Source organism: Emydura macquarii, unplaced genomic scaffold, assembly GCF_026122565.2.
Source record: "Emydura macquarii macquarii isolate MOO-44397 ecotype Brisbane River unplaced genomic scaffold, CSIRO-AGI_Emac_v2 contig_820, whole genome shotgun sequence".
NCBI classification, from domain to species: domain Eukaryota; kingdom Metazoa; phylum Chordata; order Testudines; family Chelidae; genus Emydura; species Emydura macquarii.
Genome location: NW_027130957.1, coordinates 664,109 through 731,494, shown reverse-complemented (window position 1 = coordinate 731,494; position 67,386 = coordinate 664,109). Strand labels below are relative to the sequence as shown.

Here is a 67,386-nt window from a genome sequence, read left to right as displayed (position 1 = left end):
CAGAGGGGACGGGAAGGTGCCGCACGGAATCCTAATCAGCGCCAGCCGCGGGCTGGGCCTGCATGAATCACACCCCTGCAATTTGCCTTGAAGGGGGTGACGGCGGCAGGGGAGGCTGATTAAAGAGACAGGACTGAGCGGGGAGAGATGTAGACAGGTGATGGGAAGCCAAAGGGGGAAAGGCATGCGTGACGCCGGAGTGTTGGCTGTAGGAAGCCTTCCATGACTGCAGTCTCAGCTTCTCTCAACAGGAGGCACCGCAGACAACGTGGCAGGAGAGCTCCCAGCAGGAGGTGCCGTACGGTGGCAGTTGTGCCAGTCCAAGCTGCTGCCAGCTCTTGGGACCAGGCTAGGCACACTGGCTATCAGCCTGAGTCACGGTGGGGTCCGGGCATCCCCATCCCAGCCGCAAATACTGGCTCCCTGTGGGGCTCCTTTCCCTGTCCAGTGGCTCACAGCTGGGGAGCACTGGCTGGCTCGCAGCTGCATGTTTGGGCGCTACCCGGCTCTCCCCGTCTGTCCGGGGATCTCTGCAGACAGCACGAGTGTCTCCTGGCCGCGTCTGCCTCCTCCACGGAGGTGACTGGAATCCTAATAAAGCTCCACGTATTGATTTATTTTTACTCTCCTATTTATGGGCAGTGGAAATTAACAAGCGAAGCACCTCCTCCGTCTCACAGCGCTGGCACGGGAGGGCACGTGCGCGTGCGGCTGCATGCACATTTGGGTGTGCGGCGCACGCTTAGCCAGGGAAGAATTGGAGCAATGGGGGGGGGGGGGGCACTCCTGCTTTCCCAGACGCTGGGATGTTAACCTTTCCTGGGGACTCACAGGAGGGGCCGGTCTGCAGCATCCACCCTGCCAGTGATCGGGAGAGACCTGAGGTCTGTGCGTCTGGCCTCCAAGCCGAGGGGCGAGACGAGCCAGGCCGCAGGCTTCGCTTCGCTTTGCTTCGCGGCGGCATCGCAGCACGCGGCCATGGCCTCTCCCTGCGGTGTGGCTGCGCTGATAAGCGCTGGCTCCAGGGTGGGGGAGGTAGCATGTCCGGGCAGCAAGGCAGTGTCCCGGCAGAGAGGTGCGAAGGCTGCAGTCACGATGAGCTAATGCACCCAGAGCCCAGGGTGATCAGTGACACGCCCCTCAGGCGAAGGGGAGCGAAGGCTTCGGCACCAGGATCGGGTCAGCCAGTCACGGTGTCCTTCAGTTTCTGGTGTGATCTGTGACCCCAATGGGACAGAAAGAGGCACACGGGGTTAAAGCTTCCCCAGCTGCCTGGGGCTCTTCTGAAAAACGCCTCTCGGTTGTGGCTGCCGCTCAGCTCAGAGCAGTGCTGGGAGATCCTGCTGCTTTGGGGCCCGAGAGGCCCCTGCTGGAGAGGACACTGGGCCGTCTGGGCACTGGAGGAGCTGCTCCTTTGTCCGCACAATGGTGTGTGGCGTTGGGACAACGGAGGTTCTTGACGTCTCTCCTCTCCCACGCTGGGGGAGGGCCAGACACAGGATTCAGGTCAGACTTAACTGTGCATCTGATGGACACAACCTGAGCTTCGAACCCCCCTCGAGCCCTGTTTGTGACATGGCTTCTTCCATCTCCCGCCAGCAGCACCCGGTGCTCCCTTGGGGATCCGGCTGCACTGCCCATTGGGAATGGCCTTCCCCGGCCGAGCGGACACGTCACTCCCAGCACCTTAGGCCCAGAGCCTCACGGGAATTGAGGCACCTAACTTCCCTTGACTGGGCCTGTCGGCTGTATGTGTGAAACGAGTTTGCTGGGTCTCTGTCCAGTCCCTACAAGGCGAGTCATAAAATCCCACATCACAGCTGGCACTAACTGCCCCCCAAGCACGGAGGCCAAAGACTGACTAGGCCCCATAGAGACTGACCTCCCCTCAACCCCTACAGATGCCCCCCCAGGGCAGGCAGCAGTGGGGGAGGGGGGCAGGAAGCGGGGAGCCTCTAGATACACAGACGCCCATGGTCTCCAGGATTGCCAAGCTGGCAACTTTCACCAGAGCCAAACTCACACCAGGGTGGGAAGCAGCCAGTGTGTAAAAGTGAAACCCTAATTATATTATATTATTGTTATTATTATTATTATTACTATTAAAAGCCAGGCGTTGTTGGAGGAGGCTGAGTGGCTGCGTAATTAGACCTATTAGGAGGTGGTTACATTTTAATAACGGCCTTAAAATCCAGTGGTAGTTAACACACGATTATCCCTGGACATCTGAACTGGTAGCTCAGCCAGGACATCCTAATGCCACTCAGGGCACCTGGGTTTGGGATCTGGTGGGGGAGGAAACACCCAGTAAAACACAGTGATCCCCACAAACAAACAGGCAGGTTCAGGGGCTCTAGGGAGTCTGCGGAGGTGATGGATGGCTCCGACTCAGACTGGCTGATCAATGCCCTGCCAAAGCAGGGTGCAAACCAGCCACCAGGACACCAGGCAAAAGGGTGAAACGTCAGACTGAGCATGGCAAAGCAGAGCTGGCAGAGATGGGTGAGACTGGCGTGCGTTCCACACCCGACGCGGTGTCAGATCAGACAAGAGGGACCAGGGGTACATTGCGTTGTGGAAACGCCCATGTACCCATTGCAGCCAAGGGAAACGGCTGCGCGCTCGTTTCTGACACAGGCGGAGGGCAAGCGACAAGGGCAGCTCGTGAGAAGTCAGTGACGGAAGGGGAGCCAGTTCACGCCGAACCAAAGGGTTCTGCACGACGGAGCAATACAAATCGGCTCTTATGTTCGGGAGTATCCAAAAGCACTTCCCAGAGTCAGGGCGGCAGGGAGGGAGGTTGGTCCTGTGGTTAGTGTGTGCGCCAGCGACTTGAGCGCTGGTCCGCCACAGATCACCTCTGTGACCTTGGCTAAGTCACGTAGTCTTTCTGGGCCTCCGTGCCCCGTCTGTCCAAAGGACGTGTTTTGAGGATAAATACGTTAAAGATTATGAGCTGCTAGAGACAAAGATAGCGGGGCTGGATAATACCTTCGACAGGGAAGTGCTGAGCGAGGCTGTCTGTGCACCTCCCAGGATTGGGCACCTTGCAGCTACCTCTGGGGTGCAACACAGCAACACTACTCAGTGCTCCAGAACGGGCAGGGGCGAGGTTCTAGCCTGGCCAAGGAGAAGGTTGTCCACAGGGCGACATTTCATGAGTGTCCGGTGCAGCCAGGCAGCCTCCCCTCGAGAAGGGACTGTTACCTCAGCACAGAGGAAGAGGCTGTCTCCCCGCCTACATGGACGCTGGACTCTGCTCTCCACACGCTGACCTTCATGGTTCCATCGATGCCAAGGCCAGCAGAGGCTGTTGTGATCGACCAGGCTGACCCCCTGCGTAACACAGGCCAGAGAACTTCCCCAGAATAATCCCTAGAGAAGATTTTCCTCTAGAAAAACATCCAATCTTGATTTTAAAATGGTCCCTGATGGCAAATCCTCCGCGACCCTGAGTAAATTGTTCCCATGGTTAATTACTCTTCACTGTTAAAAATGTACGCCTTGTTTCCGGTCTGAATTTATCTAGCTGCAGCTTCCGGACATTGGATCATGTTCTACTTTTCTCTTCACATCCACTGCTCCCCGGGCAGGGGGAAATAGGGCATCTTGCAGCTGGCCCAGCCACAGCCAGCAAGCCTGGGTGGGAGAAGGAGATGGGGACAGGGTGTGACATACCTCGGGTACAATCCAGCCTAGTGAGCAGCTGTGTCACTCCTGCCCTCTAACCTGGGGTCCCTTTGCACTGCTTTGTTGCTGTAGCCTCCCGTCTAGATGGCTGACAAGCAGCCGCCAGCATGCAAATCGCTTCCAGCTGGGTCAGTGTGTGCTGCAGCCAGCCAGCCACACCTTGGCTCTTCACCAGCCTGGGTTATATTGCAGGGTGACCCCCAACACACACACCCCAATTCTAGTCCCTCCCCCCCCCCCCCCCCGTAAAAATGTATATTCTGGACTGCCCAGCCCTCTCCTGGACAAAACCAGCTTATATAAAGTCCGTATTTCTTTAATAGAAATAATATGCACACTGTTATCCCAAATGGCGTTCCCTAGACACTTCAATTGAAACACGCCGGATTAGCTAAAACAACAAGTTTATTAACTACAAGGGGATAGATTTCAAGTGAGTACAAGCAATGGGGCATAAAAGTCAGAAATGGTTACAAGAAAACAAAGTTAAAAGGCTTTCCGGTGCCTAACTTAACAAATGATATCAGATTCGAGCAACGTTTCTCTCGCCATACCCTCTCAGCAGCCGTCCTGACCAAATTTCTTAGACCCGGACCCCTTCTACAGTTCAACAGAAGTTTCCTTTTGTCCCTTCTGGTGTAGTGAATCAATGGACACAGACGGAAAGAGCACAGGTGCCTTGCGGTGTGTGTTCACCTTTTTATAGTGCCAGTTTCCCCCCTTGGAAAACATTTTCCATCTGAGATTCAGGAGACAGAATGTCTCTAGGAAAGGATGTTCCCTGCTGCTTTTCCTCACCCATTTCCCTTGCTGCATGATGACTCTGTTCACTGCTTAAATGCAAATTAAGGAAAGCCCACAGCCCTTTGCTTGAGACAGGCCTGTTTGCCAATCTCAGTTTGGAACATGTGTTAATAGCACCAGACAGGGGAACCCTATAACTTCACATACAATGTTGCCACACATATTTTATCAGGACAATATTGACCCGCCAATTATGAGTGTTCACAAGACCTACGTCCAGTTGAAATGGAAGGGGAACCTTTAGGTAGACAGAAGGCAATTAGCTGGAATTTGACCAGAACCCCCAGGTCAGTATTCCGATGTTTCTTGGCTGGTGCCAGGAGCAGTAATATATCGTCTTAGGTTGCTTGGTGAATGGCTTGGAAACACGAGATCCGTCTAATACGCTCTCCTGCCTCTGACCAGGGCCATTATAAATAAACGTGCAAGGCTCCCAAAATGGACAATTTGGCAGTGAGAACGCTCTGACAAATGTCTCCCTAACCCCAGGAGTCAGCGGTTGGCTGGCGTATGAGGACGGATACCACTGTTTATCCTAGCATTATTGTCACGTTGGATAATATTCTTGTTAATTACATTAACATCTAATCCCCTCTAAAAAAAAATCCTACTCAGCACCTTCTGCCAATAATGATCTTGTATTAGTGAGTTCTGCTGGGTAAATAAGTGTTAAAGTTCATTTCTGCCTACCTTATACCTTCTGTTCAAGTCTACCTGGCTTCCCTGCCTTGTAATGCCAGTAAATGATCTTTTCCCTCCTGACAAATGTACGAGACACGTCTACATAGTTTGTACTAACTCCACCTTTAAGTCTTTAGGGGTGGAGGTGTGACGAATAGTCACTGCTCGTATTGTCCAGGGAGCAGAGACCTTTCTTTGTCTCCCCTCCACCAACTCTCCCTGCGGGAAGGCTATGTGGTGTGTGCTGAGATGCAGAAAACACTAAGGATTGCAAGTGTGTAAAAGCTGTTTTTGCTCTCGAGCACATCGGAAGAAAATTGCCTCTGCAGCAAAATGAGTCACCAGTCCAGTGCATCCTACGCAGATTGATTCATAACACAGCAGTTCAGTGCTGCTGTCATGGGCCGCATGCTTAGCTTTTTTGTATGTATCTCACACACACACATACACACACACGCACTGCAGTGTCCTCTGCCAATTCATTTGGTCGCTAACCTTAGCCCGAGGCCATTCAAATTCCCAGCAGAGCCAGTCAAGAGGGTGCAGGCACTACCATCTCTGCACCTGGCCCATGTGGGTGGTGAGGAGCGGAGGTAATTGAGTGAGGAATACAATCAGATTGAATCCTGCTTCCCAAGGTCAGTGCAATGCCTCACGTACACCCACACACAGACAGAGGCTTTTCCAGCCCCCTCCCAGGAGTGGGGGAAATTGAGTAGCAAGCTCATTTGAATTGCCTGGAGAGACTCAAAAGGCAGGACCATGAGACTCTGGTTCTTTGATTTAAGACCCAAACTGTGCCCGAGATGGCAGCACACCTGTGCAGGCAGGTCCAGGGAGGGCACGTGTGGGGGCAATCATGAAAGGGCCCAGATCGGTAGCGCTGGCAATCAGTGTCCTCTTGGTAAGCACAGAGGCAGGGCGACCTTCCCCCACATGGCCCTGCCCTGCAGGGATCCCCTCTAGGGATGACAGGGGCGGTCAATCCCCACAGCCACCCTGCTGAGACTGTCACTGCAAAATACCCCGAGCCAGGACTCCTGAGTTCCCTTCCTGGTTTACTGCAAGCCCTTGAGTAAGTCAGGTCGGCCTGGATTTTCAGAAGCGGCCACAGTTCTTGGCTGCCCAACTTGGGCCTGATATTCAGAAGTGCAGAGCACCCATCGCTCTCTGAGCTCCTGGTGTAAGTACTGCCCCCTTACCTCTTGGGGGGAGTGGGGAAGGAGCCCTTGCTGCTCCCAAAGAGAGGGGGCCCCTGCTGGGGTGTGGGTGCTGGCAAGGGCAGGGCCAGAAGTGAAGCCACAAGGGGACCCTGTGTCATGGCATAGCTAGGACACCAGATTGCCTTAAGCCAGCCCAGGCTTGAGGGCAGGGACAGAGGAAAGTAGGGGGCCAGCGGACCCATGGCTACACAGACCCCCACCAGTAAACTCTGTTGAGTGCAAAGGCTGGGCATAGTGGGCATGGAGGCTGCACCAGCGTCTGCATGCTGATGCTATAATTGAGGAGTCATGATTCATTTCCCACCCTTCTACCTCCACAAAACTCCCCTGCAGTCAGCTCGGTCCAGGATTGGGCCCTGCCTAACCAGTCAGATACTGGATACAGCCTCTGTACACAATCCCCATTGGCTGGGAGAGAGAGTCACACAGGGGCCTCCAGGGAACAGCAAACTGACGAGGAGCGCATCAGTTTCCTGCCGTGGGCTGGGGGTGGGTTTTTAAGAACACGTGAAGCGTGCGAAACAAAAGATAAAAGTTTCATCGCTAGTCCCTCGAATTAATCTAGCGCTGAACACACAGCCAGAGGAAGAGCCTGATGCTGATGGAAAGCGCCGCAGGCAGGAAAGGTTTACTCCTGCCTGGGAGACTCAGAACAATTTGGGCTGTACAGACATGGACGAGCTAACAGTCTAAACAGGCCGGACAAAGGCTGGGAGGCACAGGAAGGGGAAGTGACTTGGCCAAGATGACGGGGAGTCAATGGCTCTCACAGCTCCTGAATTCAATCTAATGCTGTTGCCAAAGACCAACCTTCCTCTCCATGTCGGTATTGATACGTAACTACCTCCCTATCTGTATATTGCTTTGAGAAAGGGAGCGTGCGGTGTAAGTGCCAAGCGCTATTATCTGATGTCTCCCCACAGAGACACATAAGGCCAATGACTCCAGCCATTCAAAGATGTTCCCCTTCCCTTCAGGCACACATCTCCCACCTCCATTAAAAATCTGTTACCTGGGCACGTAAACAAAGCAGCGGTAGAAGGCAACTTGGTTTGACAGAGAGCGTCTTTCCCGCTCCAGGGACTCCACTGTGACTGTATAAAGCAGCACTGGTAATGCAGTGATGGCAGGAGAAGCCATTAAGCACAGTTATAGCTTCAGACAATGGTGTTAATGATCTTACACTGGCCTTCGAGTGGGTCCCAAGATGCTTCACGAGTGTCACCGGTTGTATAAACTGCACATGCGTGAATCGCTCTGCTGAAATGCAGCCAGCTCTGGAGAGAGAAGGAAGGAAGCTGTGGCACCAGCACAACGGCTCAGGAGGGGCAGGGACAATGAAAAACAAACCATGTTCTCTTCCAAGTGCAAAGCACACTACTTTCAACCCGGCCTTCGCTGGCAAAAGCACAGATCACATCATTGAAACACACACGCGCAATTTCCCTGTGGAGAGAAGAAAGGAGAAGGAACCACAGATACGAATCACATTGCTTCGAACGTCATTGAGAGGTGCACAGATACCATGGTGATGGGCCCAATATAGGAACCTGAAAAGATACAGAATGCTGATATCCTGTTGTAAATAATACAGCCATCCCACATAAAACTAGCCAGTACAACCCCTATACCATGCCTTCATGTTCTATCAACGTCTACTCTATGCATCAGTAGCTGTGACGGCTATACTCCAAGTTGCTTATTATAGTCCACATGAGCTTTTCGCTGCACCCTTGTCCTCCTTCCTGGTCATTTGTCGGATCCACCTCCCATAAGTGGTTTTCAACCCACTGACCACTGTGGGCTGCATATGCAGCTTTTCTGTGTTATGTGGGCCGCATCCACACAATATATACACTACCTGTATGGCCCTGAGGATGTCACATGGGCCGCAGCTGTGTGCTGACAGGGCAGCAAGCAGCCCGTGGGCTGAAAACCGCTGGTTTCAACTGTGAGTTCTGCGGAGCAGGGATTGCCTATTACCATGTGAAGGTACAGCTCCAAACACAAGGGGGTTTGATCTGCAGAGATCCCAACAAGGCAGATCAATGGCAAAGATAATAACCACATGTCATTTACTTTCCCTGAAAAGCCTTTTAGAAAACGTGCAGCTGAACAACAGCAAAAATCTGACGTTTGAAAGCCCTGGTTTCAACGTTGTGGAAGGAAAAGCCAGATGCCCAACGCCCGGGGGCCTGTTGCTCTCTTGCCAGCCTCTACGTGTTGAAGAGCAAGATTCAGCGAGAGTATTTCAGCACCATCAACAGCTCCTTGCTCAAAAGCCCCCATGGGGTAACGTGAGCCTAGCCCTGATCAAGAGCAGGTTGGTTTGTTGGGCCCAGAAATAGCCTGGCAGGTGGCACCTATGGCCAGATCAAATTTGCATCTCTTTTGTTATTTCAGGACAAAAGTATCCATTATTCAGCCGGTGCAACTAAAGAGTCCGACCCTACAAACTTCAAAGCGGCTCTTCCACAGCCTGCCTGCTCTACCAGGATCTAATTACAGATGTATGACTTGCACTGGGCTATTATATAACTTCAGCTGCTTGATAGTCCATTGGTGAAAGCTTCAGCCGTAAGGGGTATAAACATCGTCCGTTTCATTCACTTTAGTGGCTTTCACATTTGGAAAGCATCTTTTGTGTAAAAAACACAATTCATTTCCTTTCGGTTTTGTTGGCTTGTTTTTTGCAATAAACCCCCAGTGAGAAACGCTTGTGCTTTAATTGCTCTCCAGCCCCCGCAGTGGGAATAAACACTTCTGATTGAATTCAAGCCTCGTTCCTGAGACTAAAAAGACATGCACCACAAAAAGGCAGCGTGAGCTGGGGTATCATCTAGTGACCAGTGCTGAACTCAGGGTTCCTGGGTTCTATCTCCAGATTTACACCCAATCAGTCATTGGCAAGTCTGTCTAGTCTAGTCATTGGCAAGTCAGCCTTCAGACTCCATTACCGTTTGCAAGGAGCTTTGAGCGCCTCAGCTACGAGTGTCCTAGAAACGCTAGCAACCAGGTTAACAATATTTGGGCATTTTCTTGTCTTTTGAGCCTCATGCTCTAGACAATTTGACTCGTCTCCACTTCGGAGTGACCCTGGCATCTCCACATGTCCCCTTCTTCCTTTCCCCGATTAGCCAGAGGCAAAAAGCCAAATGTGTTGTCCTGGGGGAAAAACCTTTAGCAGCCCACTAACAGTAACACCAAACTCTTACTAAGGGCTTGTCTACGCACACTGCACTGACGGCACCGGGGCAGCTGCCCCACTGTGGTGCTTAAGTGAAGACGCTGCTATGTGGACGGGAGAGCTCCCAGGGGTGTAGTTAACCCACCTCCACAAGAGGGGGCGATCTCTATGTCAAGAGGCGACATAGCACTGTCTACACTAGAGGTTAGGTTGGTAGGACAACGTGGCTCAGGATGGGCAGATTTTTCATAGCCCTGAGTGAGTGTCACATAGTTGTACCAATGTGCGTTTGTAGTGTAGCACTGGCCTGAGAGACACAAGGTGGGTGGGGTGATACCTTTTAATGGACCAACTTATGCTGGTGGAAGGAACAAGCTTTTGAGATTCACAGAGCTCTTCAGGTCATTCTGGAGCGTGTGGCAGCTAAATACAAAAAGGGACAGATGTTAAGCAGAAGAGTTCACACAAGATGCAGGCGACCCCGTAAAATGAAGTGGGCAGTTACCATCTCTGAAGCGCGAGGACAACGCAGGGTTAGCAGGCCGCAGGGGGCGTTACAAAGTGGCCCATAAAATCAGCATCACTGGTTTGAGTGGCCAGCACAGTTATGAATGTAAGTTCTCAGGCTCATCTTTTTAAGATGTTGGGCAGTTTCCTTTTAAGGATGAGGACTAAGTGGTCAGCTATGGAGTGGTCGCTTTGTGAAATGTGTTCGCCTCTAGGTGATGATAGGGTGTTTTTGTCTTTTATTATTTTTCTGCCTGAATTCGTTTGACAGCTTAGTGATTGTCTGGTTTCACCCACATAGTTGCTGCTGGGACAGCTGATGCACTGAACGAGGTACACCAGGTGGTGTTGTTATAGGAATGTGTTGTAGGACCCATGGATCTTGAAAGGTGGGGTGGTGTGGGGGGGTATTGATGACCACGGCTCTTACACTAGAGCTGTCCACCAACCTCATTGGGCTTTGTAGCCAAGTTTTAACTGCAGGAAAGGAAGAAACCCTTCCTCAGGAATCGTGTCTGTTATTAGCTCCTAGCTCTTCCATGGCCACAATCCTGGAGCACTAAACCATTAAATGCAGGAGAAGGGCAAAGGGAAACCAGGACGCAGCTTCTTAAAAGTAATCAATCAGTCTGATTCCTTTTCTCCCCTGGGTTCCCCGGGCCTTGTGGTTCTGCCTGATCGAACCAGCTGGTACATCTAGGCCTGCTGGAATTCAGTGCAGCAGCTGCTGCTGCCTGTAAAGTTCTCTGCAGTGAGAGCGATTCAAGGAAGCACCCCCCAGCTCGCAGGCTGGGAGTGCAATTCCCAACACCGCACATGCACACACCGGATCCAGCCTGCTTCTTTTGCTGACACCTGCTTTGGCGGAGCGGGGGAGGGAAAGGCCTGGCTGTGAAAGACCCCGCCGCCACCCCGGACCGGTGTGATGATGATGATGATGACTCTCCCCCTCCCCAAAGACACACAGGGAGAGGAGGATTTCTCCCCCCCCCCCACTACCTCAAGGCCCCTGCAGCCCATGCACACTTATCACTTCCCTGCAACCCCGTGGCATTTCTCCGAGCACAGCCCTAGCCCTGTCGGGAAGGGGTTGGTGGCTGCCTGGAGATCGAGTTCCCTGCCAGCCCTCCTGGCCTGGCATTATTTCTCCTCCAGGCAATGAATTATTCAGCGCTTGTTTGTGAAACCCTAGCCGGGGAGGAGGCCGAGGATCACTCACTTCGGCCTGTCTGAGACCAGGGGCACGCTGCAGGGGGGGGCCCGCTTCCCTCCTCCCCACCCCACACTCTGCTGATGTGCGTGGGGGGGGGGGAGCATTGCAGGCTTGGCTTAAGAGGGCTGGGCACCCCCGGAAGCCGTTCAACCCCCTGCAGAGCGCCCAGTCTCTGCACCCCTGCTAGGGCTGGAACCCGGGCCCCCCCAAAACCAGACCCGGGGCGGCTCGCAGCGACATGCGGGGGGGCTCGGGCGGGCTGAGCCAGCAGTGCCAGGGCAAGGGACGAGCAGATCCCCCAGGCCCAGCTCCCAGCCACTGGCCGCCGGGGGTTTACACCGACCCCTCCCATTCCCCCTCCGCCTGATGCTGCCCCCCCCCCCGTCCTTGCACGGGCAGCCCAGCCCCCCCCCCCCCTTCTCAGCAGCAGTTTACAGCAAACACGTCTCCCGCCCCGGGCATGCCAGGACCCCACCCACCGCTCCGGCGCACAGCCTCTGCTGGGGGCCCAGCCCCCCAAGTGGGGGGGAGACTCTGGCAGAGCAACTAAGGGCTGCCCCCTCACTGCACCCCCTCCTCCCCCTCTCCGCCTTCCGGTTGCGGGCGCTGCAAGGACAGGTGGGAGTCGGGGGGGTGGGGGTGGGAGGGAGGCACCCGGCCGTCAGCGCTCCAGCAGCGAGCCCTGGGGAGTCGGGGCGGGGGGGGGGGGGGGATTTATGAATGGAATTCTCCAGTGGGAACCCGATTACTATGCCGCGCGGCGCGCGCCGGCCCTGGGCCCGCAGCTGATTGGCTCCGGCGGCTCATTGACGTCACCCCAGCGGCGAGCCAGGCGGCGCTGCCCGGCTCCGGCAGCGGCAAAAAACAAGGCAGTGAGTCACCCGCCGAACGGGGCGAATTCACTATAACTCCGCGCGCCGCCGGCCCCGCACTGCGGCCGCACATGGGAGCGAGCCCTCCGCCTGCAGCACCCCAGCACCCGCCGAGCCGCAGCAGCAGCAGCAGCGCCGCGAGGACGCCCCGGCCCCGGCCGGCACAGCAGGTGAGGGGCGCCCCTTGCAGGGCGTGCGCGAGCTTTTTTGGCCTCTGCAGCCGGGGGAGCGGGGGGGCGTAGCAGCTCGGGGGCCCCCCCTTTTCGCACCTGGAGCCGCGGGAGCGTCAGATCTTGCAGAGGAGCAAAATAATGTTTAAGGGGGGGGGGTTAGATATTGCACCCCCCCAATGGAGAGCAGCGTCCTGCTCCACGAGCCAGCAGGTAGGGGCGGAAAAGGCTCCCGGGCCAGCCTCGGGCAGGGGGTTATAACGCGCCTGCCACTTTGCAGAGAGCGGCATTAAAACACAGAGCAGGCAGGAGGGAGTGTAAATAAGTGTTTTCGGGAATGCCCGTGCCAGGGAGGAAGATGCACCGCTGCGGCGCTGAAACAAGCTCCTGGCGGGGTGACGCGCCCCGAGTCCGCTCCATCGATCTGCCAGAGCCCCAGCAAGTGATGGAGCACTAAAGGGGGGGGGGGGTAATCAGGCTAATGGTCACAGCAGCGCTGCCCAGCCTGCTCCCTCCATTACTGATATTGAGCTCCATAAACTTTACCAAGTCAGCACTTGGTGCTAAGTTAATAAACGCGCCCTGAGAGGGGGAGATGGAGCTGCCGCTGTGGAGTATTTATCCACTCAAATTGTGCAATGCATGCGTCCCTGCAGCTCAGCAGAAGCACCAGGAGATAGCGGGATGAGTTATTTTTCTGCCCCCCTCCCCTTCTCCACCCCTCTTTTTGTTGTTTTTTTGTCTGCTTGCACAAGAGCAAAAACAAGTGCAAAACTGACCAGACATGGCCTCCCCGTAAGAGCAAATAGTAAACAAGCCGCACACCGGGGTAGCTCCAGTCAACCCACGCTGCACTCCAGCCTAGCTTGTAAGCCTTTATCAGAGCCAACTCTTGGAGCAAGCCAAGGGGCAGCAAGATGGGTGAGCCTGTCCCCGCCGTCTGTCACCAAAGGACACTGAGCGGTGCTCAGATGCTCACGCGTCACTCACGGGTGCAAGTCAGTTTGCACGTCAGAGCCTTTGTATGTGCAGGATGACGCTAAATGGAAGTGGGGGCTATGTCTTTGCAGGTCACCCCAGGACATCATGAACAAGGACATGGCCCACAACGCCACTGGAGGCCAGCAAGGCAGGTTTGCAGCCAGCAACGGCAGCAGCAGCTCCTTGAACCTGGACTCGGTGGTGCAACCTCTTGCCTTGAATCCCTGGGATGTGGTGCTTTGCATTTCTGGGACCATCATCTCCTGTGAGAACGCCATTGTAGTAGCCATCATATTTTCCACCCCTGCCTTCCGGACTCCGATGTTCCTGCTCATCGGCAGCCTGGCCACGGCTGACCTTCTGGCCGGCCTGGGGCTGATATTTCACTTCGCCTTTGTCTATTGCATCCAGTCGCAGGCGGTGAACCTCATCACTGTGGGGCTGCTGGTGACCTCGTTCACCGCCAGCGTGGGCAGCCTGCTGGCCATCACCATAGACCGCTACCTTTCCCTCTACAACGCACTGACTTACTATTCGGAAAGGACCGTCACCCGGACTTACATCATGCTGATCCTGACCTGGGGGTTTTCCAGCTGCTTCGGGCTGCTGCCTGTCACGGGCTGGAACTGCTTGAAAGACGTCTCCACCTGCAGCATCGTGAAGCCCCTGACCAAGAACAACCTCATCATCCTCTCCATCTCCTTCTTCATGGTCTTTGCCGTGATGTTGCAGCTCTACATTCAGATCTGCAAGATAGTTTGCAGGCACGCCCACCAGATTGCTGTGCAGAGGCACTTCCTGGCCACCTCGCACTACGTCACCACCAAGAAAGGCATCTCCACCTTAGCTGTCATCTTGGGGACTTTTGCTTCTTGTTGGCTGCCCTTTGCCATTTACTGCCTCCTGGGAGATTACACCTACCCAGCCCTCTATACTTACATGACCATCCTCCCTGCTACCTACAACTCCATGATTAACCCAGTTATCTATGCCTTCAGGAACCAAGAGATCCAGAAAGTTCTGTGGACTGTGTGCTGTGGGTGCTTCTCTTCCACAATGCCTTTCAGGTCCAGATCTCCGAGCGACGTCTGACTCATCAGCTCTTGGTCCAAAGACTCCTTTGCACATGATGTTCCCCTTTTTTGCACAACCACAGAGATTTTGTGAGAGCTCTTAAAGATGCCGTGTTCTTCGGAGTCCCCTTCTCTTGTGTGCATGAGCTGCTCTCTCCCTTTATTTTTCCACTTTTAGAATTTACGGAAGAAAAAAATATTTATTTTTTAATCCATAATAAGTATGTGTGTGAGTGTGCATACATGAGTGTGAGAGAGATCCTGCATAAATGTTTTCTTTGAAACAATATGGTGCATTATTATTATTTTTTTTTAAATGAGACTCTCTTTCAGTTCTTTTGGCTTTTATACAGCCCTGTTAATTACCTCAGATCTTCAGATATTATTTCCTACATAAAAGATCCATTGTTTCCCCCATAACAATGGACCAGAACTAAACCAGCTTTTAAAAAATGTTTATGTATTGTTTATTAATTTATTGTTATTTATGCCCAGCTTTTTCAAGACAATAGATTTTCCCCAACTCTGTAGTTTGCTGCCCTCTAGTGTTCACTATGTTTTAATACAAAAAATAATGAAGGATCCTTTTGCATGTTGAGTACCCTGGGCAGTATTAGGTAATGGAGCGTTTAACTGTATCTGGAGTGAAAAAGGGTATGCGGCGATACTAGACTGTGCTTATAAAAACCCAAGGGCTCAGCCAATCAGGAGTAGCTTTCTAAACCATTGCACTACAGACTATTCAATTAACTAAAGTTTCTGTCCCCGTGGAGACGGATTGTGTGTTAGCCAAATTCAAAATTCAGATTCAGAGGACAGCTGTTCAGTGTACTGTACCTTCTTCAGGGTTGCACGAATCTGGAAAGGAAGCGAATGTAAGAGGCACTTTGGACATTTGAAAACTCACTGCATTGTTGCACAGACTCTTGTTCCATGTGATTTGGAAAGTACTGTATTCTTGTTTACAATCATAAGAGAAAAATAAAGCTAATTTGTGATACAACATGTGGCTGCTTGATCTGTGGGGGGAGGGACATTGGAAGGTTACAGCGGGTGAGGGGAGTAACTGGAAAGAGACCGCGTCACCCTCAAACAGTCAGAAGAAGTGTTGTGTCCAATTATCACCTTCATCATCGACTCTAGAGACTGAAAAGAACTGTGAGAGCCCCCGTTTCATCTCCCTCCAGCCAACGCAGGGTTCTTTCCGACGGCACATTGTCTAGTGTTTTGTCCAATCTTCTTGTAAACTAGCTTCCCCCAGTCCTCTTGGGAGACACTTCCGCTGCCTAATACATCTCATTAGCTGGAAACTCCTCTGAGCCACAGGGAGGAGGGTATTCAGGGGTCTCTGGGTCCAATTCAGAGTCCTTGACCTAATCTTCAGATCCTCTGGGACCAGGTGACCTCCTCACCTGTGACACACACAGAGGTCTGTTTCCAGCAGGAGTTTCCAAGTGCCAAGGATGAAACTCTAGGGTGGCAAAGCAGCCCCGGTGTGGTGTGTGCAATGAGGGGACCCGCTGCCGGAGATCAGAGCGATCCCTCGTCTGAGCAGTTACTGAGAACGCCGAGGGGAGAGGGAAAGGGGAAGGCAAAAGCATTCTGAGCTCCAGCACTGGCCCCGCATGGGATGACCAGAGCAGCCTGTGCACCGATTCACGTCACGCAGTCTGTGATTGGTGGGTGGTCCCTAGATAGGCTGGCGGTAGAGAAGGTCTTTGCCACTGGCAGGGTGGACGTTGCCCTCTCTGCGACCCCTGAACAAGCAGGGGAGTTGAACAGAACCAGATTGGAGCTGGGAGGTTTTCTCCTAGTGCAAACAGCTCTCTGATCTCCCAGGCATCCGGAAACTGCACGGCACTGGAGGACTCTAGGCATTCGTTTCAAAGCAGGACAGGTTTCTGCATTGCAGGCACAAGAGAGGACTGAGCAGTTTGAGCATCAGCTTTGAAATGCCGCAGCCAAAGGTTCAAATCCCAGCGAAGTCGACTCACCCCGAGCTCCGCGCTGTTTACTGCTTCGAGGGGTCCTTTGGAATGAGACCGTAAAAACCCAGGACCTGTCCACTCTACGTGGCCATGACACTTGCACAGGAGGGAGGATTTAGCTGTCTTCCTCCGGAGAGCTTGTCCTGCAGCAGGCTGGGCCCAGCTTGGGTACCATCCTCCAACCCAGAGGGAGGTGCTTTGCAGGGGTGCTGCTGCGTGGACATGAGCCCAAATGCTGAGGTCATTCCTGCTCCCTTTTTACTCAGGCAGAGCTCCCGGGTGACTTCATCAGGAGCATTGCTCAAGTTAGGAGGGCGTAAAACAGGAGTCAACACGTCACCGTTTGGCCAGTAGTTTGTAACGGGCTTTAGAATCCTTGGGAAGGAATGGCGCCAATCAAAGGAAGGGGAGGGTATGCCTAGAATGGCTGAGGGGCCAAAAAGTAGGGCCCTAGCCGAAGACGTGGGAAACCCAGGTTCAGGCAGTTTGTGCGACCTGTGGCAAGCCCGAGTCTCCCTGCGTCTTGGATCCCCCACCATAAAGTGGGGATCGAACATCCTGCTTCCGAGAGGGGTTGTGAGGATGACCACATTACGAGAGAGTGAGGTGTTCAGATGCTCTGCCATGTGAGGACCTAAGCCGGCTAGCTCCATGTGCAAGAACGTTACTGGGGTTTGAGGCTCCGGCTGTAGAACCGAGGCCCCTGATTTTCAGATGGGCTGAGCAGCTGCTCCAAATGAAGCAGATCGATGCTCCAGCTGCCCAGCACCGCTGTAATTTATTTTAATACAAGGGACTGTTCCGTCAGTTTCAAATAGCGGCTGAAGCCTGGGGAAGAAAAGCGGTTTCCAGACTGCTGCAGTTTGGGTTGATTTCCTTCACAGGAATCAAAATGCAGCTAATGCTGGAAACGGCTGGAGGCTGAAAGCACCATGGGTGGGGGATGGTGGCATGGCGGGAGGGAAAGGACCGTTGCTCTCTGTGGGCTGCTAATCTTTGTGGTCCCAGCCTGGGTCTCAGAGCAGCCACAACACACAACTCGTTGGTCTTTACGTGTGTTATGCATCCCACGGGAACGCCGTGAACCTCAGCAACTGTCACGAGAGAGTGAAAAGGGCAGAGAAAGTCACAGGCCGACAGCTTCTGGAATGAAGCAAACCAGCATCTACCTTCCTACTACAGCTCCCACAATGCACGGTGCTGGACTGTTTAATGGGACGCCAGGGCAGAATGGAAAAGGGACGGCAAAGTGAAAGGCTGCTGCTCCTGAGAGACGCCCAGTGCTGAGGGCACCGACACCAGCGGATGGTCAGTCCCACGCAGGGTCAGCCCCAGATGATTTGATTTTTTAAAAAGGAAACATGGTTTCCTTCCTCCTGCCGGCCTCAGGGTCAGTGCAGGTTCCAGACAGAGTCGGAAGCACCCAACGCTCGAAGCCTCGAGCACAGCAGACGCTAAGTCGATACAGAGCTGGTGAAAGGAGCCGGCGTGGCAGCCCTGCAGACCAAAGCCCTCTCGTTAGCCAGAGGACGGGCAGACAGCGCACTTCCTCCCCTGAGCGGGAGGGACAGTTTGGGGAATGAGAGGGTATTTATTCCGGGCCCAGGCAGGCCCTGATGGCGCTGCTGAGACCGTTCAGGAGGCTGGGAGGGAGTGCAGAACTGGTCAATGCTTTTGAGATATGGAGACAGACTGACTCACTTCAGAGAATTAAAGTCACAGAACAACCCACTTTGGACTTCTCAGAAGTTAACTACAGGCAGCTCTCCCTCCCTCCCCCCCCAGAGCTTTGTTAAAAAGTCTCTCTTTGGGGCTGAAAACAAGTTTTATGAAGCCCACTCATTGTGATGAATTGGGTGGGGCATCTGTGCAACACCACTCTCTTCTGAACAGAATCAGAACTGCTATATGGTGTGTCATAGGCCCTACATTGCTAACATCTGATGGAGATTCTCCTTCAAATTAAGTACGTGGGTGGTGGTAGGGTTGTGGTGTTGGAGTTCACACCATGGAGTCCTTAGTGGCCATGGTGTGCAGCATAGTGACAAGCATGACGTTTTTAGATGGCTACAAATTTGTTACAATGCCTTTCAAAGAAAGTAGAGCGGAGCAGTTGGATTTTGATCTCGTTTAGGCTAACGTTTGAGTTAGAGGATGAATCAGGATGGATTCAATGGCACACAAGCCTTGCAGATTGTTCTCCTGAGATTTCAGCCCTAAATGGCTTAAGTCTCCATCAAAGTAGCTGTTCTTGTGACATTTCTGCCAACTTGGGATGAACTGGAATGGGGACAAATGGGTCCCCATGTAGTTTTGGATCCAATGTGCAACTAAATCCATTGGGAGGAATTAGACTTGGAGCTGTGGATCTGGATCCCATTCCCAAGCAAGATCAGGGCCCCTTTGTGCAGGATCTACACACAGACACAGGGAGAGGCGGTCAGTGCCTGAAGAGCTGACAACCTCAACAGACAAGGCAGACTGAGGGTGGGAGGGGAAACGGGGCCCTAGATAGGGTAAGTTCACACCAAGGGAACACGACAGGTCCGTGGCAGAGCCAGGAACAGAAGCTGGGTCTCCTGAGTTCCGTTCCAGTGCCTTGGCCAGGCCATTATACACGCCTAGGTGATACGGCCGGACGTGACCGCTGTGATCACCTGGCCCGAGCTCCGATAAAGGAAGCAGGCCAGGGCTACCATCTCATGTATTCACTAGCAGTTCGGTGTTTTCCTGCTTTCAGACACCCAGAAAATGAAACTCACGCAACCCCCCCAAAACCGACATTTGTGAGCTTCAGCCTAGAGCAATCTTTAACTCTATCTCCCCCCCCCCCTCCATTTAATACCCAATCTTCCCCGTTCTCCACAAGGGTGAACACAACCCCACATTCCCATAAATATCACAGGAGACTCCCAGCCTCCCTCACTCTGTTTACACCCCCCCAAGGTTCCCAGACAAGCACACGACCTAATCCCTTGCAAAGAACGGATTGCTGCCTGCAGCTTGCTTAGCAATTTCACCTCTGACTGAGCACCCCCAGGACCTCCTCCTCTCACCTCTTTGTGGATTCCTGGCAGCCCCACGGCAGCGAGCTGCTGCCCCACATCAGTGTCACTAGCTTTTCATCCCTAGTGCGCATGGTGGACCAGGTATGCTCCAAACCTAGACACAGGGCAGAATGCAGGACCCCAAATCACTAGGGGGAACCCTCAAATACAGCAACCTAGGTTCCAGGAACTCTAATTGTTGAAGCTGTTCGGAAGGGTGGGAGCTCAGCCCTCGTGAAAATCAGGCTAGGACTCTCCTGGGGGCAGGGACTTTGCCATCGTAGGTGTCCGGCAAAGCCCCATGTGCATTAATGGTGCTATAGTAAATAAATACCCATGTCCTCCAGCCCATCAGGTCACTATTAAGCTAGTCAGAAATGCCCCCCGCCCCCGGTCACCCCACTTTTGCACCAGTAAGCTCCCAACTGCTCCCGCTTGGAAACTGAGACCTCTACAGGGTCAGGTGACTCTTACCTGCCTCTGGATTCCTTTCCCTCCTAAGCTGAAAATCCAGCTTGGTGCAAGGAAGTGGCGGACACCCCCATCACCACCACAGCCGTGATGTTTGCTTTCACAGGACACAACCCAGAAGCAATTCCATAGTCCTTCCAGGAGCTAGTCCAGTCCTTCAGATGACAAAGCATGCAGGACAGGGCCGGATTAGACGAACACGTTCATGCCACAGACCAGCTTGACTCTTTCAAAGGAAAGGGATCAGAAACTGTAGGGGAAATAAAAACGCACTAAGGAAACAACAGACACACATGTTGTGAGTGCAATTGTTTCATGTTACACCACTGGTGCTGGGGTTTGTAGGATTTCTAGACACTGTTTGGGGGATGCTTCCTTGAAGGGTCTCCGTGGTGGCTTGGGTGACTGCGCCAGCTGAGCTGAGCCCAGGGGCCAGTAAACAAGGAGCAAGCCTGAAAGCGGATCCACAACGGATTGTTTCATTGTGTGTCTCCCTTCTCATTTTGCTGTGACTTGGCCACACAGCCCCTGACTGCTCTCCAACCTTCTGGGCAATGCCCAGTGCATCCGTCCATACGCTTGGAGTTCTGCCGGCCTGCCCGACTCAGTGCCAATACCCTCGGCAACCTTGAAGGCGTGGGGGGGAATAAATCGGGCTTGTTTTCTACATCTGCCCTTACGTGGAGCAGGCAGAGGACAAGATTGATAGCCTCCACCCAGGGCCATAGGAAAGGCAAGTCCAGCATTGCACTCCCCCACCCCCAAGGACAAAGTTCACAGCCAAATAAGAGAGAGAATCATCATAGGCAGCAGAAAACACTGCAGAGTTCATGGCTTTTGTATGAACAAAACAGCAGCTGCCGGGTTCTGAGCTGGTTACCCAGGGGAAAGGCCATGTTGGCACAGTTTACTCACTTTCCTCCGGAGCAGGATTATCTGCAAAGAGCAGGTGGGCTAAGCCCTTGTGAAAATTCAGGAACCGGCAGACCAAGGTCTTTCCTTCCCTCCTCTGCTTCTCCATTAGTTGTACATGGCTTTTTCCTTCCCCAACTTCACATGGGATGGAAGCAGCACTGGATCTAAAGCGAGGGGAACTTCCAAGATGTATTCCCAGCTCTCCTCTGATCCCAAGGGCTCTGCAGAAGCAATTCCCGAAGGAGCGGGAGTGCTATCCTGGTTCTCTTGCAGATGAGTCATCATCTTTGCTGCATCCGTGGAGCGTGTCTGACCACAAGACACTTGTCCCCTACACCATGTTTTCCCCAACTCCTGACTTCCTGAGTCCAATACAACACCTTGGAGACTCTTTGGGTGGGTAATGTTTACACTGCCAAAAAAAAAAAGTGTGTTCTTAACTCAGGTTAGCTAACTTGGGTTAAAATATCAGTGAAGATACGTCAACTCGGCTTTTAACTCGGGTTAGCAGCTGGAATTCAACCCCAGGTTCCCTTATGGCATGGGCTGGATCTTAGTCTCAAGCCTGAGGGGTCAGCCCGGCTTCTGTCCAAGCCGAAACGCCCACGTTGCTGTTTTTATCGTGCTATCTTAAGCCCTGCTAATGTGTCTGTCTACGCAGGCTGGGAGACTTGCTCTCAGCTGGAATATAGACATACCTAGCAAAGCAGAACTAAGAACATCTTTTCTGCAGTGTAGACGTATCGACTGGCGCAGGCCTAGAATGTATTGCTCGCCACTCACTGCCTTTCTGGGGAGTGAACACCAGGGGTACATGACATCATTTGAAAGTAACCATGGAGAAACAATGGCTGTCCCTTTACAGGGGAGCCTTCCCCTAGCAACCCAACGGCCAGCCTCGCCGTCTCAAACCGCAGTGCAGGGAAACGGGTGAAGGGCTTTCCCCGCGTCTCCCTCTTTATGGAGGAGACTACCACCCACACTTAAACCTCTCCATCAGTCTGTGCAGCTTCATTCACTGCTCCCAACCATCCAGCGGAGCAGGTGGCCCCGAGCCGCTCCTGAACCCGGGCTTCACTGTACCCAGGAGCTCAGCTTCTCCCGCCTCGCAACAGGCCCGGAGAAGGCGAGCTCCAGTAGGAGTGGAATACGCACTCTGAGGACGTGACTTTTTGTCCCATATGGGCACAGCACCCCTCTTCATTGTATTTAATTACCTCCACCCGAAGTGCCCTAACCGCTAATGAAAGGTGCCTGAGTGACAGCCATACTGGCTGCCCAAATCAATGTCTCTCACCTTGACTCGAGGGGCAGCTTCTCTGGCCAAGCGTGATGGTCATTCTCCATCTCTCCAGTCAATCCTCAGCTCTTCCGTAGCTGCCACCGGCGCCGGTGGTTTCTGAGACATGAACGCTCGCCCCCTAGAAGCTACTTTCCCATAGGACAATTGAACGGCTCTCATTGCTGGTCCGGGTTAGATCTGAACTAGCAGCCTCGAGCTGAAAGACTTGGCATGGCCTGGGGAGCCCCCAGCTTCCTCAGAAGCTGGAGCTGGGTGTGCAGGGGATGAGCAAGCAGCAGCCCCAGCTGCTGGTACATGACCAGCACCTGAAGTGAAGGGTGTCGGCAGACCAGTTTGTGTGACGCTGCTGCTGCGGATTACCAGCGGTGTGCGGAAAGACTTCCACACGCGGGGACACAACCAATTCACACCCTTCAGCCAGACCCAGTCGCTCAGAAACGTGAATTGCCTCTCTTCATCTCCAGGAGATGTTGACTCTCAAGTCTAACGATAGCGCCTGAAGCACACTAGATTCCCACACGCAGGTTACAATTATGCACGCTGCTTGCACACCTGCCACAACTGTGCACACAAATCAGGTGACTGCACACACACGGCCGGATAAGCAAAGGGCAGATAGAGGAGTGTGACCCTTTAACAGAGATTGCCTTTTTTTTTTTTTTTGGCAGCGATGCTGAATGAGATGCTAGCTTTACTAACTACAAGTTCTGGGCCTGGTTTCAGAGGTGCAGAGAACCCACGGATCCCCACATCAACCAGCACTGCTGGAAGACCAGCTCTCTAGTTCTAACCACAGGCCGTCTTCTACACCTGCGGCTAACTACCAATCTCCTCTCGGCTGCAGCGGGAGATCTGCTGCAGATACAGTGTTGGGGGTTTGCTGAATTTGCATGGCCCTGGCCCACAGTCCGCAATTAGACGCGTGACTTGGCCCTCTCCACAAAACGCGTTCGACAACTGCTGTCTTCAGCCCTCCCCGTGCAGGAGTTGGCCTTTGTTAAAGCATCTGAGCCTTGCACAGAGCTGCCGCGCTGCCAGCCTGCAGAAGCGCTAGCTCCAAATACCCAATTCCTCAGACACCCTGTAGTTATTTGTACACTGCTGTGAGCAGATGGAAGAGTTACAGATAAAGCCACACACAGCTCGGGAGCTTATTTCCTTTCCCCACCCGCCTGCGTCTGCAACAGCAAAAAGAAGCCAGCCATTGCTGAGGACTGATCCCGCATTCCTAGCACACCCAGATCTCACAGAGAAGGAAATGGGTGCTTTGGATGGGCTATGCATGCAGAAGAGGATAATCCTCCTCTCCACTTCTCTCCCAGCGCCCCTGGATGCTTAAATAATGAATCGGGCCTTAGAAGGGGGTGACATTGGCAGGCACTCTGCGCTGCCACACGTTGGGAGAGCAGGCTGTTAACACTGATCAGAGCTGGCAGCGCCTGCTCGCGCCTTAGTCCCAGAGGGGGAATTAAGGGAAAGAACATGACGTCAGCGGTGGAGAGGGCCGACGTCCCACTTGTCCAAGGCAGCCGGCAGCATCTTCTTGGTGTTGCTAACACCACCTTGAAGGAGAAAATTAAATGGGTCTTCGGAGACCAGGGTTCCTGTGAAGCAGCAACCCAGCCAGCTGCGCTTCAGCACTGAACTCCACGGAACGAGAGAGACGTACACACAGCAAATGCTTTGGACAAGGCCAGAGCTGCAAGGCACAGGCAGACCCGAGAGAGACTCTCAGCTGCCTCAGCAAGCAGTTCCTCCTCAGGAAGTCACTGCTAATGGACAAGGGAACTCTGACATGCGGAGCACCACTGCACAATTAACCTCAACGCTGTGTCCGTTACTGCTTAGGTCCTGGTTGCAGGGAGGCTGAACTGAACCCACGGCCGGGGGGTGGGGGGAGGAGGAGATTTTGATTGCACTGATTGGCAGGAAAAAAAAAAAAAGTATGGCTGTTTTCCTGGAAGGCAGGTGAATTCTTTCCGATTTCAATCACGTCTGTGTGGGCTCCGGGGCACCTGGCCATTCGTCACGTATCCTCCCACCTACACAGGGTCTAATCCAGTTTGCAAGGCTCCTGTCCTCGCAGCCAGGCTGTTCCAGTTCAGGAAGAACACAGCCTTCCAGGTAACAAGTACAGCAACTGCAAGTACAGATGATGGGATCCACGGGGAGGAGAATCCGGCAGTAAGAGCGTTCTAGTGAGCAGGGCTATTAGCGAGCTCACAGGCTAGCAGCCTGTGGAAAAGGAAAAGCGAATTCGCAAGGGATTAGTAACTGCAAGAACGTGAAATTTTTGTGTGTGAGTCTCTCCCCTTGAAAACAGGGGCACCACATCAGCTCTGGCCTTGTCTACTAATGACAAATCAAGTCACATTTAGATCGCAGCTTTAGGACAAGCTGACATAGCTAAGACTGCACCTTTCATGTCCAAGATGGGCTTTTCCGATAGCCAGTGAATTTCGAAGGCACCTACCAGGCTTGGGATCTAGGGGCCAACCATAAATAACCCCCCCTCCTCTCTCCCAGCCCTTGGGAGTATCTCACAAGTAGCTGTGCAGTAACTGGGCTGGAGGCTCAGCTGGCAGGAATAACCCACAAATTAGTTTAACCAGGATTTGCGGGGGGGACTAGAACATCAGCAACCTGTGAAAAGGCCCAGTGCTACAACATCTGTGCGTGAATACAGCAGTCTATGGGAATTCCACCTAGTAGTAATTCAGGCCTGAAGATTGTGGGAAAAGTGGGACAGAGTTTGAGACACAGGCTCTCTTTGCTGCTACACAACATGCAACAAACACATTCATGCAATAGGCTTACTCAGCAAGTCCTTTACAAGACACAGTCCACGAGAGAGCAACCCAAGCATGGTGGGGCTAGGCCGCAAGTCCTCCATCTGTGCTAGATGAACGGTGCACCATGCTGTATATTGTAAGGGGGCCTTTCCGCAGCTTTGAAAACATGTAGCTACCCTGCATCTTGTGAGAAATACCCCAGGTTCTTCAACGTCCATGCAGAGGTTCGCCTGACTCCCTGAATATTTCCCTTCCTGGTGCTGTTATGCAGCATAACAAGCACTAGCTGGCTGCAGAGATGGCACTTTCCCACCCCAGAGGTGGCTGCATTTCAGTGGTTAAGAGATTTTTGCATGTATAGTGTATGCAAAGGGCCCTGGGATCTGCAGAGTCTTGTGATGGTAAACTCAGACACAGGTTTAATGCTCTTATTAACACGCAGTGCTGGGCTCCTCAGGTTACAATACAATGGCCTTAAAGGGACACCTGACAGGATACTTTGGCTATACAGACACGAGGCATTAGCATGGCATCACCACCCATAATCCTGTTCTGATACTCCTGTTCTATTCCAGGGCAGGGGAACTTGTGGATAAAGATACGCAAGTCATGGCAGCTAGATACTGGTGGCAATTTTAGTCAGTTTGTTGGTAATTCCGAAGTCCTTGCAAACAGCCACAATAAAAGGCTTCTGAAAACCAGTATCTCCTGGAATCACCATCCTCAAGATGGATCTTCGCCCTCTATCACCAAGAGGCATCATTCCCAACCTGTTACCCTGTACTTCAAAGAAACATGAACACAGGAGTTGATTGGATAGAAAGATTTTATCAAGATTTTTCTTTGAAAGTTTACAATTAAAAAAAGAAACATTTTTCCACGTACATTACAAAAATTGCAAATAGGGATCTTCACCTGGAGGGAGGAGACTGAGCAGCCTATAAAAAGCAGTATGAAAGCTTGGCTAACCGGCACCTGACAGAGCAAAATAGAAAACAGGCACTACTAGGAAACCCAGAAAAGGCCGGATTCTGAATTCAGTTACACAGATGTAAAGGCAGAGCTGCTCCACTGTAGCCAGTGGCGTTACTCCTGACTTACACTGGCACAACAAACCAGAACCTGCCTGTCAATGTTCACTCTGTGGGGTAAAACAAGTCATTAACCTCAATGCCAAGGACTTACAGTGTTTTGCTGGTGAGGCTTTAACAAATGGTATGTCTACACTGCCGGGACTGCGGCGGGCTCCATGGGTCGATGCAGCGGGATTGATGGAGCAGGCAGTGGAGACCTGCACAACTGATCCCAAAAGTGCTGCCCGGCGGACACAGTAAATCCATCCCCCCTGAAAAAAGGAATGCTGCATCAACCGGAGGGTGTTTCCTGTCGACGCACCGCAGTAGAGATGCGGCGGTAAGGGAACGCTAGTAAGTCGACGGCCGCCGGCAGTGTAGAAACCAAGCAGTTTAGTTTTTGATACGTCTGTGTTCATTTGGTTTGAAAGGGAGTAACCCCCACTGCTCGCAACCCAGAGAATCATTTACCACACCCCCCTTCATTTGGCTCCTTGAGAGACATGGTGCATCTCTTCCCCACCAACACAACCTTTGCCCAGAGCAGACCCCTAGGATACAAATGGAATAATTACTCTTTATAAATATATTTATATCATTTAAGAAATAAGGCACTTCAGGAGCATTACGGCTCTTCTAGTTCTACATCATTCTAGATAGGAAAAAATTGGTTAGTTTCTGAAATGAATCAAAAGGAATAACATTAATACAGTAATACAGTCTGATCCACATCCCACTTCAAGGCTTTGTTTTAAAAAACAAAAACAAACCTCGCCCAGGGCAGTTATGAGATGGGCTTTCCCCATTCAGGGCAGGGTATTTTTAAAGCAAGCATATGTAAGAAGTCCATGGACTGCAATTTTTTTTTTGTCATGAAGTTATTCTTCACACGGTTTCTTGGCCATTTGGGACTTCCAAGAGCCCCTTCCCTGGATCTGGTCTGGTGCACTGTGACTGATAAGGAGAGAAGCAGTGAAGGTCACTGACTGCAGATGAGCCTGGAAACCTGTAGTAGGCACAACCCTATGTGCAAGTGTGTGTGGAGGGAGGGGAGAATGCTGTGACAAGCAGCCAGGCACAACAGCTGAGAAGCGAGAGAGAATACTAAACCAGAATCATCACCCCGCCCTGTCCGAACATGCTCTGTGCAGTGACAGAGCAGGCAAGCAGATCCAATGGCAAATGACTCCCAGCACAAGCACTGGCTAGACGGCTGCACTGGATTTGCATTTCCACAGGAACCTGGTACCCTGGTTTAGACTGGGACAGAAATACAAAGGTGCGCATGGACACCTATTAAAAAAACAAAGCGGTCTCTTCCTCTCATCCCCAGGCTTGTTCAACCCTAGCAGCTCCCTCCACTGTGCTGTTTGGAATGTCCCCATGGTCACACCAAGCGAAGAACACACTACGCCATACCAAGTGGTCAGGAGGCTGCCGAGCCAAGCACGTGCCCTTGGTATGAACGGGTCAGCAGCCCTACAGTTAGAGCCATTTGGGTACAGCCACACCTTGCAGAGACGTTGTTCTTGGCACCTATTTTCTTCCCCTCCCACAACTCCCTGCCCAGGTTGAGGATCCATGTTTCAGATCCATTCCTATGGACCCCAATGCTTTTTAAAGCACAATTGTGTTAAAATTAGACTCGCATAAAGAAATATTGTTCCTCCCATTGATGGGATCCCAGATCAGTGTAAGGGAGCATTGCTTCTTTATGGCTATCCTAGTACAAAGAGGCAGGCTTTATTGCATAGATGTTTAGAACAACTCTAGGAAGAGCCGTGAGGCAGTCACAGAACAGTCTGGCATCATCCCTCCTTCACAATCCAACTGGTGACTTGCACACGGATGGATTATCCATTTAAGATCACAAGGAATATCACACCTGTCAAAGCTTTGAGTGAAAGGAGTACTAGCTTCCCTCTCATGACATGGGGCCAGGTGGAGCCAAAGCAGTTTAAAATGAACCCAAGTTTGGCATTTTTGCTTTCCTAATTTCCAGTGCCGTTGAGTGCATTATGGTTTATTGGCATTGGAGGACTGGAATTAACATTGCTCACACGCTCCTGTCCCATCATAAAGTAGTGTAAGTTTCATTGCCTATGCCCTCTTCGGATTCTACCTTACCCACTTGGTTTGCTGCCAAAATATAGTGGTGCAGAAGATTAATACATTTCTCACTGGTGCTTGTGGTCAAACCGTGGTCAACACCTGCATCCAAAAATGTGGTCCCCTGGTCTCAAGAGAAACCTATGGTCTACGTCACTTCATTTATTCTCTAGGTCAGAAGTTAAAAAAGGAAAAGATACTCAAGAAGAAACCAGAAAAGCGAGAATTTAAACAATATAACAAAAATAAACCCAAGAGGGTTTTTTCTGGCAATATGATGGCCTCTGGCTGTATCTGGTATCCCATGTATTAGTGACGTCTTTGTTTTTGACATACGAAAGCAGTAACAAGGCAAGTAATAGAGGGAAGGTAAGGAGAGGCACATGTTGGCAAAATACTTTAGAAAAGTAAAGGCAGAGCAGAGGATGGAGAGTTGGCCATCTTGTCAGAGGGACCACCTGAATTGTCCATCCCACCACAGATGGATCCATATATCACATGGGCTGGGATCTCTGTGGAAAAAAAACCTTAGGAACGGCTCTTTTATGTCACACTGAATGAGACTTGGAACAGTCAAGCCCAGATAAGATATTAAAAAAGCATCTGCTACACAGAGATCTTTGTACCAATCCTGTTGGAGATGCTTGCACTCAACTTAATAAGGTAATAAAAACAATGAAACCTAAGTCATCTAACCTAAAATCCCCATTTCTACCCCTCCCCTCTAATACATCTCGTGTGAACTGATCAGGAATTGGTAAATTTATCTGGTAAAGGAGATAATACAACATTTTCTGAGATCTAACTATTGGACTATGAAAGTGAAGTAATGGAAAACTACTAATATGGGTGAGGTGTAATGTTATGGATGGCTGACAGTCCACAGGCAGACCCTGCAACATGAAACCCTCTGCATCAGGGTAGGAGACAGCGGCAGGGGCTAAATACTGGCATTTTCTGCTGCTCAATTCCCTGCATAAAGTGCACCGACCTCAATGAAAAAAGCACCTATATTCAAACTGACCAAAGCGCTGCCCTGCATAGATCAAATGAGACACTGATGCTTCTCCTGGCCCTGGCTGGTAAGTTAATTGTAGACACAACACGCCAAATAGGCCCGAAGCCTATTCGGTGCCAGGGCTCCCCTCTCCCCACCCAACACCAACAGTTATTTCTCTTACTAAGTAACAGAGGAAAACCTGCCCAGCACAGCAGATCGGGTAGAACCTAGCAAGCCCTAGCTATCACTGCTTAGTTCCCATAGCACATCAGAGGCAGCAGGGAATCTTCTTGACTTGGTAACGCCTCTGCATACCCAGAATGGGCAGGCAGGTTAGCGTTCTGCTAAGGCTGTCTCTTTTAGTTCAGCCTTCTTCAGCAGTTGTGGAGGCACAAACCAGGATATTGGAGGGGGCAGAGGTGGCTTTTAAGGAAAAGCTAACCCCATTTCCATGTAGTGCACCCTGCAAGCCCACAGCTTGAGAGACCTTTTAATGCAGGTTAGTTTTGAAATGCTGGAAAAAATGGTGCTTCCATCCCCCAAAAGACGGATTGTTCAAAGGGTTATTTAATAATGGGGTGCAGTCCAGAAGACACATTTTAAGCCCATTTTCTAGCAGCATTCCCAATATCAACTGGAGAGAAAGGGACAGTTATGTCTGTTCTATCCCACACGCTGCTGCAATGTGAAAACCGGCTGAAAACGCCCTTCCACTGAAGAGAACAGGGTCACTGATCTTTAACTTAACAAATAACCAGCCAAAAAGATCTTTGCTTTGTTCGGTGGCATTGCAAATCTGGCGGTTTACGTTTCCTTGAATGAGCGAGCACCAGTCCCCCTCCTGCTGGAAAATATCATTTTCAGCATCTCCGAGGAGACCTTTCAGAAAGGCGAGTGCAAACCCTGCCAAAGCCAATGGTGATTTGCTGACACCCCTTGGTACATCTTCAGTTACTGGAGGAGACGGGAAAAGCTAAAAGATTTTGGCAACCTAGAAAGTACTTGGCTCTTTAAGAAAGGGGTCGATCCAGCTAGGAGGAGTGTGGGAAGCGGGACTATGGTTAATCAGACCAGTCGTCCTCGTCAAACTCCGAAGAATCATCCTCAGAGTCACTGTATTCCACAGCGATGCGGCGAGAGAGAATCGTTGCCACGTCATTGCCCACAACGTCCCGCTTCTCCTGTTCCCGCAGCTCCTCCACTTTGCGGAGCTGGAAGCCTGGCAAGGGGAAGAAGGAAGTGAAGGGGTCACTCAATGGCTTGAAATTTCATGGGGCCTACAGAGAATTGTTGCTTCAGAGCTGTGATCCGAATAGCCACGGGCAGGGCCTGCTCAATGCCTGGATTGCACCGGGCCAGCCTGGCACAGCAAATGCACAGAAAGAGCCACAGGGGTCAAACCACTGACCAGCCTGGATAAGTTTGGAGCAAGTGTGACTGGAGGAAGCCATAGGAGTTGGTGGTTTCCAACTCCTCCCGAGTGCTACATGTTGCTGATCTAAAGGCAGTTCGACTGTAGTTGGGGGCTGCACTGATTCTTGTGGGGCAAATGGCAAAGGTTTAAAACCAGAGGGCACCCTCACTGGGGTGATACAGTGTTGAGATCCTCTTTGGGTTAGATCGCCCACAGTACATGCCACAAGGAACAGGCCAGAGGCAGTGCTGCCCAGGGGATGGATCCTGGGCCCCTGTGCCCTAGGACCTCCCGCAGAGGAGACAACAGCTAGGCTTGTGAGAAAAAGGATACATAAATCATAGCCAGGGCTTACCTTGACGGATAGCTGAAAGCAAGTCACTTTTGGCATCGCTCACAGGAGGCAAGGAAGATTTTGGCTTGGAGGCCGAGGAGTCTGGAGGCAGAAGTGGAGCTGGTGCACCATCCATGCCACTGGAGGACAGAGGTGGGGGACCAGGAGGAGGAGGAGGGGGAGGTGGGGGAGAGGCACCAGCTGCTGGCTGAGATAACAGAGGTGGAGGCACAGCAAAATATTCTGTTGCTGGAAGTGGTGGTGGTGGAGGAGGGGCAGCAAACTCGGGATGAGGAGGGAAGGAGGATGATGATGGAGATGGTGGCAGCGGCATCCCTGAAGGAGGAGGTGGTGGGGGGACTCCTGACATTGGTGGTGGTGGTGGAGGAGCAGGAGGTGGAGCAAAGCCTGGCCTGGCACCTGGTGGGGATCCAACTGGAGGAGCTGGTGGAGGATGGCTTGGACTGACCAGGCTGGATCTCTTTGGTCCTCCAGAACCAGAACCTCTTTGGTTGTCTACTGGGTAGCTGTTGCAGGAGGAAAGAATGACATTGGGGGGGTGAGGGTGGAGAGAGAGGAAGAATACCATTAGCTTTGAGCTCAACTTCGATGACATAAACTCAGCTTTGGGGCAACGAGAGGGGATTTTGTCCAGCTATCATTTCCAACGTCCATCTTTTACTGACATTATCCAGGGCCCCGGTGCTGACTGTCCTGCTGTATTACTCTTGGCTAAGAGAACAGAAAACTGATAGGTGACTCTGCAACTGAGAGAAACACTCCCAGACATCCCGTCATGCAGCACAGTAACAATGCACTGTGCAAGCCAAACACCAAACCTCTCTGCTCCAGAGCCCAGACTGCCCCCTCAGCTCAGAATCTTCTAGAGCAATGCCATTCAGCTGTGAGGTCAGATTTATTACACGCTAAGCAGGGATTTCTACCGAGGTAACCTTTACTCCTTTGGTTTCTATGCTATGCAAGTTTGTGCGCTATTAACACATATTGGTATAGACCGATTCACTGATTCTTTACTGGAGCACTGGTGATGATTTGTGTGTCTTGCCAAGGGTCTAGGAAAGAAAGACAAGGGGATCCAATACACACTGAAGGAAAATATGGATTCGTAAATGACTGAATAAAACTTTCCATTAGCAGGAAACACTAGTGCCAAGGAAGTGCTACGTACCTAGTTTACAAATTGTTAAAAGGAAGCCTAAATTGAATGCTAGCAAACAGAATGCTTTTGCCTCAAAAATGGCAAGGGGCATGCACAAAGAGAGGGCATGGAGCTCCTCCAGCACCAAGGCCACGGCAGAGGGACAGAATGTACCCCTCCAAAAGCCATCACATTTTTATTCCTCTGCATGCCCCTGAAACCTAGCAAATGTAACACAGTCCATGGTGTTGATCTGATACGCCTTGGAGACTACTAGTCATTTCATAATGAAGGGTCGATTTAACCATCACTACTTTTCTAAAGAAAGATTCGGTGGGCAGCCATGGATTTAAGTAACTGCATAGACCAGAACAAGTTTCATCTGAAGCCCCCCCACCTCTACTCTCACCTACAGAGCAGCTGCAGGATGGAGTGCCTGTCTCAGGCTGTGACAAGTTGTACTCGCAACTCGAACTCACAAGGTATGTTGCCTTTTGATAGGTTTTAGTCAAGCTAGTATTAGAGCATTTGTCAGTCACTTATTCCCTCTATATATTTACTCTTGCCTCACTTTTCTGGTTCTTACTATTTTAAATATACTCTAGTTTAGACCTCTGTGACTTGAGCCAATATCGGGACCATTCTACATATGGAGAACACAGAGTAAGAAAAGTGGGGTAGAGAGGGCTTTATATAGGTTTGGGGCTTTATTACTTACTTAGTTTTAATAGAGAGCTGGACAAATGTAAGAGTGCGATTGTATGATGGAGTTGCGTGTGATAGTAGGGGGCAGGGCTCAACAGCTGTGGAGCTCACTTCCAGTTTCTGTCTGACGTTCCTAAAAGCTCATGCTTCAGAGTTTCACCCAGTAACCTGCTGTGGTCAGGAAGGGATTCCCCTCCCTCTCCAAAACATATTCTGGGGGTGTTCTTTTGATCTGCTTCCTCTGAAGCATCAGGTACAGCCATGGCTAGAGATGAGACGTTAGATGGGTAGGGCCAGCGTTCTGAGGTAACACCGAGCATTCTCGCTCTAAGTTGCTTGGTGGGCCGGTTCTTACTCTCATGCTCAGGGAGTAACTGACCACCATAGGTAAGATTAGGAAGGAATTTTCTCTCAGGTCACATTGAGTGTGTCCTTGGGGGTTTTTGCCTTCCTCTCGCCCTTGCACGCACACACAGAGTCAGGATCATTGGGTATATCTCACTTAATCAACTCCCTGCCCTTGGGAGGTCCTTGCACAGGGTGCATCTTGGTCCTTTTTATTCTCTGCCTGTGGCACATCACAGTCTAGTCTCCGGTGGGCTGTAATACTTTGGTTTAAATTTGTTTGTTGGGTTTAGTGTGTGGATGCTAGTGGCCTGTGATATACAGGAGGTCAGACAAGATGATCTGGTGGTCCCTTCCAGCCTTAAACTCCATATGGATGGGTGTTCTCTCACTATGACTTTTACTTATGTGGAATGAATCTAAAAATTAAGGAGGGGTCATAAGCTTTGTACACTTTACTGACAGAGGCTCACTTGGGTCCCCATACAGTACTTATGTTAGTGGGTTTCAGTAGGCCAGCTAACTCCATCACTTTGCACCACCTACTATTCTCAGTGGCCAAATGGGTCCCAACATTTACCTAAATTCCAAGGGTGGTGGAGGCAGGCTGTCATCTGGGAAGGACGGAGATGGTGGTGAGACAGAATCAGACTGTGGTGGTGGTGGATAGTAGTTCATGTCCATGCTCTCATCTGAGCCAATGCTGCCATTCTGATACACCATATTAGAGGGATATCTAAAATTAAAAAACAACAATGGAACAGCTACACCCAATTTCCTCCTCACCTCCAAAAAGCGCAGGTTCAGCACAGAGTGTCGGGAAAACAGCCAAGCAGGCGGCTCTATCACAGATTGCATAGTTATTAGAACCATACTGTAGCCTCTCACTCAAAAACTCAGCCTGTAAGCTCTTCTAGCAGGGATGTCTCGTGCTATGTTAAAAGCCCAACATAACGGATCCTAGTCTTGATTTATCCAGGAGTTCTCAAACTATTTTTTTTCCGGTACCCCCTTTGAAAATATTTCAGGCTGTGACAACCCCCTCCCCTCCAAAAGTGATGATTCCTCCATGCCATGCCACCCTTACCAGCATGCATGGGGGCTGACAGCTTGCAACCCCCCCTTAATAACCTTGCAACCCCTGGAGGGGTCACAACCCCCAGTTTGAGAACCCCATGACCACTGTAATACAAACAATTAATTTAAAAGGGACACCTTCAGAAACCAAATCACGTATTTGTATATAAAATGTTTCTTTATCTACGTTTCCAGAATCATCTTCGATTACTAGAAATTGTTTAGGTTTTTAGACATTTAAAATTCATTTTCACTGGTTCTGGTTGTTTACTCAGTGTGCGCCTCAGTCTGGACAATGGAAGTTGACTAATTATTCTCACTTTTGTTTACTGTTAGTACCTAGACAAATTTATTTTCAGGTTTTTATGCATTAGCACAGTAATTCAATGCATGGGCTGCCAACACTGCAAGAGAATATTTGTGTTTTTTAAAACAAAACAAACTCAAAGATTTCTATTAGGTTTCAATGTTTGTAAAAGTTTGCACTTAAGGTTGGATTATGGGGAAAAACTGGAAATCATAAGGTCTCGTTTACATCGCACATTCTCAGTGGCAGCATAAAAGTCCTAATGTGACCATTTGTTCATCAGGGCAAAGGCAATTGTCTCCTTAATGCCTGTGAAGCACTTAGCATATTTTGGATGCAATCATAAGCAAATATCAAAGTATGGAAAGCTGACACACACATTGTTTTGTTTGGGCCTCCCCCACGTTTGACAGGAAAGTAAGATCACTCCAATCAGTGAAACAAAAACACTCTTCAAGCTTCGTATCAGAACCTACAGAGAAATAAAATGCATGGGAGAATTTGTACTGGGAAACAGCGAAAGCAAAGAATGACTGCTGTCATGCAGTCAGACTCCTCCTGCCTGGTCTCAAGTCAACTGACTCTCCTATTAAAAGAAGGTTTTATTTTTATATGTAAAATGTGTGATTAAAAACATTTTCTTAAATGAAAAGAGCCACAAATGGCAAGAAAAGAGCACGTTGGGAAGTGCATTTTGGGAATTCAGTTTGCGTCCAACCAGACTGGTGTCAAAAGTTAAATTAAATCCTGAATTGGAGGCACTGAAGAGATCTGTAGCTGAAAAAACTTGGATAGCAGGAGACAAAGGTCCTAAATTTTGAAACAAAGAATGGCATGTGAAAAAGCAGTAACAGAAATGGTGCCCCTACCACCAAAACATAAGGTTAAGAAAGCCCTTTCCTCATATGGAAAGAAACACACAAAACAGTCATCTTTGGGAACATCTGTCTGCTCTACTTACCAGCTTTCCTCATCATGAGAGCTACTAAATTAAATCAGCCCATAACTACAAGGAGACAAAAGCCACTAAAATTATGTCACTTAACTCGAGTGCTGCTGTGAGAACTTGGGAGAGAAGGGTCAGCATCACCTTACGTGCTGCTGGTTTCTCATGGTGAGGAGCACCTCCTCCCCTCCTCTCTGCAGGTAACAACCAACCTTCCCTGAACCCTGGAAAAACCTGCTCTCTCCGAAGAGCTTCTGTGGGTTTGGAAGCCTACCACAAAGTCTGCACTCCTTCTTCCATACCACATTCAAATGCTCAAATGCACTGCTTCCAGCCCTTGTTAATACTGTTCTGGGCCAGACAACCTGGTGACCCAGCTGTAAAAGGATGAATGATTACAGGGTAAAAGGGCTAAGCCTGGACATTTCTCCATCTTGGGAATAGGGGAGCTCAGAGCAGAAGTAGATTTGCTTCTGAAGACCACTCGTGCCACCTTGTTTAAACTGTTTAGCTTCCTGATTTATTTCACAAGTTTTAAATCAACAGAGAGATTTACTTTAGAGAATCTGATTAGCAGTGGTATCGATCCACACTGCACAGCAGATCTGGAGAAACTGCAGAGCACGGTGAATAGCATTACAAATCAACAACGCCAGACTGCTTCCCTTTCACAGAGGGCTGAAAAAATAGCCAGATTCACTTACCCAGCAAGTCCATGTTTGTCCTTTGACTCAACGAACTCTTGTCCCATTTTCAATTTCTCCCACTCCTCCTTCCGGGTTTTGATTTTCCGTGGATTCACATTCCCTCGATTGGGATTATCCTTCTTCTCTTTCTAGAGAAGAAAAGGAAAGAGACCCATTTGAACTGAAGACTTGTTTGGGTTTAGTCTGTCCTTATTTTTTCTGACTGGGAGCAGAGGTGTAGAGATAGGGCCAACTAACATGTACAGAGATTAAACACACCTTGGGATTTTTTGAGACTGAAGTAGAGTGATTTTAGTGCTGGTGGAAGGATGAAGATTGGTCTATATGAAGCGTTAATGTGTGGCAAGATGGGGCGTCAATCTACCTTGAACTAGTCATTCATGCACTATATGTCCCTGTGCACTGTTAGCGCATAGCAGGCTAGCACGAGGTAGATTTACACCCCATCTTGCTGAGCACGAACTGTTCGTCTAGACAAGCCCTGAGACTGACAGTCCGAGATACTAAAGGCCTCTGTCTACAGAACAGCTACTGCATAGGCAGCACCGTAAGTATGAGCTCCCCCCATGTTCCCCAACCAGCATGCCTCAATTATGGCCAGGAAAGATCTTCCCTGGGGTGGAAGGGCAGATCAGTTTCTCTAGCCTAGGGGCTGCCTACATGGCATGTCACCGTGCACCAAGCCAGGGTGTGTGGCTATAGCACACCAGCTTGCCACGCAGGAACACCCCATGTGGAAACTGTTACAATGCAATGAAAGTCCCAGAGCGCCACAATATCAACCTGGGATGTTACTGAGCAGCAAGATTCACACCCTGGCCTGCCAGGCAGTAACTTACATTGTAGACAAGCCCCTATCGCGTCTTTGGTCTCTGTGTTGAGGCTGCAAGGAAGCCAGTTAGTAGCAACCGTTCAGTGGGGTTTCTGTTCTGCAGACACCTGCCTACTCAGATAAGACCAGCCCCATTCCAAGGATTCTGACATGCCAAGCCTCTTTCTCATGCTCTGACTGGAAGGTCATGATCTACTTCGAGACCTGATGTTACAATCACTTAAAATAAGTCACATTTCCTCAAACTAAACCTTGATGCAGTAAAAATAAATCCTTTTATAATGCAATGTGCCTTATAATTCACGAATGTTAAAAGGCCACTCAAGTGCAGCAACTGGGCCAGTGCGGTGGTGGTGGTGGTTTATTTTTTTCAAAGTTTTACATAGTTTAAATACTTCCATAAGTGTAACTGAATTTTTAAACTTAACGCCTTCACTGCTGCCAGAACAGGCACACCCACTTCCTTCAAAGGGATTGCTGATGATATTCCAGGTACATCAAAAGCGTGCCAAAGGTAGGAAATGGGGTGCTTTAATACTGAACAGAGATGCCTGCAAGAGTACTGAAGAGGGTCTAAGATTGTCCTGGTCACTCAAAAGACAGCACTTACTGTGCTAATGCATAAAACTCCCAGAAACAGAAGGTATAAGGCTATGAAGTGAGATAGCGTCCCCATCCAGACTGTGTGAAATTTGGAAGAATAGATTTTTAAAATCTCTCCATTTTGATAAGCAAAATATAATAGTAATAGGCAACAAGTTTTTTGAAAAGTATAGTTTTCAACTTGACCATATCCTCACTAAAGAACCCATGTGAAAGTGCAAACTTGGATTCTGAAGAGAAACTGTGTCCTATGAGTCTCTTGCTTTTTCTCCTACCTTGTTTTATCTCCTATTTCTTTGCTAGCATGCAGCAACAATGCCCCATCCCTCACCCTGTGCTTCCGCTTCTCTTTCATGATATCCTTGGTGTCCTGTAGCATTTTCTCTTTCCAAAGGTCAAAGAAGTAGGAGGGATCTGTGTAGAACTTGAGTGCCTCTTTGCCATCATCCCTGGAACAGAAACACACACAATGAGCCAGTCAGGTGCTTCTATGATGCCCAAAGATCTCAGACACCCACCAGGTGCCAATTTCTATAAATCTGAAACCAGAAGCCAAACATTTTGTACTCTTTCCCCCATCCCCTTCAAATGGAGGCTTCTGTGCGTTTGAGGAGCCACCCATTCCACCTGCTAATTTAAAGCCGCCACCACCACCACACCTCACCTAATTTAAAATCACCACCACTTCTCAGCAGTGGCTGAGCCATTTAAGCACTCGGCTACAATCCTGAAGGTTGTGGGTTTGAGTCTCACTTAATCTCATGCTGAAAGGCCACCTCCAGTTCACCGAGCTGCAAAATGGGTACCTGATTCATTGGGTGAGGGGCAGTCAGATGTGACACTGGCCACATTGCTCCCTTGTGTACGAAGCTGATGTGCCTTAACCGCATCAGCCTGATGAGCCAGAGCTCGGGGGAACTTTGACCACTTCTCCTGCAAGGTCTTGCACTGTGATTCTCCTCTGCTTCGATATATAGTTTTGATTTCTGTACTTTTAGCGTGGTGCAAGAACTCCACTGAGTAGCCACTCTAACAATCACAGTGGTAGCAGCAGGTCTCTCCTCCCACCCCCTTGTCAAAAATGCCCTCTTTCTCTCCACACATGCTCCTTCTGATTCTTCCTCTCTCCACACTGTCTTTTCCAGATGGCCTGCTCTGCAGTAACATCAATGGATACAGCCTCAAGAGCATGCACCTCTAAACGCTGAAAAGAGTTCTTTTCAGCAGGCAGAGGTTTTTTAGTGAATCTCCATCCTGCCCATCTCCACTCACCAGACTGGGCTCCTGTCACTTTCTCCAAGACATATTACACAGTTACGTACCGGGACTTTTCAGCAAGTTCCTTCCCTCCCCATCCACCCCCCATCTTTTGAAAAAAATCTTCTCCACTTAAGAACCCTAAATCAGACCAGCGGCGTCCTTGAAACTCAGGAGCGTGCACGCACATGCACCCCTCCTACTTTGCACCGCAGCAGCATCTCACAGAAGACAGCTGCCTCCAGCTATCTGTAATTACTTTTTACCTGTTCAAAAGATATTTATGAATGTGGGCTAAAGAAATATTTGTATTCTGACCCCCTGCTCTGACTATCTACAGCGATACTCAGACCTCAGTGGTTCAGAAGCCACATTAATGATCAGCATTACCCAAGACCAAAGTAGTGTGAATTCATTGTTTCATTTACTCTAATAGTACTATATATTCATATTTAAACACGATGACTGAAAATATTTAGGGTTTTTTAAAATTATATATTATTCTCACAGTAAAATGACTGACCAAGTGTTATTACATTATCAACTACAATTGGTTAATAACATAGTAAAAACATCCTGAGTGGTTAATAATTAAAATCACATTGTTTTAATATAATGGAATAAATTGCCTAGGGAGCTTGTAGAATCTCCGTCACTGGAAATTTTTAAGAGCAGGTTAGACAAACACTTGTCAGGTAGGGCCAGTCTAGATAATATTTAGTCCTGCCTTGAGCGCAGGGGACTGGACTAGACGACCTCTCGATTCTATGTACTGCAAAGAGCCACGAGAGACGCATTAAAGAGCCACTTGTGGCTTACAAGCCTCAATCGGAGTACCACTGATCTACGGGTGACTAGGGATAGGACTATCACGAAGGTCACAGAAGTCAGATTCCGACTTCCAAAGAGCTCTGTGAAATTAGCCTTTTCAGCTTCCACCCTGTGACCCCGGGCCATGGGGTGGAAGCTGTCAGCTTCTGGGGGTTGCGGAGCAATCTGGGAGCAGCTGGCAGCTCTCAATGGCCACAGGGATCCCCAGCTCAAGCCCCTGGGCTGACGGTAGGGATCCTGCAGCTCCAAGCCCTCAGGCCCTGGCAGTGACCCTAGCTGCTGCTGTCAGCTGGGGTAGGCGGCAGGACCCCCTGGCTCCAACCCACCAGCCCCGCTGCTGTCAGCTAGGGTGGGCGGCAGAGATCCCCTGGTGAAGCCGGAGCAGCTGGCAGGGACCCAATGGCTCCAACCTGCCCGTCACGCTGCTGTGCGCTAGGGCAGGCGCCCCATGTCTCAGAGTCACGGGCAGCAGGGAGCTGTCAGAGCTCCAAGGTCCCTCCACTGCCCATGGGAGCTCTGAGCTCCGGGGTCCCCACCATCCACAGCAGGGGTCCCTGGAGCTCCCAGCCACGGCAGGGGGACCCAGCAACCCCAAGCCACAGCAGGGAACCCCAGCCTGGAGCCTCCCAGCCGCTGCACCCCTCCCCGCCAACTCCCAGTTGGGCCTCCTCCCTCCCCTACTTGCCACTCTGTTATTTTTAGTAAAAGTCACAGACTGGTCGTGGCTTCCATGAATGTGTGTGTATTGCCTGTGACCCGTCCATGACCTTTACTAAAAATAACCATGACAAAATCTTAACCTTAAGGATGACATAACATGGTTAGACTGTAAGGAGAAAGGCCTTATGCTGGTTATACAGCCAGGGTCCAGGTTGAATCAGTCACCTGACCCCAGGCACAGACCAGATAATGCTCAAAATCTAAAGGAGTCTGCTGCACTCATCTGGGTCAATGCCACATGCAAATTTATGTCCTGTGGTTTCCAAGAAGGCTCTTGGAAAGGGGCCATGAGATTACACAGAGAAGCTTGAGAAAATACATCATATGCACAATACCTAGCAACGTTATGCAGTGCCATCCAAGACTTGTCTCCCTAAGGCACCATCACAACAGCGGTAACAGGTAACTACGTAATTTTTCAGCTACCTTCAGTTGTACAACCTCAGAAGCACAACTACAAATAATCCCCAGGTAAAGAACAGAGCCTGCCTGATGGATTCTAGTTGGGTTGCTCCATTTCCCTTAGGGACTAATGCTTATTGATTCTGATGAAGTGGTTTGTGACCTTGGCCATCGGATGGGCACCTTTTTCAGCTGGCTGTGAAGAAGATGTTCCCTATAAGGGAAAAAAGGAGCTAAAGACATGCTGCAGCATTACCTGTATGGGGAGAGAATGTTGAGAGGTGGAGGAGTATTGCAGATGCTGTATGTTTCAAGGACAGGCATCGGGAGAGAGTCTCTGTCAAAGAGCTTCTGATCCTGAGTGGTGGAGCTTTTGAAGGCCTTCCTTGTATTAATGCCTTGTAGGGACACTAAGAAGGAGGGAAGCAATGGAAAGAGAAAGTGAAGGACAGCTCGACCCAGGCGATTGATATAGAAGACCAACTAACTACATTTCAATTCTCAGCATACTCAGAACTTTCCATGGTTGGGCTCCTTTTTCCCCACAACACCCTTGGGAAGTGTAAAGAAACCCTGACCCTATCTACACTGAGATCTGAAACTGTTTAGATATGGCTCTCAAGAAAGTTGCTTAGGTGGTTTCACATTTCAGTGTAAACACAGACTAAAAAGCATGCTGCCACTCTATCTACTGAATAGCCAGCCACTGGACATGGAGATTTGCTAGTGGCCAACTCCGGCAGAAACAGCCTCGTATGAAACCACTCCACATGTCACTAGCAAAGTGTTTTCCAAGGTGGTAAGGGGGGGAAAAAAAAAAAAAAGAGTCCCTGTTAGTGGAAGGGGAAACCCACGAGCCTCTAGCACACATAGCTCCTAACACATTTCCAGGCCATGAACTCGGCTGGTTGGATGACACGCTTTAGCACGCTTGGTCTGCAAGTGCTGTGCTCCATTCCATTACCTTCTTCTTCTTTGGGGTCCAGCTGAGTGACTTTGACTTGCAAGCGGTCGACCCTCTCGACTAGAGAGCTCACCCGAAACGCAAAGGTGTTGGCCTGAGTGAACAGCTCTCCAAAAATGTCCTCTGCAAATTTACCTGGAATGTTCAAGGGGCTCTATTACACTTTGAGCTGTATAATACTTTCCACCCCAGCCCTTAATTCTTCAGTTCTCCTGATACCCCCACCACCACAACGAACCAACCTGCTGCTTCTTCCACATCAGCATCAGCAAGCTATTTACTAGCCGTGAACGAGCAAATTCGTTATTTTCAAGTTTGGCAGTGTTGATACCACCCAAGGTATTAGCACAGAGGGCAAGCTGATGCTACTCCAGCTATATGTGACCTTTCCAAGGGATCTTTAAACAACAATGAAGCACATTTCTTAAGTCTTTAATAAAGTAATAAACACAGGTTGACACCAACCAAGTTGACAGCATGCTGTATTAGTCTGCGTCTAATTGGCCTGCAGTTCTTTTAGGGTTATATGATGTTCTGTTTATTATACAAGCAAACATAGCTAGGTTTTATTGCTGTATGGCAAAGGCTCCCAAAATATCAACTACCCTCCTGCAGCAAGACCTCCTCAAGGGTAACTGGCACCTATTTTATTGTTAATTGTATTCTAGAACTATATGGTATATTCAGGTCTTGACCCTAAAGCCTTAGCCACATTCATAGACAAGGGTACCGCCCTTCTAGTTCCTTCAGATGGCAGCACCTGAAAGACTGATGCTTTCAAGAGCAAAAATATAAATAAATCATGATTGCTACTTTCACTGGAGTGTCTTAAATGTGATGTTCCCTCTGTAAAACCTCAGACTGCTCAGTGAAAAACCACGGCAGACATTATTAATTCTTTGTATTGCAGTAGCATCTCCGAGCCTCCACTCATGGACCAGGTGCTCATTGTGCTGGGCATTGTACAAACAAAACAAAAAGAAGGATTGCCAAGTTCTTTGAGGCAGGACTAAATATGAGAGAACAGGTGGATTCAGACAGGTGGGGAACACAAGGAACAATGAGACAATATTGGTCATCACGAGGCAGCTGTCCGATCACACCAGTCACCTAACTACTCCTCCGCCAGAAGCTGCCCTTATCCAGTCTTGTGCAGAATCCTGCCTTTCTAAACATTTATGGCCAAGACTGCCAAAAACAGAAGCCTGAAGTTAAGCTTCTAATAAGTGGCGTGATTTTCAAGAGCACCAAGTAGCCAATAGCTCCCACCGAAGTCAGTGGGGCCTGACAAGTGCTGGGCATTTTTGAAAAATCCTGTTAATCAGTCAGGAGCCTAAAGAAAGATATAACTTTAGAGTTGTGGGGTTTTTTTTAGAATCTTGGCTTGTAACACAAGTCAAATGGGTAAAATTGAAATTGCACTTCCAACAGCTGATTCTAGAAGGAAGGAGGGGAAAAAATATCGGAGTTAGGCCATCATTCAAGTCCAGCTGTCTCCATGACAGCTACGAACACAAGGAGTCTGCGCTTTGAAGCAATACCAAGCTCAAGCTCCTACCCCTGCCGTCATTTCATACCAGTACCATTTTATACTTGATCCGTGTCTCTTCGAGTCCTCAAGCCTAGCCCCGGGGCGATGTTTTCTATGCAGGTTGCATACAATGTGATTCTCCTCCCCCTGCCTGCCTTGGTATATGGGGTTTTAATACAGGGACATTACCTTTGCCCTGCTGACAAGTCCTGTCAGCTTCCCTGTGTTAACTCATAAGAAGATATTCATTCCCCCACAGGAGTCAGACAGATCTCACTGTAACCAGCTTTCATGACGCATCCTCTCTGTTCTACCTCACTGTAAGAGCAACTCACACATTTTACAAAGGATGCCACAATGAAAGGAGAGGGAAGGTTTATCTATAATATAATTTGACAGGCCTCACAGCAATAACCTCATACAACAAGGTTGTTACTTGTTTCTGTTTTAATGAGATTTGGAACCCATTTCTGAATTTCACAAGGACATGGCTACAGACGTTGGGAAAAACTAAACTGTTGTTTTACAGTGCTGAGCAGTACACTTTAAATATACAAAGATGAGATATAAAAACACACTTATGTGCACTAGTCTGTGCGCTTGGGTATACATTTATTCCTCTTATTGCATAATTGTGTCAACGTATGGTTACTGTATAGGATCCAGTATATGCTTTTGTATTTCATGCACATTTTTGGATGGGAGCACAGATTAATTTTCAGGGATTTAGCAGCCTGACTGATTTTACTTCAAGAGCGAAAATTACAATCAAAATTATCTTTATCGTGCACTGGCAAGACGACAGACTGAATGATTTAATAGGTCTTTCCCATTTCTAGCTTCTATGATTCTACAGAATTAACAGAAAAGCACAGCCTGCCTCTATAAAGTACTACTGGCTGTCATAGTAACAAAGGGCAAACTCACTGGAATACGAATGTCGCACAAGTTTTGTGTTGTGTCTTTGTAAAGAGGTTGTGGTATACTAGGCATGGCTGATTATTAATTTGACAGGTCTGCTGTCACTTACTGAACTCTCTTTGGATTACTACAGTATTCAATACATGAGGAAATAGCATATTCCCATTTTCAAAGTAATGTACAGACAACTAGGAGAGCAGCTTGGTCATTTGGGTCTCAACATTCTGCAGTAATTAGCCCAAACACCATAGCATTTACAATTCTGTCTTCAGCCCTGGGGATGCATATAGGAGAAGATGCTCAATTTTATTTCCCTCCCCTCAAATACAAAGTGATGCACATGAGTGTCAATAAGAACAGTCTGTCTCACATGTGCTTCCGCTCCAGCACTCTTGGTTGTGTCTGTGATTGGTCCTCCCTACACCCCAGAGCAAGGCTCCCTTGGTACTCTCCTGATAAAGAAGCCAGGCTGTGATTTGGCTTCCAGCACTTCACTCTCTGTGCTGAGGGATAAGCAGAGGTGCTTTGAATATCGTGAAATGCACAAAGAAGGTCTAAGCCTGAGGGATCTCACTGGTGTTCTGTCACACTAACCCACAGCATGCCTTTTGGTTTTGGATCTGCTTGCTCTCTGTATTCGGGATTTAAAAAGCTTTGCTGTCCTCCCCCTCCTCATTTCACATGCAAAGGATGGATTTTAAGAGAACCCTTATCCTGTGTAACCATCTCAGGAATCACATCGAACTACTGAACAGCGAGGGGCAACTGACAATGGATGGGTAGACTAGTCTTGCCATTACTGTACATTGATATTTTTAGCAACAGAGTTAATGCGAGGCCTGTCAGTATCAGATGATAACCTTGAGGCAGCCCAGGGGTTTTAGTGATAGCGATGTGCTTTCACTACTGGAGAAACAGGCCTGGAATCCTCCCATCCATGTGCATGTTGCACTAGAGAAAGGGTCTATCTTTTGAAGGAAACAAAGATACTTACAAGTGCTAGAGTGAAATTAAACAATATAGGAATCTGTTTATCAAAGCATTTGCAGGTCTCATTTCAAAGCCAATGAAGCAAATATCGAGCAAAGGGAGTTAATCTGAAACCAGAACATTTTAACGGAGAAAAAAAGACGTTGGTACAGGAAGTGATTCTCACCATTTGTTTTTGTTATATAGCTTGGACCCATGTTTTCACTTTGCCCCTCATAAGGCTGTCTGCCCGTTCACTGCAGAGCCAAACCATCAATGGTAACGATTTGTGCCGCTGTACAAACATGCGGCCTGCAAACTCCAATACTCCAGAAGCAATTCTCAGCCTGAACTGGGGACTTTCAGGCTTGCAATGCAATAAACGTAGCATGGGCAAACAGGCCAGATTCTGTGTGTATGTTTTGATTCCCTTTCATTAAAAACTATACACGATAGATGTAACATAGCTGAGCTACAATTAAGAACTCATGCAATTACAGGTGCATTCTCCAACAAAGGCCTGGTCACTCAGAGCCTCCCATTTTACAGCCATGAATCGTGCTCCATCCTTCCATCTACAATTTTGCTGCAGCTCTTCCATTCCCCTCCTCTCCCATTTGCTTTTTGCTGAGGAGGAGGTGGGAGGAGGAGAGGAAATTAGCATTAGAAATTTCTTTGGAAAAATATTTTAGCATTACCCAGGGAAGGCAGATGGGGGAGAAAAAGGAACACAAGAACAGAAAGGGAGCTAAATAAAGAGCACTAACAACTCCTGAGGGTAGCATACAGGCTCGCCGTGGTACTCACTCAGGCTGCCCAGCTGTCGAATGACATTTGCCAGGGTGATGTTGGTCATGCATTCCAGCTCGCTTCTAACACTAGGCAATGTCTGACGGCACAGGTGCCTTGGCTCAATGTTCCTCGTTACTAACGGCATGGTGGACCCGCTTCAGGCAGTGTTCTGAAAGATGAAAAACAACCCAAAAAAGAAACAGGAAAGGATTACTCACCCACAAATTCCAGGCACACCAGGGCCATGATGTTCATTTTTCCTGCTCTGAAACAGCTTTATTTATACGACATCTTTTTTTCCTCCCCACCCTTACAAAACTGGTTCTTTGAAAATAAAGATCCTGCTGTTCTACAGCTAGCAGTGGAGAAACAGAGACCTCTTAGGTCAGGTGTACAGGCAGCAGTGGAAAACTACCCATCTTAACTGAGCAAGGGACTGTTTACATTACTGCAGCTGCTGCACCACACCCTTCCCCTGATGCATCTGCACTGAACAGTCTCATTCCTTCACCAAATATCGCAGAACATCTAGCGACAGCCACTCTGAACCTTTCCTTAGGAACATTTTAACATGTCCATTTTCTAACCAAGGTTAACAGAAGTTAAGCATTTGTGTTATGCCAGGCACACTGATTTGTACAGTCCCTCCCTCCTCCTTTCCCCTTTTCACCAACAGCACAGACAGACGGCTCACATGAGACAACAGGAAGTGCTTGCAGCTGACCAGGAAACTTTCAGGTGACTGTTTCTTATCCTGCAGGCTGTGCCCCTCTTCCCTTGGAAATTCCCTCGTGGCCTATATTTACACACAACTATTGTTTCAGAGTTAGTGGTTTACCACACTGGCAGCTTTATAAGGATATGGGGGTAGAGCTCAACTCTAAAAGAAATCAAAATTGATTTTACTACACACAGCCAGATGCACCTTCCAACCCCAACTTCCCGTTCTTCTAAAATTTACGGAACACAAAAGCTTCTGAAAGTTGTGTGTGTGTCTGTTGCCCACCCAGTACTTTATAACAGCAAAATCTCCACTAACACACCCAAATATTGAAGCAATAGATTAATTCTCTCATACCTCCTACTCGCAAAATAGAATGAAATTTCAATTCCTGAATAACAGAGTACAGCACCAGTAGTTAGATACATCTCCAAAATGTATAACGTGAAAGCAAATATATCCCAACTTCTTGGTTAATTTAAGAAGGAAAACAATCTCTCTCGTAGGTCAGATGGGAAACAATCCTATAGAAGCAGACTGCTCCTTTGTGATGGACATGCTGATCTGCTCAGGCTGGGTGTAAAAATAAAACAGGAAGCTAACAGCTTGGGGAACATGGCTTCCTGTCACCAACAGCAACAAATCAAGAACCATAAAAAAAATCAGCTGTTTGCTCTTGACTTTGAGCCACCCTTTGATAGTCTATGGCAGCTGGCAGCTTATCTTTGAGGTCCAGGAGTCTTTCCTGGATACTGTTCTATCAGGATATTAAGGAGGAGGAGTGGGTATTATCTCGCTAATTACCTCACAAACCAGATTCTGAACTTCCAAATTTGACCCATTCATGCAGAGAAGTTCAAGATCTGGAGCACCGTGGCGTATGCCAGGCCATAGGATGCTATCTTACAGTTCCACCAAACTCCTTTACTTGTCCCTGTGTAACAGAAGATTCCAAAAGACCACAAAACCCTAATTTAAAGTGATGTTGATGATGCGAATCTAAACCAAGACGAGCACGAAAATCGAACAGGACTGAAATCCCTCCTTCTCAGACCTCACTGTAGCCTGGCTATGGTAGAGGCCATCAGGTAGTTAAGTACAAAGTGAGTGAAGGAAGGACCTTCCACCATTAATTCTAAATTCCTTGCATTTTGTGGACTAAAACCAGACCCTTCTAAATTCTTTTGTCATGTTAGGTTTTCATGTTTTAGCTAAACCAGCATTTCCCAGCTTCCCCTGGCTGCACCCCATAACAACAGCCACACCAGCTAATTAAGGTACTAACTAGGTAGTAGCTAACTTGCTCAGCCTTCTCCTGTTTCTCTGGCACTCACTCGTATGAGCACACCTAGGTTGGCCCCAGCTATCTGTGGGCATCCCACCCACTCAGAGCAGGGTGTAACCTTCTGGTGAGTGGGGAAGCCATTGGAGGAGAAACAGCAAGAACAAGAAAATTAAAGACACAGGAAAGATACAGAGAAAAATCAAAGAGGACAAGAAAGAAAACTGACCCTGCCCCTCAAAAAAATATTGTGGCAACTGTGCCAAGATTATGGCACAGAAGGGACATGCGGACCACCTGGGCGGGGGGCGGAGGGGGCACACTCCAACAAAGACCTATCAGGAACCACTGGCTTAGAACTGTGCTGTGCTGTTTAAACCGCTGTGTTTGAACCTAAGGCAAACAGCACTGGCAAAATCACTTTTTACACTGGTGCAGCATATCTACGTTAGGGGCTTGGGAAAAGGGGGAAGATGCAGCATTACTAGAAGGCTGCTGTCACTGGACTCTGCTCAGAGGCCCCAGGTGTCATGTCTGCCTTGTCTCCTGCTAGCAACTGTCTGATAAAGTTGAAGCCCTGAATCTTCTGTCACTGCTGAAAGGGAGAAGGAGAATTCTTTTCTAACTGCCTCCCTCCCCGAACCTACTAGCTACTGCAAGGGCAGTTGGGTGGCTCTCTGCCACATCCTCTGTGCACTGACCCTGTCTTTGAGTGCAAGACACACACAAGACAGCCAGTGTAGATAAAGGTTAAGACAAAAATTTCCCTTTACAACCTAGCTCATACCACCACCAGATATTACAAAATGAATAGTTTAGCCCTTATGGTTGTGAAGACAGCCTTCCTAGTGTTAACTGAAGTAGTATTGCTCTCTTATGAGTCTACCGCAGGCAACTCTAGTGCCCCTGAACTGCTCAGAGCTTACACAAGCTACAGCAATCCTGCCAGTTTTCATCCTTGCTATTCAGAATCCTGTAGGCAGGAGTGAAACTGCCAAGAATGAGATTAACTTCATCCTGCTGCTGCTTGGAAAAAAACTCAGAGGAGCAGCAGAGGCAGGCATTCAAAGACAGGGTGAGGGAATGTTGCAGAGAGCCACGCAACTGCCCGTGCAGTAGCTAGTGGGTTCTGGGGAGGGAGACAGTTAAAAAAGAATTCTCCTTCTTCTTTTCAGCGGGGAGAGAGGATTCAGAGCTTCAGCCACAGACAAGGCAGACATGACACCTGGGGCCTCTGAGCAGGGTCCAATGATAGCAGCCTTCTAGTAATGGCTGCACCCTCTCCCTTTTCCCAGTAGCTGTTGGAGTGCGGTAGCCTCTCAACGGACACTGCATTTGGACATTGGGGCCTCCTCTTTAATATCAGTCTTTGGTTAGGAGGTTTATCCCTCCTGTTATACACCTTGTAAAATTTCCAAGCTCTGTGTATAAATAGATGGGAAAAAGAGAATCATGCAATTGGTAAGAAACAAAGCACAGTATATTTGAGCAAGAGATTTGGGGGGAAGTAGTAAGCAGAGAGAGAAAAGATGAGGGGGAGGAAGTAGAAAAATGCTGAGAAAGGAAGAAAGGTAGACATTAGGGGCTTGCCTACACTGCTCCGCAGTTCAGATGACGCAGGTGCAAAGAGTAGTGCACACCAAAGTGATGCTTTATAACACCCCTGTGTGGATGCCACAGGAGCAAACTAAAAGGTTCCTAGTTTTCATTAACGTAATCGTCTTCAAATCCCCACAGCTCCACACAGGGGAAGTGCAGAGCTGCCTAGACATAACCTAGACAATGCAAGGACAAATGCACCATGATCTAGGGGAAAAAAGAAAACCAGTGAGTGAAGCCAGGAAAGAAAAGGTCTAGTAAAAGTAGAAGCCAGCTAGTAAGTTTTATTCTTAAAAATTCATTAGAGAGTTGAGTTACAATATGCTACAAATAAATACAGGACATACGGACAGTCCACAACTACTTTATTCTTTTATGTTGTAGGGACATGACAGCACAACTATTTTCCACCTGGGCTATTACCACCAGTCACCAGGCTAATAGGTGTCAGGTAAATGTTTCAAGCTTTGTGTGACATATGGATTTAAATATTTCCACTCAAACCAAATGAAATGAGTTGTGAAGTTGAGATGTGATAGCATCTTTGGAGAGCAGAGTCATCAGGATTTGTTATTGAATGTTTGGACTTGGCTATGTTTAAATACTGCAGTTTTCAGTGTCTGCAGCAAAGGTCCCCGAACTGCCCCCAGAGAAATGTTCGGGGGAGAAGGGTTAGCGTGACAGGGCCCAGGCCAGCCACCACGAGGGGTGGAGAGGGAGCTCTGCTCCGACCCCTAGCTCAGCCTTGGCACCTGGTCATGGTCTCAGCTCCCTGCTGCAGCCCTGTTCCCAGCCGCAGTCCCCGGCCCCACTCCCAGCCTCAGCCGTGGGGAGCAGAAGGGCATGGACAGGAGTAAGGGGAGGCACGGGGTAAAAAGTTTGGGAACCACTGGTCTACAGTATTGTACAAAGCCACAAGAATGTTTCATGGCTCTAAAGCACCCACCCACTTCCTGTTGTGAAACGGGGTGTGGCTAAACAAGGCTGCAGCCGGGCCGGAGCAGAGCTTGGGGCAGAACAGGGCTAGGTGACACTCCCGCCCCACCCTGGCCATGCCCCACAACGTTCCTTTGCATCCCCTCAGGGGGCAGGCATGCCCTACAGTCTGGGGATCTCTGACGTAGAGGGACAGCACCACCCAGGCCAAGGAACAAAAGATCAGTGCCCCCGCTGCAGCTCATGGCTGTTCCATGCAACAATATGACTTGGCAGTTTTACATTGCTGCTTGGTTGGGAAAGCTTTAAGCAGCACAGGGACACTGGAGCTATTTGTCTGCAGACTCAGGCAGATAACACTAGCAGTTTACATTCAAAAAATTATCTTCACAACCATAAGCAACAACTTTTGCAAATTAAAAGTGAGAGTCTTTAGAAATCGATGACTTAGGCCAGGGGTTCCCAACCTGCAAGGAGTTCTGCGAGGAGGATCTCCTGTCCCCCTGGCTGCAGCAGGGAAACTGTGAGCCCCACCTGGGTCCCTAGGCAGTGGCTCCCTTCTGCAGTTGGGGGGACAGGAGATCAGTGCTCCCCTCCCTCTGGCTCCAGCAGGGACCCAAAACCTAGGGACTCATGCAGTGCAGCCAAGGGGAGGGGAGCGCTGATCAGGCAACACACTCCGCCTGCGTACTTAGGCAGCAGCTCCCTTCTGCAGCCAGGGGAGGGGAGACACGGGCCACTCTGAAAGACCCCCTGGGCCACTTCTGGCCTTTGCGGGCCATAGGTTGGGAACCACTGACTTAGGCCCTTTCACTTGCATGAGAACTTCCCACTTGATATGTTTTCAAGCCCTGGAAGAGGACACGTGATTGGGATCATCTGGCAACATGATTTCAGAACTAACAACAGAAGTTTCTTCTTCACCGCAAAATCCGGTGAAACTACAGGCTGAACTGTCCAATGGCGACCCTCAACCCTTAGCTTCTTCCCTCCTGCCTCTCCCATAGCTGTAAGCTCTATCACCTCCAGCCATATCGCCAGAATTTGTCATTTTCTTACTCCTTGCTGAAATCTCGGTTTATGCTTTTCTGAGGGCTCATATCTGCTTCTACAATTCCATCACACAGGTTCTTCCTAAAAATCTGCTGAATGCTGCAACAGACTGTTTTCATTCTAGGAAGCTCACACCACCACTCCTGGATTCCTACCAGTCTTCTATCCAGCAGTGACCTCCCATTTTCAAAACTCACTAAATATTTGCTCCATACCATCCCTCATGGTACCTCCCCCAGTTTTCTCACTCCACATCCTCTGGTCTTAACCTCCTCATGTTTCTCCACAGCTGGAGTGCCTCCCTTTTGCTCACAGAGACTGGCCTATCTAGAACTCTAAACTCTAAGCAAGCAGGACTTCTCCTTGAATCAGCTTCTCTCTTTAGCACAAAATTCTTCAACCCAAAACTTGCATCAAGGATATTACAAAAAGATAAGGTAAATTATCTATTTAATATGACAAAAGACCGTAATGGAGAAATGCAACTCCTTATGCTGGCCTCTGCTTATCCACCACATGGAACAGAAAGCAAGCTTAACTTATGGTGAACATCCTACTACTAAGACTTCTGGTCAGTTGGATATTATAAGTATATTGAATTAGTTGACTATGGGTACTCAAATCCTGCAAATTGGGCTCTGCTACTGTAGATCTTATGGGAATCACAGAGTTCTGGATTGAATTCAAGTAGAATTCATTTATTTCAAACAGATGTTGCAAGTCATTTGGACAGAGCTGCACCCATATTTACCATTCAAAAACAAGGCTGGGACGGCAAAACCCATGAGATGGAACTATTGCTATGAACACTAAGGGAAACAGTCTTTGACAAGTATTAAAAAGCAACACAGTGACATTCCAGGATTAATGCATGGTGGATGTGGAGCAAGGGCGTTGCTGAGGAGGCATTCCCCTCAGAGGTCAGTGTTTACTTTGGAGAGGACGTGGTGTATCCCCTAGGATGGGCCTGAGAAGAGGTGGCATTAGAGGTCGTGGTGGACCTGGGAGAGGTGGTCGAGGCAGAGGAGCCATGGGTCGTGGAGGAATTGGTGGCAGAGCTCGTGGCATGGCAGGTCGGGAAAGAGGGGGCTTCGGTGGTCATGGCAGAGGATGAGGAAGAGGGTCTGCACGTCCTGCGTTGACCAAGGAACAACTGGACAACCAATTAGATGCTTACATGTCTAAAACAAAAGGACACCTCAATGCCGAGCTGGATGCTTACATGGCTCAGACAGATCCAGAAACTAACGACTGAAGGTCCTTCTGATGGACTCGCATTGAAGTTATGTGCATGTCAATGCCCATAAGCTAAAAATGGAAAAACCTGATTCATGCTGAAAGGACCTGCAGGAACCGGAGCAGCCCTGTTTTACCAAGAGATCAGATTTTGTGTGTTGCTGTTACGTTTTGATACTATATGTTGTATGAAACCTTTTTTGGACTGGCTTTTATATTTTGTCCTAACTACTCTGAAAATGAGTGTGATAGACCTGTTACAGATACAGCCACTGACATCAGTACTGGTATGCGTGCTCAGCACTCCAGCCAGACTGGGTTGGCACAATACATTCCTTAGTGCTCATGAAGGGAAAATGTTGCAAGTATGCCACAATCTGTGCTTCTCTAGGTGAAGTGCTCATTGGTGCTGAATACAAGCTACGGGATCACATGGTTAAATGTGCCTATTACTCTGGTTTGTTTCAGGATAGGAGTTGATCCCACAGTGTGGCTAAAAGGTAAATTTCTACATTTGCAGTTTTATTGTTGCAATAACTACATGAATTCTGTCAATGAAAAGAAGTCACTGAAATCAAGAACAAAAGCCTCCCTACCATGAAGTTGAGGTGGGAAAGAAAAACCACCACCAGCTGGCAACAAATTACTTATTTTCTTTTCCTGTAAAGTGCTGAGATACCATGGCCATCATGATGGTGTGGAGGAAGAAAGGAGTCTAAAAACAAAGGTCTCACACAACAGAGACACAAGATGTTTCCAAAAAAGTACTTCACCAAGTTTGTTTATAAGATTTTGGGAGCTATTTTCTCATTGATATTTGAATGACTAGCATTGCATTAATGGGAATTACCAATGTAATTCCCCACAGTCAGTACAAGAAGTGACCTTTTGGATTAGAAACCATCTGAGAGCAAATTTTAGCACCAGCAGTAATATCTGCCACAATGTCTGGTGTAACACAGCACCTGAGGGGGACATAACACATTTTTTGGTATCTGCATTTTCAAGTATGTCTGGGTCACTGATAACCCTTCCCCAGCAATCAAATTAAAGTTTCTGCAGCATTGATAGCTACGAATAATCCTCCCAAACACAAAGAGCATAGCAAAGAGGAACTGGTCTCCAGCTAAACTCCTCAGAGAGCAGCCTTTGAGAGTATTAGACACACCAACAGGTTTGCGAATGAGGGAGGAAAGAGATAATCAGATATGAAATTCCCATCAGTATGAAATGAGACTTACCCAATGGCCTGCCAACACAGACTGACCATTTATTCTAGTGTCTCTGACAACTCTTCTTTAAATTTCAAGCTTCTCTCAGCAGTAACTGCTCCCCCATCAAGCTCTAATGGCCAGAGAGACTGGCTTTTGCATAATCTCAAAAGGGGGATGGGGGAGGACAAAGCAGCCAGACACACAGAGAAGGGGGGGAAGGAGACAGAGAAGTCAGCAGAAGATTGTGCTGAGAACTCATGGCAATATCTAAGTGCACAATGTGGCCACAGAGAAGTGGGATGCAGTAATCAGAGATGCTGCTGTTACATGCTACCCTAAGAGCAAAGGCCTACCTAGCAATCAGTACTGCATCTGAGCAACGGGGAGTGAAATTATAGAGGAAACTGCCACAAACTATTCCATTCTGCCAGCTGTAACAAGTATTCAGTCCCAAAAACATGTCAGAGGCTTGTCTGTCATTAGCATCCAAGTCTGCCAGCAGCTATACAAGTCAGCAGTAGACAGCAGCTCAGGACTACTTTCTTTCACAGAGGTCTATTCTCCCCACAAGTCAGAGGATATGTGTGGGTAAAACCCTCATGCATAGGAGAAAACATTCCCCAACATCTCATCGGATACTGAAAGGTCCTGTCCTCCCCCTTACCTGCCATCACACAAAAACTTCCCTGAAGCTGGATCCACACTCATTTGAAGGTTTGGCCAATCAGATAACTGCCCTGAAGATGTATGAACATCAATAAACACAGGGGTCCCATCTCAACTACCACATCAGGAAGTTGATAAGAGGGAAGATCCCTATAGCATTATGAAAGAGGCAGAACTGAAGAAGGTGGTCTAGGAAAACATGGGGATAAGAATAGCTTTGGAGACCCTAAAGATTTTGATCTGCTCCTAAAAACTTAATTGAAATTGTAACAGAAAAAAGTGACTCCAGAAGTAGCATTGTACTTATTGCCTCAAGAACTCCCTATCTAGTTTGCTCAGTTTACAAGCGAGATTTTCTTATTTTAAAGCCGCCAGCCCTTGTAAACCCACCATGGAATCTGAAAGCCAAGCTGTTCTTTTTAATGACTCGTGCCTCATCACACCACCACTCATTGTTTTCCAGGGGATTGCACAGTTGAGTGAGAATCTGGGTCTTCATCTGGGACTTAATGATCAATTCTTATGATGATGAGCAAACCAGAAAAGAATCCAGCTCACTCTCCCATAGCTGAGTTGGCACTACATAGTTAATAGGAATCAAACTGTGTGTCACTAAAGCAAGCAGATATGACCCAATACAAACAGGAAAATCTGTTGAGTGAAAAGCTGGCCCTTCTACACTTAGTTCTACACTTCTACACTTAGTTCTTTTTAGAGCAGAACAATGTTTTCATACATTTAACTGAAAAACAAAACTGGTCACCTGTATGAGACTATTTGGTCCTTGATTAAGCAAATACACAGAACTCATACATTTAAATAAAATTCTAGACTAGTAATGACAAAAGAAAGCCAGTTTAGCACAATTAAAACAATCATCACAGATGTTTGAGTCTCAGAATACAGAACTACTGACACGGATTATCTGCAGAAATCAAAGCTCAACAGCAGAAGGTTTCAAGTCCTTGGCATATAGAGGTACACCAAAAAGATCAGCTGCTTCAGTACTGCAAGCTCTTTGCTGTTGTAGCTTGCAGGGGGGATAGGTGGAGTAGAAGCAGTGAAACTTATTCATTTGAGCTCTTGACTTTCTCTTTTAAGGTTGACTAATTTTGGCCAGCTGCTAGCTTCAAACATGCAAGTAAAGTTTAGATTATTTGGATAATCCAGAAGTATCATCTTGGATTTGCAGATATTACAATTACATGTGTGGAAAGAATGGATCAGGGGACTGATAACAGGATAAATCTTTCATCTCTAGATCTTAGATTCACATTTGGCCAACATCCAGATCTTATATCACTAGCACCTGAAGGCTATTAAATGAGTTGGTTTCAATCCTTTCCCAGTAGATGACAGTCCACAGCACAATGACCACCTCATTCAGCATCTGTGGCAATCTCAGGAGACAGACTAATGACTGAATGGGCCAGGGGGACAATTACTCTGAGCCCAAGAGCAGATCTCTCCAGATCGGGGTTGAGATACATTAAACTGGGGATGAGGTCAGCGTGGAGGAAGCTTGAAGAACTTTCTATGAAGAACCAAAATTGAGGATAAAATGTAAGACATCTCCAGGGCTTTTAATCTGGCACTTTCTAACAGCACTAAATTTACTTAAAATACATGTTTTCTAGTCAACACATCTTCAGTTGGCTTTCTGAATAACTGCTGCATTCCTAACAGTGTCATATTTAACAAAAAAAATTACATTCAAGTCTCATGGTATTGCTACACGAATACCTCCCCAAAACTACAAGCCAACTTCTGCAAATGGTGTCTGTCTGCTAAGAGAAGTGCCACTCACTACATCATTGCAAAGTTGAGTCAGTGCTAATGGGAATAGCATGTTTTCTTCCCCTCCCCCCTGCCACCCTCCTCTAGCCACAAGAGGGGGCATGTGTTCATTACCTTAACGAAACAGTCACCGGGCTCTTATGAGGCACCACCCTCAAATACCACATTAATATATTTTCGTCATATAGCAGAACATTGTAACTGGTGTAAGTAGTTTTTAAAATGACTTATTCATGAAATCTGAGCACGTTTTAAGCCTCTTTTTCTACAAACTTATATCTCATTTGCAGCTGAGACCAACAAACCTTCCCACCCATCCCTTAATATACATTACTCTTTTTTAGCAGTATTGCTAAACTATATTTTATTAGTGAAACAAAGAAGCAGCTCTAACCCTTTTCTGAATAGCTCAGCTCCTCTTTCAGTTTCAACTCATGCCTAGATAAATATATCACAGTGATGAGTGCCCCCGCTCTTCTGCCACACTCGGGGAATACTGGAAAGATAAGTCTTTTCTTAATTATTAAATGTAAATAGCTCATTAAATATAATCCAATTACTTTAATTGTAAGAAAAGGAAGTAATTACAATATGTACATGTATTCTTGCCTGAACAGATTTAATATCTTAAATTAATCTTTGCAGCATTAATATTTTAAGTTAACCTTTGACACTAAAAAATTTGAAGGAGTTGATGTCCTAAATGTTATTTTATGATTATCTATGGGGATTTCACTCATAAGAAACTTTAGAGGAAACAGTAATGATTTCTACATAGAATCAAAATAAAACGTAGATTCCTTGCTATTACAAAAGTTACAGGATATGGTGTTAGAGTCTATAAATGTGCACGTGCTTACCTTTACTACTGCACATAATCCCACCGAATCTTCCTCCAAGCTAACAGTACATACGGGATGGGGAGTTCCAATTGGGTGAGTTTACAACTTGAACCAGACCAGTAAACAACAGAGCTTCCATTACTGCCCTGGGGAGTCTATCATCTAAGTGAAAATCTCCCCCCAGTATGGAGTTCTAGCATAGGTTTTGTACAAGCACCCAGCCCAAACTGTCCTTTGTTTGTTCTCATTCCTACCCCTACCCATTGCACCGTGCCAGACCATTCTTCGCTCTCCTTGGTGTTCACGCTTTTCAGATCCTCAATCTAAGTCCCCTTAATATCTGGCCAAGATTTATTTTGTTCTTTCCTCATCTATAGTTATTATTCACCCCCCAGATTTATATACTAGAACAGTATCTTCAGGGTGGGGGCTACCAGGGTAAGGGCTCCATTAGTCTTTTTGTAAAGAGTCTAATATATTTAGCAGCCACAAGATAATGCTAGAAGGAACCAAAATGTAACCCCTCCTCCACGGGACAACAACAGTGCGTTCAGCCCTTGCCTCTCTCCTTGTACAACTGAGCAGCAGCCAGTCTACTCAGGCCTGGTCCTCACTACATAAAATAGTTCACTCAAGTCAAAATCCAAGACAAAGCAGTTTGTAGTTTTCACAAGATTTTGCAAGTCGAGCAGAGTAGTCTCTAACTCAACCTCACTAACTACAAATTGTCTTTTCTTCTCTGTGTCTTCTCTTGAGTTCAGAACGTATTTTTTTCTGTAGTGAAGACAAGGCCTGAGGTATGAGCGAGCAGCCCCCCGGTTTAACTGTTGGCAGGTATTCTCAATGAAGAGACCTTGATTCTGGAATTTACTTTCTCCCTTGGTCTACAAGAGACCAGATTTAATGGACTTTAGAGATGCTAGCAAGACCCAATTGTTTTAATCAGGCTTTCTTGGTTTGGGAAGATAGGCAAGTGTTGATTAGGATTCAGCGGTAGATGATGGTGGAATCTGCTGCAGACAATGGGGCAATTTTTTTTTGTTTTAACTATAGTTTAATTTTTGTATGCGCTGAGACTATCAGTTAGGACACTTAAGACACTTAAATAAAGCGCAGCCCTTTCGGAGTTCTGCACCATTAATCCTTGAGAGTCAGAACTATTTTCTAAAAGTGGTTGAAACAATGATTTCATAGAACTGATATTTTCACAAGGAAGAGAGAATAATACATTGTATTAGGGTTGTTACTGATCCGAATCTTTAGATACAAGATGATCACGGCTCACCACATATTCCATCCTATAAAGCTGATTTATGAAAACCTCTCATGTAAAGCCAGACCCTAGAAGCAACGTCCTTGACGCAAGACTGAATTATTAATAGAGACCAAAATGCTATTTTGTACAAATCGGTTGATTACATGGTTTTTAATTTAGCCTCCAAAGAGGAAGTGGCCAGTTAGTTTATGATGTTCTGGACAGAAGATAAAGGTTTTACACAAGCCGTATTTATAGTTAGTGTCTTCCTGCAGCAGAGGCTCAGACCAGCAGCTGTTGGTATTGAAAGGACAGGATTTGGGGAGGGGGATGGGAGTGTAGTTCTCCCTTCTATTTGCAGCTATAAGACCAAAGGCAAGAGTGTGTGGGTTTTTCCCTTACTATGCACAAAAGCAGAGTGTATGCAAAGCGGACTTTCACTTCCGCTCTGGCAGCACCAGCAACTCCAGACACTTTTTGCTAGGCTAAGGGGTAGCCATGGAACTTTCACCCATTCATTCACCTGCATTGCCATTTCCCCTCCCTAACAATTAAGTCCTATTTTTTGCACTCCATGCATGAATTGCAGCTACACTAATACATCAGACATTGCGGCTGATAGCTTCTTCTGAATGCCACTTAAAGCCTCCCAGTGAAGAGCTGCTTGAAAGCAAAGCCTCACTCATTCTCCAAGCAAAAGAAAAGAACTTAGCTACACAGAGACTTGAAGCAAGACTCTTAAAAAGTAGAAAAAGGAAGGCAGTGAAAGAGGAAACATGAGAAATGAAACACACTCAGTCCTGTTCTGGTATAGGCAAACAAAATGCTTAGCAAAGCTATACAGTATGTGAACAATTAATGCAGAACTGCTATGAAAAGAGTGACATCAAACCCACTGGCAGTCACAAAACAGAATCAAGATTCCTATTAGAAATTCTAAACAGTCCAGTCATGGAGGAGTCAGAACCAAAAATACCGCCGTGTTTTTCCACTACAGAGTATCTTAGTAGGATAGGAAGGGGGCAGGGAATATTCTTCTCCCTTCAGCACGTCTCTTCTATCTAGGTACTCAGAGCATACTCATCTTTACCTTCAGCAATGAAGCCTTTTCTAGGCATCACAAAGAGGCACAGCTCATGGTTCCCATAACAATCTTACATGCTGCATTTCATCCATCTTTCTCATCTTGCTTTACAAAAGGAAGGTAAGAACCATTAATCCAGTTCTACAGAAGCGTAAACTGAGGCACAGGGCAGTTAAGTTTCTTGTCTAAATCATAGCAAGTGTTAGTGGCTGAGCTGCACACAGAACCTTGGTTCCAGGCCTGTTCCCTAACCATCTGTCCTGAAATAAGGACATTTCCATCACAAGTCAATTTGTACTGAGAAAAGGAAGGTCTTCATTTCATGGAGCAAGTGTTCAAACAGATACAGTATTTCCTTGTCTGGATTGCAGTGTAACGTTTTCCCACATTAAATCAGCACTTTCCAAGAAAAAAGTATCTGTCTATATGAAACAGCATAAAATACAAGGAAAAGAGCAACTATCGCTAAATGTTTTCCAATAAAAAGAAATAAACCAGAATTCATTTATATTCTTACAGCAACATAAAAATGGATTCATTTTAGCAAGAAACTCCTTTATACATGTTCCACTCCATTCTCTATTGTGTGCTATCTCCAAGCGTGACAGTGGATAACCTTCAAAATAACAAGTCACACATGATCTCAGAACAACAGTCTAGTAGAGGAGTGGGCAAACTACTGGCCATGGGCTGCATACGGCTCATCTGAACTTTTCATCAGGCCCTCCAGCTCAACCAGTAGTCCACAGAAAGGTTGCAGAACAAGCTGTGCGGAGCGACAGCAGCCGCTCCCCAGCCCAGCCCCGTATCTTATCTTCCCCCCTGCCCCGCTCCCACCATGTGGGCCCAGCAGCGCCCTGGCTGGAGTGCGGCGGCTGCTCCCCACTCCCAGCCTCGACGACCCCCCCTCCCCTGTACCCTTCTCCTACCACATGGGCCCAGTGGCACCCTGACTAGAGCTGCTCCCAGCCCCAAGCAGCGCCATGCCATCTGGGAAAGTCACTTCACTGCCCCATGCCTCAGTTTCCCCATTTGTAAAATGACAATAATGATCCTGGATACTGACTTCCTTTGTAAAGCACTCTGAGATCTACTGATGAAAAGCACTATGTACAAAGAACTGGGTATTATTATTAGGTTCATCTTACACATCTGCAAACACCAGTTTCTGTTGCCAGCTCTAACAACAGCAAAGACTACAAGGTCCCTTACAGAGAAGTCCATCAGCAAACTCCTTATGTAGGACATGCATTGGGAAAGTCCGTGCTCCCATGACTCAATCAATGGCAATAGTATACCAGAAAGCTTTACTACAATTTCAAGAATCAGAGGTAGGAACTTGGAACTATTTTTTAGCTTTATTACTACAAATGTGAATTTTGCATTTGAGTGTGATTAACTATGTGCAGCCTACAGACCGCATCTATGAACAAAACACAACCCAACTTCATGTTTCAGCTCTTTTGGGAGGAGGAAAAAGGGAAGAGAGTACTCTTTCACCCTCCACCCACAAGTGAAAAAAACTAAAAAGCTCCCAAAGAAATAAGAATCTTGTATAAATATTGGTGAGGCCATCATCCTGTAAATATCTAGACAAAGCCCTTATGAGCCTCCCCTATATGCCGTCATTTGTAGCACACCGGATCAGCAGCATCGGAGGGAAATAGCCACTCCCAAGAAAAGAAAATACACCATGCATTTTTCTTTATCAAGCAGAGTTGCAGAAACTCTGAGAGGAAGTAAACTTCAACAGGGTAGTTCTGTTCTCAGCAGTCATTTGCTTATGAGCCATCAACAGTTCCTACACAGAACTTTTTCACCTAAATAGCTAACGAGGCACTTGCAATGTGAGTGCAAGGGCCTGATCCTGCAATATTTATTATTGGGCATAGTGAATTAAAAACAAGGGGACCATTCAAAGTAGTAAGCAGAGTGCCTTAAGTGCCTCTCCGCTGGAGAACAGTTGCATTTGGTCCACATAACTAAAGAGTTGAGACAATGAAGGGGCCAAAGACTGACTTTCATAGCTGTTATGTGCAAAGGACCACAATATTGGGCCTTTGGTGCATCATCTGCCACCCCATCCCCTCAAGTCAGCTGTAGTTCTCAGACTTGCTACCTGAGGGACATGCTACAGATTTTACTTCTAGTTGTTCTAGTGTTTTGCACACTTATATGATGCCTGTAAGAACGCTGTAAGACAAAAAATAAACGCCGAGCCTTTGGCCAGAGCTTATTTTTGGCCAGTTTTATTCCTGAAGAAAATACTTTCACTTTTAGCAAAATAGGCTTTCAGAATTCTAGTGTCTTATGTACAGAGACACAAGAAAGCGTAAAAACTTTTCCCTGAACCATGCAAACAAGAGACAGGAAAACACCTATAAGATCCTACTTGTCTATTCACTTTCTGGTCTGCACAGAATTGTTCCTTACTGAGTGTTCCACTGTGTTTTGCCCAGTCCTCGGTGCCTGTATTATGTCTAATTAAAACACAATGGAAACCTTAATTTGAAAGAGTAAGATACAAACCTGAGTCCAAAAGGCCTATGTGAAAAGGGTACTAGAATGATTAAAACCCAGACTTTTATGTGTAACTCGATCTACTGTACAACAAGCTGTCAATCGAAACCTAATTTTTGTGGCAAGACTAACCCCAATGAATTTCCCCAGGGATTTGGATGAGGGATCAGTAGAGCTGGACTCATCACCATAACTGGATTTAAACAGGGCAAACTTCAGAAGACAATCTGTCCATGCATACCACACATTTACCTAAGCTTTGTTATGAATGAATCAATTCCTCCTAAACCAAGCTCTGAAGAATCAGTCACATTTAAAATATGCCAGAAAATTGGTTTGGTATTTATACGTCAGATTTTTTTTTTTTTAATGATATCTGTCAACCAATGAGTCATTGATCACAAGAAGTGCTCTGAACTATAAACTTAAAAATACACTTTGTCTATTTGGTATGCTATACAGTTCTTAGTGAAGTTGGTATAAAATTCTGCTTAACAGAACATTATTAGTTACTCACTCCTAAAGTCTCCAATAATGACAGCTCTGCATCTCTCAACAGTTCCAAGGCTCCTTCCTTACTAAGTCACTAGTTTGTTTTATTTTTAAAATGAAGCATTTCAGATAAAGTAGTACATTTTGTATCAGTTCTACTGCCTGCCTTATTCCAGCTCTCTTCAACCCTTATTCTCTCACTTCTTTCCACTATTATGGGTTGTATCATACACACTTCTGTAAGTCAGGGCTTGAAAAGTTCACCAGAAACCTAACAGTCAAAACCAAAAATGCAAGGTTGGTGGAGGTCCACCAGTGTGGCAAATGGACAACTTAGCTTTCCCAAACAATGGCTGAGTTGTTAGTTTCACTGCTGTTCACAAGGTTCTAAAGAAAAATAGTGAAACCAACCAAGGTCTTGTTAATTTTACCATGCAGGTGCTTGGAAAGAGTCTGGCAAAAGTACTAGAACCATCTGTTGGTGCGCAAACTCAGGAAGAGGTCAACAAAAAGGTTGACAATCAGTTCACGCTTAGAAGGTTATCTTCTTGTAACCCACATCCATTTAGTGTGGCACTCCGTCCCCATCTAGTGTTGGCTGGCCTACGTATTGAGGTTGATGATCCTGCTACAGCTTTGACCAAGAGGATCTTTAAGCTCAAGTAGTAGAAGATCATGTTTTAAGATCCAGAGGTCAATCACTGCTGTTGACAACACTTCCAGGGGAGCGGTATTACAGGTGGTGGTTTGCATGAGGATTTGGGTGGACTTTGTTGTGAAGCTTTGGACGAGCTTCCCCAAATCAGGGTTTTACATTTTTTTATTAAAAAAGATAAAAAGATAAAAACAAATTCTGCAAACGTGTCAGCCTACCTTAATTAGCCAGATACAGCTTCGAACTTAGGCATGAGTCAGTGAATGGATTTTCAAAGTCATGCTATTAATATCTATCTTTCCAATTTGTAAATATTATATAAGTCTGTAAAAGATTTTAGCAATATGTTTTTACAAGAGGCCCAGTATAAAGTTTAACAGAAACTTAAGACAAAAACCCCATACAAAAGTCAAAATAAAATAAATTGATACTGTTCAGTAGAAATTTTGTAAGTCATAACAGACATTTTCATTCCAATGGATTTTAATAGCTTTTAACATCAGCTCTGTAGACATTTAAAACTGGGGCAAGAAATTCATGGCGATTTTCCTTCCTCATTTGGCAATCAGTGTGTGTATGAGTGCACTATAGGGCAAAACAGCTTGTCTCATTTCTACTGCAAGGTACCACCCTCATTCTCAGCTGCTCTTCCACATTTTTCACTTTCAACTTTTCCTTCTCATAGGACTGCCCACTCTTCTGGGTGCCTTATCAATGAAAGGACCACAGAGGGCTTTATAAAACTACAGCCCTGTCTAAACCAGGAACATTTTCTAAGAGTTCCCCACCACTGATAGTATCAGTTCTGCTCCACTCATCTTTGCAATGTTGGATGCCTTAAAATAGACAGACTACCAACATTTTTAACATCACATTGATCAGATCTGCTCTTTGCAGAGTTATATAACATGATGTTAAGAATGCCGATGGCCCCATCAGCACTAGGACTCTCAGTGTTAGCAACATTGAGGTAACTAAATCAGTGTTGGCACCCATGAAAACTTTTAGGAAATTTCCCTATTGTAGAGAGTATCTTTAGATCAAATTGTGACTAGTACAGGGGCATTGTTGTAACTACCCTGCTCCAAAAGGTATAATACTGTTCCTGAAGAAGCAGCTTTAATGCAGGCCTACATGCTAGTTCACAGCAACTTGAAGAATATCCCCAAACACACTATTCCTCTTCAGAGGAGAACTAAACTGTGTGGAAGTCACAGTTTGGTCAACTGATCTAACTACCCCACCATGTCCTGCTACATCCTCCTAAGCCTCCTCTCATAGAGACCCTGAGGAATCAGTATTGGGAAAGATATTTTCCAACATGTATTGCAGCAACTACAGGATCACAGTTCAATCTGTGTCAAACACTATAGGTATATGCACACAGTACTCCACTAATTGGGAGTCTACACGTACATATTCTCATATATCAAAATATAAGACACACGGAGAGAAGAATCAATTCTTCCACCACCAAAATGCAGCCACCTCTGGGGTGAGAAGGAAGCAATCAGGCAAACAACAGTTTCATAACTGCTCCACAACTCCACTCACAAAAACTTGCACCAACAAAAGCAGCCAGCTGCACAAACAGGCAAACTTTTCACATGAGCAAGCGTGCATGTTGAGAAGGTCTGCAGGCACCTTTAAGGGGATTCTTTGAAAACCCAGCAGCCAAGCATATCACAAGCCTGCAAAGGAAAATCTTCCACCAGAGCCCAGTAAATAAATAAATAAATAAATAAAAAGCTCACAGGCCATCTACCTACTTCAAGGTGCTACACAAAACCCATCGCCCTATTATGATTTGCATGGGAGGCACTTAGATATCTACACAGCAGGGCCCCTAATGGACTTCAGCATAGGCTCTGCCACGCTTTGCCCTGCTCTGGTTATAGGGGAAAGATAGCAAAGCCCTTTACAAGCTTGGCAGCTGGGTATCCCCTCCTTTCCAGCCCCAGAGACAGCCCCCGCCCAGGGGGTGCCCACGCCCTTCCAGCCCCCGCCCAGGGGGTGCCCCCGCCCCTCCGGCCCCAGCCCTTCCAGCCCCAGCCCAGGGGGTGCCCCTTCCCCCCGCCCAGGGCCCATTAATTTGGCAGCCACAATTAGAGACTCTGTGGAAGCGTCACCCCAAGTTAAGACGCCCCAAGGCGGGGTGTGGGGGGAGGAAACAGCCAGCCCGGCTCCCTTCCTCCACACAGGCGCACCCCGCGGAGCGGGCAGGCCGGGCCCCCCCAGGCCAGGCGGGGAAGAGCCCTGGGGGAGGGCGGGGGGCCCGGCTAGGCAGCGGGACCCTGGCTCACTATGTGGCAGGAAGCAGGGCCCGCCCCACCCGCACAGCTCCCTATTTGGCAGGAGCCTGGCAGCCGCCCCCAGGTCAAGGGCCAGCCGGGGAGATGGGCGTCGCTCCCTGCGCGCCCGCTCCCCTCACTCACCCGCCTAGGCGGCCTCCGCCTTCCTCTCCGACTTTCTCCGCTCACTACCAGCGGGGCGAGCGGCCCCTACGGTCCACCATTCCACAACTCCTCCCTCCCCGCCCTGACTGAAGCTCGCCCCGCCTCCTCGGCCGCCGGTCCGCTGCCCAATTGGCTCACCCCCTCGGCCCTCCGGCAGCTGATTGGTTCTCTCGCCGCGCCTGTCAAGCTTGCTACGCAACTTGCGTGCGCTCCTAGGGCAGTACAAGGACCCCACCCAAACAGACACCGCAAAGAGAGTAAACAAGGTGGAACGAGCCATATGAGGGCTGGGGGGGGACACACCATTGGATTAAACTGAACAAGATTTCCAGGAGGTCAATCAAATGTTTTCAATTGACGCGATATTTTAAAGATATTTTACGGTGATTAGGAACGGTTGTAAAATATTCTGATACCTGATTATTTTAGGAAATGCTTTCCCCTTCCTGGACTCCTCCTATTACTGCACTTGGTCTTGCCCTTCTCCTCTATGGTCTGATGCGCTCCAAGGAAGGTTCCACCTGGAGGAGTGGGGGTGTCATATCAGCATGAGTGACCCATTTGAGAAAGAGAAACGGGGGGGGCGGGGGAGGAGAGATTAGAGGAGGAGAGATTTGGGGGGGGAAAGGAGGGGGAGATGGAAAGGGCAGGAGGAGGCAGGGCAGGGCAGGTGGAGGAGGAGGAGGAAGCAGAGGAGGAAGGGCAGAGCAGAGCAGGTGGAGGAGGAGGAGGAGGAAGGGCAGGGCAGGTAGAGGAGGAGGAGGCAGAGGAGGAAGGGCAGGGCAGGGCAGGTGGAGGAGGAGGAGGTCGAGGAGGAGCACGGTTCTGGCGGGCTGGATTACATGCAGGAGGAGCCCCTCGTTCTCCTTGCTGTCTCAATAACCCAAAGCTCTTCCAGCCAGAGAGCGGCCGACCAGGCCCTGGGGGGAGGTGGAGAGGCTACTGCCAGGGAACAGGCACGGAGGACAGCCTTCTCGACCTGGGTTGGGAATAACGCCTCTCCTTCCTGGGAGACTGGGGGCCTCCCTTCTGCCCGTTGCCTGCGGTGGACCCTGCAGATGGAGAAGAGGCCTGAGCTGAGATAGGGCCCAGTCAGAGATGGGGGGAGCCAGGGAGACTGCAGCGAATGGGGAGAGCCTGGGCAGTGGGGAGCCACGGGGAAGGTCCTGGCCGAGATGAGGGAGCAGGAGGCGGTCCTGGCAGAGATGAGGAAAGCCCTACAATAGATGATGAGGAAGCAGGAAGCGTTGGGGCAGGCCCACCAAAAAATGGAGGAGGACCTGGGGGAGATAAAGAGGGTTTAGGAGAAGACGTGGTGTTAAGAGGGATGGCCATACAAGAGAGGGAAAGGACCTGGTCTCTAGCACAAATGGAGATGGCCCTACAGGGAGCATGGAGGAATCTGGGGGAGGCAGGGAAGGAGTTACAAGAATTAGGGGGGACCCTGGTGGAAGGAGGTGCTGGGAATACCACAAAGGATGAGGCTTGATGATGACTGAGCAGGCCATGGCAAAGATAGAGGAGCCTGTAGGATTTTGGAAGGGCTTAGGTAGTCACGGGAAGGTGCTGTTAATGCTGGGAAGGAGGTGACAGCCTTTTTGGTGGCCATCTGCCCCCTCCATTGCCCTTTCCCCGGGGGAGCTTTCTCCAGCTCTCTCCCTCC

General features: G+C 48.3%; 2 protein-coding genes across 4 annotated transcripts; one reads left to right on the top strand and one right to left on the bottom strand.

Moving 5' to 3' along the window:
- The first annotated feature begins 13,433 nt into the window (after nucleotides 1-13,433).
- GPR3 (G protein-coupled receptor 3) lies at nucleotides 13,434-15,404 on the top strand. Its single transcript, XM_067543361.1, has one exon. The coding sequence runs from the start codon at nucleotides 13,434-13,436 to the stop codon at nucleotides 14,418-14,420; it is 987 nt and encodes a 328-aa protein (XP_067399462.1). The 3' UTR covers nucleotides 14,421-15,404.
- A 10,321-nt stretch (nucleotides 15,405-25,725) lies between these two features.
- WASF2 (WASP family member 2) lies at nucleotides 25,726-66,158 on the bottom strand. Of its 3 annotated transcripts, none has more exons than XM_067543286.1 (9): nucleotides 66,140-66,158; nucleotides 45,931-46,084; nucleotides 41,703-41,837; nucleotides 40,995-41,148; nucleotides 37,860-37,977; nucleotides 36,091-36,221; nucleotides 33,637-33,792; nucleotides 30,869-31,374; nucleotides 25,726-30,318 (listed from the first exon to the last, which is right to left on the bottom strand). In XM_067543286.1, the coding sequence occupies exons 2-9, from the start codon at nucleotides 46,058-46,060 to the stop codon at nucleotides 30,161-30,163; spliced, it is 1,488 nt and encodes a 495-aa protein (XP_067399387.1). In that variant the 5' UTR covers nucleotides 46,061-46,084; nucleotides 66,140-66,158; the 3' UTR covers nucleotides 25,726-30,160. The 3 variants fall into 3 exon arrangements, with proteins under 3 accessions (XP_067399387.1, XP_067399385.1, XP_067399386.1); XM_067543284.1 differs by lacking the exon at nucleotides 66,140-66,158 and adding an exon at nucleotides 65,703-65,814; XM_067543285.1 differs by lacking the exon at nucleotides 66,140-66,158 and adding an exon at nucleotides 46,610-46,996.
- Between the last annotated feature and the right edge of the window lie 1,228 nt (nucleotides 66,159-67,386).

Coding starts and splice junctions, on each gene's coding strand:
- WASF2 (XM_067543286.1), bottom strand. CDS start 46,060: ATGCCGTTAGTAACGAGGAACATTGAGCCAAGGCACCTGTGCCGTCAG. Junction 41,149..41,702: donor GGACCCCAAAGAAGAAGAAG/GTAATGGAATGG, acceptor CCTCCTTCTTAG/TGTCCCTACAAGGCATTAAT. Junction 36,222..37,859: donor AAGAGAAGCGGAAGCACAGG/GTGAGGGATGGG, acceptor TTTCTTCTCTAG/AAAGAGAAGAAGGATAATCC.
- GPR3 (XM_067543361.1), top strand. CDS start 13,434: ATGAACAAGGACATGGCCCACAACGCCACTGGAGGCCAGCAAGGCAGG.